This window comes from Lepidothrix coronata, unplaced genomic scaffold, assembly GCF_001604755.1.
Source record: "Lepidothrix coronata isolate B3197 unplaced genomic scaffold, Lepidothrix_coronata-1.0 Scaffold70, whole genome shotgun sequence".
In the NCBI taxonomy this organism is placed as follows: domain Eukaryota; kingdom Metazoa; phylum Chordata; class Aves; order Passeriformes; family Pipridae; genus Lepidothrix; species Lepidothrix coronata.
In genome coordinates this window covers 3,099,075-3,171,163 of record NW_016690250.1, presented here as the reverse complement: position 1 = coordinate 3,171,163, position 72,089 = coordinate 3,099,075, and positions in this window count along the sequence as shown.

Here is a 72,089-nt window from a genome sequence, read left to right as displayed (position 1 = left end):
AAGTACTGATCTGTATCATTTTACTTTTGTTCAATGACTTCTGAAGGAAGCTTTTAAGATGAAGATAAATTACAATGTATGACAAGACAAGCAGCTAAAAGTTCTCACACTTCTGGTGCGCTGCTAGTCATCAGCCATTGAAGATATTGATTACAAAGGAGAATGATGCATATTGCTAGCAAACCTGACAGCAGCATGTGAACACATCATTCAGTATTGAATAGCATAGAGTTACTTGTCAAAGCAGAAAATGTCTCATCTGTGTTTCTGTCCACAAGGTCTTGCCAATTATTATCCTTTTCATTAATTTTAAGGATAGTGAATACCTTAAAGCTCTGTCAGAAATACTATGGTGATACAAATCACATGCCAAGTATTTCTGACCACAGCAGCTTTCAGATAGTGTTAAGGATCGATTAAAGAAAATTTTCCATCTTCATTATGGCATATTAATTTGTCTTTTATAAATCAATATAAAGAAATTATTTAGAAATTGCCTTATTTAACGTCCAATGGGTGTTTAATCTAATTACTGTTAGTCCCTGTTTTTTTCATAATTAAATGAGTTTTGTTTTCAATATAAGCAATAGCTTATTTCTTTGGAAGACTTTTTGTTATCAATTTCTTAATTGTCATTTACTCTTGCTATTGTTGTATTATCAGGAGATTTAAATAAAACAAACTGCTCTCCACATTGTTTCAGTATCAGGCAAAAAAGAAAATATTCAAGACACAGTACTGTAGGACTACTTGACCGTGTTTATTATCTTAACATTATTTCAGATACCGTTAAAATCAGGCTAAGGTTAGCAGGTTAACAGTGCATTGCCATTACTTCAGTTTTCAGTGAACAGAAAAATACTTTCCAACATCTAATGGAGCTCTTTCTTTTCTATTTCCAAAACATAAGAAATTTGTGATAACTTTGACCATTGACTTATTTACCACATAAAAAAGGTGAAACTAACCTCTTAGCATCCTGATGGTTTTTCAAAACCTTTTTAAGGGAGAGAAGGGGAAAGAGCTTTATTCCTATTGCTATGATAACCTGCATCACTTTTTAAAAAAAAATTAGTCTTGTATCAAACACATTCTCATGAAACCCCTAAAGCAGGTAAGCCATCGCCTAATGCTTTACAAAACGGAGATGAGGGGAGAGAGAAAAATGTTATTTGTTGAACATACTTTTTGGATTTTGTGATGAAAATTTCTCCACTAGCAAGGTACTCACCTCAAGTCAATAGCTTGTTGCATTAGACCAGAATACACAATGACAACTTCACAAAGTAAAGTCAGTCATCAATCTATTGGTTAATCATATCAGTACCACAAAAATTATTTCTTTTTCTCCCCTTTTGCTCATCATGCAACCACAGTTTCAGTGCAAAACATGTGAAAAACAACAACATTAAAACAATCTAGTAGGTAGGTGGCCTACTCCTAATAATATAGACATTTAATTTTCTGGGACAATGAAGAACCAACCACCTACTCAAAAATGTTTTTTTTTAGTGAGTCACACATGATAGGTACCTTGGAGAAATGAATTAGGAATCATAAGTTCAAAATACCTTGTGACATTGTTATAGCAAGCCTGTATTTTCTTTCTTACTTGAAGAACTTTATGGAAAGATCTATGGTTGTGTCTCTTCAGAATAAAAGACCCACTGAAAAGACAATGTTATTCCTCATAATAGTGTATTCCAGCTCCCAAATGCTTTTAAGGTATTGACTATAACCTCTTAAAGAGATAAGTAGGAAAAAGCCAATGGAAACCATGAAACAGATCTACCGTACTATGAAGGGTTATTACTTTACAGTTATTATGAAGTTTGTTCTTTTAATAGTGAAATTGGTGTAATTTCTTTACTGGACTTTATTTGTGTGATCTGAACACTGGGTGCAAACAGAATAAGAACTCTTGGTGTAGTTTATTTAGCCTCAGAAAAAAACAAAGTGTTCTGTTCAAAAGTTAAAATTAACTTCTTTTTAATAATATTTTATGTTTTTCCCTAAGGCTAACAGTGCTATTAACCTTATTTAAAGTTCAAAATCAGTCTTTATTAGCCACAAAATGGACAAAGTGCTCCTGAAATTTTAAGAATAAAAGATGTTATTTACATGATGAGAGCTTTACTTGTTATTACATTAAACAGTAAGGGAGGTGATAAGAGCAGAGTAGGCATGGATAGATTCTTTATATGCTATGTTTTTGTCTTCTGATGTATCATTATCATAAGAAAAATAATAGTATAAATTATCTGCCAAGATGTATTAATATGTAGATAGCCAATTTAAAAAAAGCTCCCAGTGATTCAAGAATTAAATTATAGAAAGGAATTTGTTTCACTTAAAAGTAAACTTATGAATAACACCTATTAATGCAATGGAATGCATTATTCAATTTAATGGTGTGGATGGAAAAAAACTAATCATGGAAAAAAAAGTCAATTTGAAGCAGTAAGAATTGTTACATATTTGAAATTTTGGTAGGAAAAGTAGTTAGCTAGCATAGATATGTTCTTACATTAGCCATACTGATGGTTTGAGACAGAGAAGGTTACTGTTTTATTATATATGTTATATATATGTGAGGGTTTTTTAGTCACTGAAGACTACAAATGGTAGTCAATGAAAGCAATACCTGTATGATCTATATGTCTTCTAAAAGATTTAGTGATGATGTTACAAATATTCATTTTAGCTTTGATTTGTTAAGTTGCCTACAGCACTGGTGTCTATTTATTCACCATTATCTTATTATTAGTGCTCTTATTTATATATGTGTTATGCTTTGTATTATTAGTTCATAATAAAATAGGTATAGTCAAAGGATGCAGAGCAAATACATAGCAAAACAAGATTAAATAATTTAAATAAAATAACTCAGTGAATGAAAAGCTCCGAAGAACCCGACACCTGTGTGAGCTGGTGTTTTCTGAGCTGTGTAGATCTATATGGCAAACCATACAGAGCTGCATGATGTCACAGTATCGCAATGTCTAAAAGACTTTAATATTTCTCCACTAAATCAATAAAATCATGCAGTATGTGACTAAACATTTTTAAAATGCTTGCTATGTTTCTGGGAGCCATAATATCAATGGATGGAATTGTCTTTTAAGCAGTTTAGTGTTTTCAATAAAAACATTCTTTTTTGCTGCCTTAGGTTTTAATCATCAAGACCTGTCAGGCCTTTACCTGGGCTCTCCTTTAGCCAATTACAGAAGCAGACAAAAACTCACATAGTCAATATCCATGGCAGCTTTCTCTGTGCTCAGAGAAGTATAAATATATCAGTAGCTAGTTCACCTGAAGACAGGACCATATCCTATGCATGAATAACAATTGAAGCCTTCCAGTGGTACAGAAAGGAGAACATACTGCATTTATCGAGTTTGCAGGGCAAAGTTTTGGTAGAGGGGGAACTACAGGGGTGGCTTCTGTAAGAAGCTGCCAGAAGCTTCCCCCATATCCAACAGAACCAATGAGAGCCAGCTCCAAGATCAACCCACCACTGGCCAAGACTGCACCCATCAGTACCCCTGGGACAACAGATTCAAGAACAAGTTGCAGCTGGAGATAAGAGGGAAAACATGTGAGAGAAACAGCCCTGCAGATGCCAAGATCAATGGTGGAGGGAGAGGAGGTGCTCCAGGTGCCAGAGCAGAAACTCCCCTGCAGCCTGTGGTGAAGACCATGGTGAGGCCAGTTATTCCTGTGCAGGTATGGAGATCCATAGGGGAACAGAGATTTACCTGCAGCCCATGGAGGATCTCACGCCAGAGCAAGTGGATGCTCAAAGGAGGTTGTGATCCCAGGGGAAACCATGTTAGGTCAGGCACCAAGCAGGACCCTTGGACCTGTGGAGAGAGTAGTACATGTTGGACCAGGTTTACTGTGACCCCGCAGGAGGCATGCACTGGAACAGACTGTTCCTGAAGGACTGCACCCCTTAGAAGAGATCCACACCAGAGCAGTTAGCGAAGAGCTGCAGCCCATGGGAAGGACCCATGTTGGAGAAGCTCATAGAGGACTGTCTCCAATGCAAGGGACCCCACACTAAAGCAGGGGAAGAGTGTGAGGAGTCCTCCTTCTGAGGAGGGAGGAGTGGCAAAGGCAGCATGGGATTTTAGGGTCCTGGTGGGGATGGGCTACACTGTCCCTAAAGACCTTGTGAAATGAAAGTGTAATATGGAAAGCAGAATGAGTGACAGATTGTGATAATCAAGATTTACTCGCTTCATAAGATTTTATTTGGAGAAAAATTGTTTATATGTGATCATGTGTATATTTTATTTTTGAACTTTGAATAAAGAAACATTACTGGAATTCTATGTAGAGTTATTCTGATAGGCATGATTCATTGCAATGCATGCTGTTCCCAACCCCCAAGGGCATTTAGAAACTTCATGTAATCATGTGAAGTTATGTTGCATATGCATATGTTGTCATGACAATCATCAAGACCATGAAAGATGTGTCTTACAAAATTTTACAAAGTAGGAAAACATTTTGGTTTTTTCTCATTTTTGCACTCACTTATCCATAACCCTGCTCTCACTCTATAAAAAGAAACTGAAGCTCTAATGTACTTATTCAATTAGAGAGGTAACAGCTTTTAATGAAAATAACTGACATCTCAGGATTGGATATAATTTTGATAAAACATGACAAATGGAGAAAATAACACAAGGTAGAAAAAGTAACAATGGGGCAATATTTTATCTATTGTTTAGAAAGTTAGTATGCTTTGAAATTTTCTATCTTAATATTTAGCTATCTGTATTGGGTCTCACTGAGCTGGAGTTCATTTCTCCACAGCAGCTCTCACAGTGCTGTGCTTTGCATTGGTAGCTAGAAGGGTTTTGATAACACACTGGTGTTTTGGCTACTGCTGAGCACAGCATCAGCACTGTAACATTCCTTCCTCAATCGAGGGCAAGATCCTGGGAGGGGACCTAAGTAGGCCAGCTGACCCAAACTGACCAAAGGGATATTCCATATGTCAGCTCAGATATAAAAGCTAAGGCAAGGAGCAGGAAGGCAGGCATTCATTGTCTCCAATGGCTACCTGCTGAGGAACATGCTGCCTGCACATGCTGAAGCCCTGCTTCTCAGAAGTGGCCGACCATTGCTGCTCATGGGAAGTGGAGAATAAACCTTGTTATCTTTTACTTTGCTTTTGCACGGAAGCTTTTGCTTTGCTTCTGCCTTATCCCAACCCACGGGTTGTTTTCCATCTTACTCTCTCCGCTGCCTGGCTGGAAAGGGGAGTGATAGAGTGGCTGGGCGGGCACCTGGCATCTAGCCAGGGTCAACCCACCACACTATCTCAACAGGAAGTCATGTTATTATTTTACATGACAGTTAATACTGCATAGTAAATATTAACCAAACCGGTGGATGAAGAATTATACTCAAGGACATTACACAGTGTCAATTGATTGTAATTTCTTTGGAAATAGAGCTGAAAATCATGATGTTTGGAGAGATTTTTGAAGGATGAAATATGACCTGATTAATTTTACCATTTTAGACATGCAGTAGTGCTCAAAAAGTGCTTTTTTTAAAAAAAACTGTGTTAAGTGCAAATAAAACTCAGCAAAAATAAATTGTGCTCATTTCTTTCTTCTTGTTCTCAGGGTAGATATTTGACATTATGTAATGAGGTCTGTATCCAGTTTAGGTATGAGAACCGTTGGACCTTTATAGACTTAATAAAGAAAAGGAAGCCCAGAGGCCCACACCTTTAATCTTAACAGGAATTTCAGTTAGTAGAGTTAAAAGGAGACTGAAGTTAAGAAAGAGACAGATCCTTCTCTTCAGAAGTGACACAACTGAAAAATCACAGCCAACACTTGAATGAAATTCCTTTAGGCAAAAAGACGAAGCTATAGAAGATGCACCAATGCTTCTCAATTACCTTTCTGCAAAGGCTATCCAGTAGAAATGGATTGCAGAATAATACAGAGTGCACCTGCTAACTGGAAATATTTCAGATTTTTTTGTATGGTGCAATATCAGTTTTTAGAACTAATAGTTACTTACCTAAAAATAAGATATATCTTCTTATTTTTGCACAACACATTTGTTCCTTTGGATGCTAATTTCATGTAGTGAAGGGGAAATTCTTGGTTTAAACTGTGTATCTATTAATAGTCAATAATTCAAAACCTTTTAATAACTCAAATCCAAGTGTTTTTCCATTGGACTTAGAAAATAAACCATTTTCACACTTCAATTTAGAAAGAAGATAGAGTCATCTTCTCCCAGAGGTGTCTTTTTCAAATTACAAACCCATGAAGCAAGAACATGACAGGGAGTGCTTGGCTGGTTATGTTTACCTGTGCAAATTCAGTGATTAATAATAGATTGGAATGCTTTGACTTTATTACTTTTGCTGTCTCAAATGAAATTAGATCCACAGCATAAAGAAGTGTCTTTTAACTTCAGCACACATTGTTTGCAGACATTGTTCATAAAATAATCAGACAAAATAAAACCAAATTTAGATGAAGAACAGATGAATTAATAGAAGCCCCAGAGTTTTTCTATATTTTGCTGAAACATCTGCATGAGCCTAAGGAAGAATATATCTCTCCTGTTCCTGTGAATGCTACCTGGCATAGCACAAAACCTTCTGAGCTCCACAGCCTTGTACTTCAGTTCCTAATGAGTGGCAGTGTGATCCCTCTGCAAAAGCCAGAGCTGTATGAATTTTGCACTAGCTGAGCCAATGCCTGAGCTTATTTAAGCTCTGAGATTGTTGTGAGAACAACCAGCAAAGCCTGCAGATACCATGGCTACCAGCAGATAGTCAGCAGATGTGATTGGCTACTGTGAGTTGTAGAGGTTTATCTGTTACTTCATGTCGGCACATTACAGAATAAGCCCTAGGACTCTAGCTGTATTCAGTGCAGGGGTAAGGAAAATGCTAGTTGCTTCTAGATAATACAGTAGACCCTTCTCACCCTTACAGGTGAAATAGTACATGCTAAATTATTAGGCCCTTTTCACTTAAATGACATTTAAATGAGGGAGGCCATATTTACTATGAGCTGAGAAAGCAGGGCCTAAAACACAACCACCAGCACTCTCTGGAAAATATTATCCCTGTCATCTCAGTCATGTTTTAAAATAGAAAATACTGAAAATAATTCTCTGAAGTTTTTCTTTTCAGTTCTGTTATATATATTTCTTTCAATTTCAAACTACAGCTCAAACTTTCCTTCACCCCCCTCCAAAAAAAATCAAGCTGATTCACAATTTCTCTTCTTTACTGACCAGCTCAAATTTCTTAGAGAGAAAAATATGTCCTCATATGTGGCTGGGCAAAGGTAGCAACAAATTGCCCATCACATAGGGAAGATGGTTCCACCTGTTGATCACTTTTCAGAGTTGAGGGCAAAAATATCTCACCCTAGAACTGTATCTCTTGTCATACATAGAAAAATGGTAGACAAAACCCTCATGAAACACCCTGCTGCAGGTGGCTTCTATGTGTGATATCTTCTAGAATTAATATTTTCTTTTTGATGGTTACCACCCTTCTATATTCAGTGATTGTATTAGAATGGAAATTAGCAAAGTTTCTTCCATTTCAGAGTTTATTAGTGCATAAAACAATTTCTAAAGATTATCATAAAAGTTTATCAAAAGGTTGACATAAAAAGCCCTTATGGGTCAGCTGGAAATTTAAAGATATTTTCTTCAGCAATTAAAATACTTATGTAGTTCTCTTGCGTTAAAAAATAATTTTTAATAGCTAATAATCAAAAATCACCCCTGTTATATTCTTATGTATTCCAGCTTGCCAGGTTCTTGTGGAAATGGTAAATCTTCTCTATCTCTGAGTATAACCTTTCCCAGAGGGGTTTGAAAGGGACCCACAAGGATCATCTAGTCTAACTCCTGGCCCTGCACAGTACCAACCCCAAGAGTCGCATCATGTGCCTGAGAGCATCATCCTAACACTTCTAAAATTCTCTCAGGCTTGGTGCTGTGAATGCTTCCCTGGGGAACCTATTCCAGTGTCCGACCACGTCTGGGTGAAGAACCTTTTTCTAATTATACCTCCCCCTGCAATAAAAACTCATGGTAAATATTAGAAAAACAAACCGATAGTTAAGTTCAGGTGCTTAAAAATCCTTTCTACATTTGTCTTATAACCAGAACCTCAGCTTTATTCCTTGTCACGACTCTGGAGAGTGTTGGTCTGTTTGCACCAGTAGACACATATTTTTAGCAACCTCCTCCTATGGGTTTGTTGGTCTCTCATATTCAGTGTTTTAGAAGAAGGAGGTTTTCATTTACTATAAAGCTTTGGATAGTATAGGATATTTCAGTTTGCAATAAAAATGGAGTGAATTCAAACACATTAGAATATTGCATCACCTAGAAAGCCTGCAATTGTATTCTAGGAAGTTCTAACACCTCTAAATAGTATTACAATGCAACCATTGAAGTAGTTCTTTGCAGTCCAGGTGATATTCTTACTTCATCTCCCCTGTGCATTTTGTTTTGATTAGTCATTACTGCTATAAGGAAATAATTCAAAGAGCAGACAACAAAAACAAACATTACCTGTGTAAGACTCTACAGCACAGCTGTAATTTGCGGATTGTACATCTTCTATCTTGTTTCATGACAACAACTATTATTCTAAAAGATAAGGCTTCAAAAGACAAAGTAATTGAAATTTTAAGCATCTTATAACATTTTCCACTGCTGAGTCATTTCCAAGGTGACTGGAAAATGGGGAAACATTGTACCCATCTTTAAAAAGGTCAGAAAGGAGGACCCTGGGAACTACAGACCTGTCAGTCTCACCTCTGTGACTGGGAAGATCATGGAACAGATTATCCTAGTAGCTATGCTAAGGCACATGAAGGACAGGGAGGTCATTCGGGACAACCATAAGAGCTTCACTGACTTTGAATCCTTCCTGACCAACCTAGTACCCTTCTATGATGGAATGACTTACAACAGTGGGCAAGGGAAGGGCTGCAGATGTCATTTATCTGGACTTCTGTAAAGCCCCCCACCACATCCTTCTCTCTAAATTGGAAAGAGGTGGTTTTGATGAGTGGACTATTAGATAATAAGAAAGTAGCTGGACAGTTGCATCTAGGGTGTAGTGGTCAATGGCTCAAAGTCCTGATGGACATCAGTGAAAAGTGGTGTCCCTAGGGGGTCCATATTGGGACCAATGTTATTAAATATCTTCATTAATGACATAGATGATGGGATTGAGCTCACCTTCAGTAAATTTGCTGATGACACTGAGCTGAGTGGTGCAGTTGACACACCTGAAGGACAGGATGCCATCTTGGGGGACTGGGCGAGCTCAAGAAGTGGGCCAATGGGAACCTCATGAGGTTTAATGAGACCAAGTGCAAGGTGCTGCACTTGAGTCGGGACAACTCCTGGTATCAGTATAGGCTGGGAGATGAACAGATCAAGCGCAGCCCTGCTGAAAAGAACCTGGGGGTGCTGGTGGATGAGAAGCTGGACATGAGTTGGCAATGTGTGCTTGCAGTCCAGAAAACCAATTGTGTTCTTGGCTGCATCAAAAGGAGTGTGGCCAGCAGGTCAAAGAGGGTGATTCTGCCCCTCTACTGTGCTCTGATGAGATCCCACCTGCAGTGCTGCATCCATCTCTGGGGTCCCCAGCACAAGAAAAACATGGACTTGTTGGAGTGAGTCCTGAAGAGGGCCCCAAGATGATTTCCTCTCGTATTAGGAAAGGCTGAGAGAATAGGTTTTGTTCAGCCTGGAAAAGAGAACACTTTAAGGTGACCTAATGGCAGCCTTCCAGTACCTGAGGGAAGCCTACAGGAAAGACTTAGAGGTACTTTTTACATAAGTATGTCCCCACAGGACAAGGGGGAATGGATTCAACTTAAAAGAAAGTAGGTTTAGATTAGGAGGAAATTCTTTACTGTGAGGGTGGTGAGGCAGTGAATCAGGTTGCCTAGAGGCAACCCATGTGGATGTGTGATGTTGATGCTGCAACCCTGGAGGTTTTAAAGGCCAGGCTGGATAGAGCTCTGAGCAACCTGGTCTAATGAACGGTGTCCGTGCTCATGTCAGGAGGGTTGGAACTAGATGATCTTTAAGGTCTCTTGCAATGTAAACCATTCTGTGTTTCTGTGATTCTATGACTAATACACTGCTGTAATATTTTCAGGCATACACAGATTATCTTTAAAATATAATTTGACTGGTTGTTATGCTACAGCTAATACTAGTAGTATGAAGAAAAAATTATCTTAATTTTTCATTTTACTATTTCTTATCTCTCCAGTATTACTCATTCTACATATTTTCTTCCTCTATTATATTAGGTTTTTTGAAGGTGTAATTTATCTGGGAATATAGATGGTCTACAGCAATTCAGATAGATGTGACTGAATCCTCAGATCACTGCATACAAATCCGGTCAAGAACAGGTTATGGCTTTGGGTGCTTTTCCTTCTACAGCTACTTTACTACATCAGCATACAAATTACAGTTTACCTTCAGGCTATCGATTTGGTATTGTTTTATGGCATATGTTTATCTATAAACATGGGCAATGTATACCAAACGGTACAGCAAAACAACCTGCCAAGTTTAGTCAATGTGCACTGGATAATGCTTCCCATTTTGTGCTGGTTTTAAATATCAGAAGGAAAAACCACCTCAAGCCATCTCAAACTGTACCCTTTTGATAGTGGAAGAAAAAAATAATAGGAGAGATTATAAACTGGAATCACAATTTACTGAAGAAATTGCAATAAACACAACAATAATAGTAAAAGATTGTACAAAAGGTGGAATGGTTTAACCAGCAAAACCAGACATCACCTGTGCCCCCTAGAACAAAATCAAGACGGTGGCCATTCCTGCACTGCGCTCCACATAGTTTCCCCCAGACAAAGAGAAAATGGTGCCCATTCCTGCACTGCCTGTCATATGGCACCCCAGGAACAAATGTTTCCCTTCCTTCTCCCCTTCCTGGGAACAATGGAAAAACAAGCAGGGACTCCAGTGATGGCAGCGCAGGTGTAGGAGCTCTCACTCTCCACGGAGCTGCAGCAGCAAATGGCAGTGAACTGCAGCGTGGCAGCAGGCAGGCTCTCTCTGCTGCAGCAGTGATGGAAAGTGGCAGCAGTAGCAGCAAGAGTGGCGCTGGCAGGATCTCTCCCAGCAGTGGTGGGCAGCTCTGCTGTGCTCTTTTTTTGGCTTGGCTTGGCTGGACTGGGTGTTACACTTGCCATTCCATTCCCCACGGCAACCTCCAGCACTGGAGCTGTTTCTTCAGCACTGTGGCTCAAAAGCAATGGGTTGGGGACCAGTGCTGGTGACAGGAACCAGGTCCACAGGGCAGCTGACCCTGAACCTTTCTGCTACAGAGAGGGAGGCAAAAATGTTGACTTCTGGGTTCCGGTGTTTGGTTTTTTCCTGCTGAAAACCACAGCTCCAGCTAGGACCTGGATGATATTGAATATTCAAGGCTGAAGCTCCACTCCCTTGCTTTGTAGGCATAACACTGTTTTTATTATGGTTCTTCTACAGGCTTTGTGTTAAGAGATGTTGTAAAGCACAGGAACCATCCTGATGAGGTGACTCCTGTGGAGTACTTCCATCCCATTCTCAAATATTATGTTATTGTACACATAAACATTTATCTGTAGGATCTGAACAGTAAAAATGAAATATTCAAGTGAATATTTCTTCTTATGCATTGGAACTACCTATTTTCCTTATATTTTACTTTTTTTGATTGTCCCTTTTCTTACTGACCACTCTTCCAACGTGATTTTCTACTAACATGGCTGTTCCCTGAAAATAATAGTCCTTTCAACCTCTGCATTATTGTCACGAGGATTAAATAAAATCACTAAAAATGTTTAGCTTTGTAAATTCTTGCTTAAGTGCTCTGACGTGAGCATTTTATTAACTAAACCCCTGAGCAATTTTTATATTTACTTCACGCACTGTTACTCACTGATGGAAGAGTAACTTTGTATACATTTAATATAAGATAAAAGACCATTGCCACAAGGAATTCATCATTTAAATTCAACAGACTGTATGGAAAAATGCAGGATAACTTTCTGGCTTTGGTCAGTGACTTCACTGCCATTAAAGTTTCACCATGGCAAGATAAACTTATCTGCAATATACCTTATGATACCACACATCTATTTTAAATCTCCGTCTTAAAATTGTGAATACTAATAATAGCAGAAGGACAAAGGAAATCTTGAAATATTAAGCAAACCAGAGCTAGTATTTTAAACCACAAAATTATTGATGTTTTAAATTGTACTCAAAGAAAACCTAGACAAAGGCAATATGCGTACTAATCTCTTAAAATTATCTATAATAGGAAATTTCCTGTCTCTGTATTCTAATCAGAGAAGAACCAAAATCATCAATACAGAAGGAGGTTTAGTTCTTGTAAGGAAAATTTCTGACTATTTATGCTCATGAGAAAGTGCCTCAAATGAAAGTTCCATTCTACTTACAGTGAAAACTGGAACAGAATCAAACTTGATTTTAATAGCCTTAAGCCCATACATTTCATTAAAAGTTCTATGCTTATTATTAACTTAACTTAGCTTATTCTCCCCAGCTCCCTCTTTGTTTACAGGCTGGTAAAGGCAGCAGACATCCCCTACTGCAGACCAAGAATCACAAGCTCCATCTGACTAGAAGGGTTAGAATGTATGGAGCTCGCAGTCGGCAATGGTACAGTTGAGAGGCTCTGGGTAAGAATCAAGGGGCAAAAAAAATTATATGGATGTCATCATGGGAGTCTGCTATAGACTTCTCATCCAGAATGATGATGCCTACAAATCTATGGAGTTGAAACTGGTCAGAAATGTGGGGGACAATAAAGAGTTTTTTCAAATATAATAATGGCAATAGGCAGTATAGCCTGCTACAGGATGAGGATGGTCACCTCACAAACAGTAAGAGAGACAAAGTGTTTAATGCATTTTGCCTTCATCAGGGATGACGGACCAAGGGGGTCTCAGTGCCCTGAGCTGGAGGACCACTACTGTGAGAATGATCAATTCTCAGTCAAACCTGAAATTGTATGGGATCTCCTGCTCCAGCTGGATCCCTGCAAATCTATGGGGCCTGATGGGATTCATCCAAGAATCCCTGAAGGGCGGGCTGATGTAATTGCAAAATCTCTCTCTATGATTTTTGAGCTGTCTTGGGAATCCAGAGAGGTCCCAGCTGAGTGGAAATTGGTGAATATTGTCCTGATTTTCAAGAGGGGCAAGAATTAGGACCTCAGAAACTACAGGCCTGTCAGTCTCACTTCAGTGCCTGGTAAATTTAAGGGGAAGATTGCTCTGGGAAATACTGAAAAACACCTGAAAGACAACACTGTCATTGGTGACAGTCAACATAACTTCATGAGAGGAAAGTCCTGCTTATCAAACCTGAATTCCTTTTATGACAAGGTAACCCAACTAGTTGATCAAGGAAAGCCAGTTGATGTCATCTTTTTGCATTTCAGTAAAGCTTTTGATACTGTCTTTCACTTGACCCTTCTGAACAAAATGTCCAGCACACAGTTGGGTAAATATATCCTGTGATGGGTCAGCAATTGGCTCATGAGTCGAGCACAGAGGGTGTGAATGGGGTAACATCAGACTGATGACCTGTCACTGGTGGGGTTCCACAGGGCTCTATCTGAGGTCCTGTGCTCTTCAACATCTTCATAAATTACTTGGACACCAGATTGAAAGGATACTAAGCAAGTTTGCAGAGGACACAAAACTGGGAGGAGCTGTTGACTCCCTCAAAGGCAGGGAGGCCCTGCAGAGAGACCTCAACAAATTTAGAGGACTGGGCAATCACAAACAAGATGAAGTTCAACAAGAGAAAGTGCAGGATTTTGCACCTGGTGTGGGGTAATCCTGGATATAGAGACTGGGGAATGAGATGCTGGGAAGCAGTGCCACAGAAAAGGACCTGGGGATCCTGGTTGATGGCAAGCTGAATATGAGTCAACAGTGCCCTGGCAGCCAGGAGGGCCAACTGTGTCCAGGGGGGCATCAGACAAAGCGTCACCAGCCAGTCAAGGAAGGTGATTTTCACATTCTGCTCTACACTGGTGCAGCCTCACCTTGAATATTGTGTGTTCTGGGCACCACAACATAAGAAAGATATTAAGCTCTTAGAGAGTGTCCAAAGGGGGGCAACGAAGGTGGTGAAGAGCCTTGACAGAAAGTAGCATTCTACCACTTTATATTATTTTCTTAAATTAGTTTTGATCCAATTCAGTTCTGTTTTATTCCTTTTCTCGTATCAGAAATAGCGTTAATAATTCTAGCATACATGGCTAACCCATGCCTTTTCTTTCTTTATTATGTTTTTCAATAGCTCACGATTTTGCTACGCTACCATGATTCTGTTATCTCAAAAAAATCATCCATTTTCTTGCTTTTAGTTTGCAACTTCATAGTTATTCCTAAGTGAATTCACACATTTTATCATTAAACTAAACAAAACTTGTTAATTAAATTCTTCATGTGGTTTTTTTTTTCCTTGCTGTCATCTCTGTCTAACTGCTCTGATGTCTTTTCTCTCTTTTTTTTTATAAGGAAGAAACTTTATTTAGACTGAGACACAAAGCTTTTATTTTGTAAATATCATATAGTTTCTGTAAGGTGCAAAAATAAAGTAAAATACAGACCTGAAGTAACAGAAATTACATAATTCAAAACACATAGGAGCACAAAAATAGATTCTCTTATTCCAGGTGAGTTAAATGTCTTGTTCTCAAAAAAAAAATCTCATAAAGACTGCTCTGCTTATATATTTCTGATCTCTAGATGCCTACTTTCAGGTACTTCTTGCTTAATCATGTGCTTGAGTAAGCCCCAGAACACTTTAAATAAAACTAACTGTCCCATTATTATTAAAATAAAGTAATCTGCATGAAGAAAATACTGAAAGTCAGGCTTCTTTAACCTTCTTATTCTAAGCATTAAACTACTTAAATACTTCTAAAACTGCTATTTAAAATGGTTGAATATATGTAAGTTGAACAGGACTGTGTTCTGACTATAAAACAGAAGACATCTGAAATCATTACACTATCATGTGCTTTCCTGCGATATTTCAAAAAGCATTTGGTTTTTAAGTTTTGTTGGTGCTTTTTAATTTGTTTTCACTTCACACATTATTCATCTTATTCCAGATTGCTACAGAAACATTTCTCTGTTAAAGCTGTAAAATATTTTGATTTATATTTACAGCAAGTTTTGTTAGTAATTAAAATACAGCACTTGCAAAACTTGTTTCTTATTGCATAGTTTATAGTATTCTATTAAGAGATTCTATACATAGTAAAGGGACAGTCCTCATAGCAAAATTATTTTCAGTTGTTTTCATCTTGATAAAATACAGTAACTTTGGCTGAAATGCTCCTAGAGAATCTAAACGCTCAGAAATGTAAACTTCACTTTTTGCCTCAGATTCAGTGAATTAGTTGCTTCCAAGAATGACAAATCTAGGGAATGTATTGCTTGGTTCTCACTGAAAATAACCAATTATTTGTGTATCTGTGGAATTTATCTCACCTCACTGCTTTAGATTACCTTAATTTATTCAGTGATTACCTCATGACTGACATAATTTCAGTGAAAATCTGCAAGGGCTTCCGTAAGTTATAGTCCTTTGCAACATCTGAATTTGAAGACATCAGTAGAGACCTGCCTTGTACCTAAAACACTTGACAATTAATGTGCTGAAAAAAAATTTCTTCTCTCCAGCTTAGATTATTTTCTCTTCAATTTTTGTGTCCAGTGTTCTTCTGGACACAAAATATAATAGGAAGAATAAGAAGTTACTTCTGTTGCTGCTAATGTTTGGTCTTAGAAGTGCAGAGTAAACCTATCAAAAGAAGATAAGAGGTTGGAAAGCTTAATTTGGAGACTAGAGGGAGGACATAAGATTGGTATAAAAAGGAGACAGGCACTAAAATCCAGCCATTCACACCAGGACTGCCAAAAAATATGGAATTTACTGTAAAGCAAATGTGTGAAGGAGTTAAAGACAAAAATTGTAGCAGAATTAGGCCAGGGAAAATGTGGTTGTGACTACGGATGGAACAAATGAAATATTGTTTTGGAGAGGGATCAGTATGTATTTCTGAAGAACCTGAGATATACTGGGAAGTCTGGATGGCTAACTTTTTTCTCCTTTCTTGGATATCCATGAAACTAATTGATAAACTTGTTTCAAGTATGACATAAAGAGAATAAATCTGTTTAATATCATGTTAATTATTATATGAAAAGTTCCAGCGGCTTCTCATACCTGGATTCCAAAGTCAGAGATAGAAGGGTTTGAAGTATAGAATTAAAAGAGAGCAGAAACTGCACTGAATGTGGGCTAGAAAAATGAGAAATTTTTGGCCTTGATCGTGAGGTAGTCTGCATAAAATTTCTTTTTCAAGGAACAGTCAGTTGCTTTCTTCTCAGCTCAGAGATAGAATACTTCTAAAATAATACCAACATGGTGCGTAATGTTCTGCTTTTCACTCTGTTTCATACCAGTGATGCATTACCTTCTGGAAACACAAGAAATGTCATAATTTCCTTATATGAGTGACTTTCCCTCATCTTTTGCTGCACCAGCTAATATCTCTCACTGAGTGAACAGAGTAATTAATATTTTCAGAGCAAGGGGTTAATGCATTAGCTCAATTATAAAATCAAAGAAAGACTAAACAAAAAAAATTTCAAGCTGAGATGTTATTTCAGGTTACTACTGAAGGCACAAATATTTTAGCTCTGTGAAAAATCTTTGTAAATTATATTTCAATTAGTAATCTTGCAAAAACAGATTTGGGTTTAAAGTACTGGAGTATGTAGACCACTGAATTCCATATTTACTCCACAAAAAGTTTTCAAGCAGCTCACAAGGAGGTTCTTCATCACACAATGTCCTTTCTGAAGGAGATGTGAAAAGGAATTTAGTGAAGAGTGGTTTTGCTTTAAGAAGAGACTTATTACATTAAAAGGGACTAAGATTCCATGAAGCACATCTGCTGTGTCTGCAAGGAATTGCCACGTTTCACATGACAAAGAGAATCAACCACCACAAAGAGAACAGGGACTCCAGGCTGCTGGCTGCTCCTCATCAAGTGAATAGGAAGGACAAAGGGACCAGAGCAGTAGTAATACAATCTATCAGAGGGCCTGGGCCTGTAGCGTAAAACCTGTGGCATCGTTCTTGCACAAATCAGAGGGAAGAAAAGTGGGGAACAGAGAATAACAGCCACTAGTTGTAATGTTCAGTGAAGTGATTCCAATGTCTATACTCTGTTCTTTAGATAACTTAGTCCAGAAAGTCTGGTTACTCTCAGAGAAAACTCTTAACTTTGATATCTCTGATTTCTCAGACTTTAGAAGTTACCCTTGAGCCATTTTCCATGTCTCAAAATCTGACAACTCCTATGGAAAAAAGAACTCATAAGCCCATCTGCTTCTTTATAATCACTCTGAAAAAGACTTTCTGTAGGGAGGCAAAGAGCTGCTCTGTAAATAGCAAGAAACAGTTATTCTCCCTTTCAGAGCCAATGGTAACTCCTCCAATCAGAACAAGGGCAAACAGAAAATAATAAAAACTTATAAAAGTCTATTTCTGCTACCATCATGTCAGATTGATGTAGGAGTTTTCATTAAAAAAAAATTCACTCAAAAAGATTTTCACCTCCTGAAATCATTACAATTCTCTGCCTTTTGAACAATTGAGTTATCTAATTTTCTTCAATAAGTTCCCTATTGTCATATATCTATATATATGGATATATATACTATACTGAGAAGTGAGCATCAGGAAGGCATCTCATTGGTGCATTTTTGATGGACTAGGAGAAGGTGGAAAAAGGTATACAGCACACAGCTGGAATTAGCAAGAGAAGTGCTGTGTGCAACCTCTCTATGTTGCCAGTTAACTGGATGGCAAATCTAATCAAGAGTATAATAAAAAAGGATGAATACTCACAGATCTCATAGGTCTCACAAGGTCTTATCATTTCTTCAGTACACATCCCATGCAAAATCTGTTTTTTAGCACAGAACAGATGGAAAAGTATATTACTGTTTTCTTTGGTATCAGGAAAATAAAATACAAGTACACACACCTTCCTGCATGATACATTTAATTTTTGATTCCAGTGTGACCTCAGAAATTAATACTAGGATAATAATATTATCCTGTACCAGATATCGGACACTTCTGAATACTCTTGAAGTAGAAACAGTGCTAGGCTAATGAACTATTCTCAAAAGAATAATTCTGCAACTTCTTTACAAGCAAGTAAACCGTGCTATTGGCCTTCCAGCATTAGCATGAATGGCAATCAGATCAAGTAACTGACTCATGTGACAAATGATCTTATTTCACATTAACATAATAAATTAAACAACAGAGTAATTCAGCAAGTATATGGACTCTGACTGTTCAAGGTGAATAAATCACTTGTGTCTGAGTGTCAGGGAGCAACCAAACTGCCTTGTGAGTTGCATAAACCATGAGCTGAGGGGGACCCCAGAGCAGACCATGCTCTCATGGGCTGATGGTCCCATAGAGTCTAACAACCATGGGCAGAACCAGGGGCTGGCAAAGGTACACATCAACAGCATTAGACAAGGTAGAAGAGCAAACCAGGTCTAAAGTCCATTTTGTCCTAGGAGGATGGTGAAAGCAGAAGTAAAAGGAGACAGAACTTCTGTCCAGATGGAGTACAGGTCTATTCAGAAACAAGAACTGTGGAACAGCACCACTACAAAATAACCCTAGATAGGACTGAAAGCTTCCAGATTATCTTAAATGGAGTCCCTGGGGCCATGAAAGGAAGGGGGAAGCCCCCAAGCCACGCTGGTTAGGGACATTAAGTTACTCAGGACCCTGACACTTGGACCCTTTTGTTCACAATCAGATCAAAATTGAAAGGTCCAGGGTACATAATTATCACTGTCATTTGTTGGGAATTATATCTCAATGTTTAAGTCTTTTTGAGAAGCATGAAAAATATTTCACTTTCCAATATTTGCAAAATTTAATGTTTTTCTTGAAAGGTTGTTCAGGAAATAGAAAAACCAAAAATTAAGTTGAGTAAACAAGACCAAATTTATGAAACATGTCTCGTCAATTAATACCCAAGTCAAGATGATGATATTGTTTAACTACTCATGCTATATTATGATTAAAAATGTAATGAAAAACCACTAAGATGTTACAAGGAAACTGTATATCTATGTCTACAGTCTGAAAGATCAAAGTTCAGGAATTTTCAATCAACCATGAGGTCTTTATATTCATGTTTCAATTTGCCTGATGAAGTGTGTTATTGCTTTCTTGAGTGGGAGAAAAACAATTTCTATTTTTATAGCATCTCCTTTATAGCAGCAATTTTGACAGAATACTTGTAAGTGCAATGATAAAATGAACCTATCAGACACATTAGAGAAGTCAGGTCTGTCTACTTCAAGCTGGCAACACACTTCGTTTCAGGAATATGTTAGCGATATCTGCAAGCAATTGTAGGAAAAACGTAAGTATTCTTATCCAAGATAAAAATATTGATCAGATTACCTACTGAGATTTCTTTCTAGGGAATAATTTGTATGCTCCATATTACTTTTTTCTTAGTCCTTGTTCAAGCACTAAGGCACTTATGGTGTCTTCTCAAAATTGTGTGTAAAAAGCGAAATCATCATGAGAGCTGCAGGTGACTCATGGTATTGTGGTCTCAGACACAAGTTACTAGATAAACTTGGATAGTGTGGGGATTCTGCTGAGATATTGACAAGACAAAAAAGCAAGGAAATAAGAACGGGGAGAGAACAGGTCCTCTCTCCAATTTTTGCATTTTTTCTGGCATGTTAAGGATATACTTCTTACTATAACAGTCTGGTGCTTCTGTGGTAGCATGTGTTCCAATAGATTTTAAAAAAATTCTTAAAGCCCTGTGAGAAGTCTGGGGGAGGGAATTATCTGACATTATCTTGCCTGAAAACATAAACTGGAGTTGTTGGAAAGACTGTAATCACAAGTCACCTCTCTAGATTTCTTAGTGAGATTAGGTACATGAAGTTTCTAGAGCTATCTCAAATATAAGACAGAGACAACTATGCAGAAATTTGATCTTTGGGACCACGTACAGAATTTTATTCAAGGGTAGTATACTTACTGTGAAACCAGTGTTTACATTCCTGTTGAAAGTGAGTAGATTATAATTTTGATGTTTCCTCAGCTGTAGAGAACACACCTTAATGTGCCCTTATTTCTGGACTTGGTATTCTATGTGCATGCATTTGGATGAACAAAGGCTTGGTAAAAGAAGAACCAGGGATGATACCTAGTGTAAGAATGTAGATTATGGGCCTCTACACTGCTGAGTTACACTGCAGCATTGAGGAATATTTAAAAGACAGAGTACAAATCATAAAGCCTTCTTTTCATTGAAAAAGATTTGATGTCATGCAGATTTAGCACCGTATTTGATTGACAGAAGTGGAATGGTAGCTTTGAAAATTGTTATTAGTACAAAACTGTGAATCTAGGTGCTTGAAGAGACCATCTAGTGGGTTGACCCTGGCCAGATACCAGGTACCCACTAAAGCCTCTCTTTCACTCTCCCTCTGCAACTGGACAGAGGAAAGAGAAATAAAACAGATAAGGATTCGTGAGTAGAGGTAAAAGCTGAGAGAGGTCACTTACTGATTACCTTCACAGGCAAAACAGACTCAAAGTGGGGATAGTACTTATATTTATTACTAACAGGATAAGAGCCAAAGAGTGAGAAATAAAATAATCTTAAAAACACCTTCCCCCCACCCCTCCTTCCATGTTCTCCCTCCTCTCCCCCAGCGGTGCAGGGGGACGGGGAATGGGGGTTGCCATCAGTTGTTGTTTCTGCTGCTGCTCAGAGAGAGGAGTCCTTCCCCTGCTCCCGTGGGGTCCCTCCCATGGAAAACGGTCCTTGATGGACCTCTCTGGAGTAAGTCCATCCCTCAAGCAGCAGTTCTTCCCAAACTGCTGTCCCGTGGGTCACTCGTCCATGGAGTGCAGTCCTTCACAAATGAGCCTGTGCAGGTGTGGGTCCCCCCACAGGGGCCACAAGTCCTACCTGGGAAAAACCTGGTCTAGAGTGGGTTTTCCTCTCCATGGGCTGCAGGTCTCCAGCAGGACCCTGCTCCATCCTGGGCCTCTCACAGGGTCACAGCCTCCATGCACCCACCTGCTCCAGCATGGGCTTCTCCATGGGAGGCAGGTGGGTCTCTGCACCCTGATGGTCCTCCATGGGCTGCAGGGACACAGCTGCTCCACCATGGTCTGCACCATGGGCCTCAGGGGCCTCAGCTCTGGTGCCTGGAGCACCTCCTGCCCCTCCTTCTGCATTGACCTCGGTGTCTGCATTGTTATTCCCATGTTCTCACTCTGCTCTTCCCTGGCTGGAATTTTCTTCTGTGCAACAATTTCTGTTCTTAAATGTGTTATCACAGAGGTGTTACTACTACACCTAATTGGTTTGGCCTTGGCCAGCAGCAGGAAGTCTGTTCCTGGAGCCAGCTGGCATTGGCTCCACAGGATGGAGAAAGCTTCTAGCAGCTTCTAACAGAAACCACTCTTGTAGCCCCCCACCCTGCTACCAAAACCCAGCCACAGAAACCCACTACAGACAGGTCGTCTGACATGTCTGTGAGTGCAAAACTTACTGGGGAAAAGCCCAAAGAGGTTTATTCTGAAGATTTAAGACTGCTCTGATCAACTTATTTAATCTTTAAGGAATATCTGTTTTGTCAGTTTCTATAATCAGAACTTGCTTTTACATCTTAGTCTGAAGAAGATTCATCAGTAGGATGAATGTGTTTTGTTTAGAGACCGGTGAGATGGTTTTCCTACCAGGCTGGGAAGAAAAGGGCGTAATGAATTAACAATGTATTCTTCATAAATTTTTTTATAATCTTAATTAATCTAATTTGGTTTATATTTATCCTTTCCAACACACTCAATTACTGTTTAAAAAATTCCTGGTTCTGATTATGATTATATACAAAAATGTTAATTCTTTTTTAGAATCAAGAAAAATTCTATTTTTCGATTGTACACGATACAATTACTTGCAAAAACTAACTATTCATAATGTAAACCAATATTTTCTTTGCTATTAGAGAATATGGAAGAGCAATTTTTCTTGTGCACTGAAGTAGAATAAGTGAATGTTTCTCTTCTACTCCTATACAAAACATAATGCAGAGTTAGACACCTTGAAAGAAAATGCTATAAATGATGATATTTTCACAATCCAAATCTCTGAAAAAAGCTATTAAATGTCAGCAATAACTCAACTGAGCTTTATCTTCAGTTTTGGTTGGTGCATTCATAACTGAATTTTTAAAAATTATATTTAGATAAATTAACAACTTCTTATTTTGGCTTAAACTAATTGAACAAAGTAGAAGAAAGCATTCTCAATATGGTACTAAAAATAAAGTAAAAAACCCAACAATCCATAGCTTCCACATGAATGAATTTTAAAATACCTGGTGAAGGATGATATATTAAATGTGTTGCTTAATTTATCAGGGGCCCAATATGCTAGTGAAAAGGTTATAATCAGGCAATGGAGTCTAAGGAATATATGTACAAGACTTAATAGATCCTGAAGAAGTTATTTCACCTCTTGTGTTTCAATTACTTTCTCTGTAAAATAGTGTATAAAGATAATCATCTCATTTGTAAGTAGTGTGAGATCTGCAAGTAAAGAATGTTACTCTCAACATCAATGGAAATTAGATTTTATCTCAGAAATGTAAATCAGGGGTAGCCCTACTGATTTTAATGGAACTATTCTAGTTTGTAGTTATCTGCACTTAGAAAAGACTGACTAAGAAGCTGTGGAGATTGAAATGCACAGAGAAATAGGATCACTATTAAATACAAACAAGCAAATGCTTCACAGATTACCTGGAACTCTCATGCTAGAGTGTTGTTTAATAGCATCTCTCTCAGTCTTTCTCCCTGTAAAATGTGCTAGATCTAGAAGTACAAGGGAAAAAGTTGAAGTTATGTTATCTGGTAAGTACATGTTCTTTCGATTCCTAGTAAAATTAAGAGAACATAAAAATTACAAGAGGAATTCTCAGTGGAAAGAAACAGAAATTGAAAAAAACCTTGAAAACTGAAATCTTTTTCTAGATGTTCCTTTAACTCAGTTTTGAGGTTCATTGATTTACATAATATGTGAAGTAAGTTGGTTTTTTTTGCCACAATATTACTACACTCTGCTATGTTTGGGGTTTTTTGTTTGTTTGGTTGGGTTTTTTTACGAAATATGACTGAAAAACTAAAATCTTATAAGACTGATTTGCTATCAACATTATTCTGGAAATAGCGGTGCAAATTCACTTTCTGGAATTTCAAAGTTTTGGGGTTTTTTTTGAGGATACATTTAAGTTAGTTCAATTACAAAAGTTCACATATAGTTGTCTTACTTATAACATGAGCCTTACTCTAACATAAGCCAGAAATAAGATACAACGGTTGTTCCTCTAAAGTCTTTCTTTAGATCTGAGATCATCACAGACAGATGGTCAGGAAGCTCTCTAGTATATGGCTCAGTCACAAAAATAATTTTTTTATTCAGGGATAAAAAGTTTTGTTGTTGTGTCTAGGTTTTCTAACAGACTTTGAGCAAGTTTTGAGTAACTTTTTTAACTTGATAAACTCACTTGAACAAAGCCATGGTTCAGCTGACATTAGATCTGTACATTGAAACAAAGGAGTCTTCAATATAACACCAAGGAGAAAACAGTATATTCATAAGAATTTATAGTTAACCGTTCAAAGAGATCTTGCTTGGTGCTGCTGGTGTTCACAAGTGATAGTGATCTTGTGATGTCATGCCTTTAAACAGATCACTTGCAAACTTCCAACTACAGAAAGTATTAAAGTCAGCAATGCAGCTGAAAAATTTTGAAACATCTCAAATGGGTAACAGTACTGACCTCAGTCCAGTGGTTAGTTCATATCATGATTATACACATACACACAGAGAGAATTATGATCCTACAGAAAAAATATTTTTACAAGAGCTATATGAAAACTCAGGTCTGTGCTCATAATTCTCACCAAGAATACTTCAATTGAAAGTAATTTAGGGCATAATTTTTCATTACTGCAATCGATAACCATTTTACCATTTAGTTCTGTAAACAGGAATTCAGATATATCTAATTATACATATTGTTATCTATAGCATACAATATGCCACAGAGCTTTATTACAAGACTTTTAGGCTGTGAATTTGTAGAATAAATTACTTAATATTTTCCCTTTTTGATATTTAAGCATTTCCTTTGGAATGAACATGAAGACTATTGAGATGTAGAAAGTTTTTTGGTTTGTATTAGGTAAGGAAAAATTTGCTGATTTTCTTTTCTCAAGAGTTTTTTTTTAAGCATAACAAAACAAGCCAAAATAGTTTTAGATGCTTATGTAGGGCTTAAATGAGTTTTAATAAAATTATTCTAAAATACCATTTGGCTCTTTTTTTCTATAATGTTGAGATCTACTGATTTTCATAATTTCTATTAAGTTCTCCAAATAGCCAGAATGGGACATTTGCTGTCATCTACTGTGTTTTTAAAACAAGATTTATGACAGTTTCACTATGAAAAAAGCCCTTTTTGCAAACCAAAAAAAAAAAATAAAATCCGTTATAGTAATTAGTTGTGGTCAATTCAAGCAAATTGCTAATTTCAAATGGATTTGTACAAATACTTAATTAAAACAGAATCATAAGGTTTTCTTCTCTTAATTTGCAATTCTTGTTTCAGGTAATAAAGTGCTGTAAAGAGAATTCTGCAACATTCTACAAAATTCTGATGGTATGTATACAATAGTACAATCCTTGGGATAAATTTTAAAATGGAATAATTCCTTATTTTTAAGATAATTATAAAAATTATAAAAATTATAAAAAAAACCCCTTCTTCTGACTTATTCGGAATACCAGTGACATTGTATCTGCCTATGACTACAGACTAAATTGCTCAAGGAGCTAGAGTAGGCAGAAACAGAATAGTTTTGGTGGGAAGTGACCTCTGGTGATCATCCAGTCCAACTTCCCCTGATGAAAGCAAGGTCACCCTATTGCTCAGGGCCACACCCTCTTGAATTTGTAATATCTCCAATGGTGGAGACCTTACAATCTCTTTGTGTACCCTCTTCCAGTCTGTGACCACCCTCACGATAAAAAGTGTTTTCTTATGTGTAAATCTAATTGTGCCCTTTGTCTCTTGTCCTCTCACTAGGAACCACTGAGTCTGTCTGTTCTACCGGATTTACTCTGGACCATCAGATATTCATATGTGTTTCTCAGATGACCCTGAGCCTGCTCTTCTCCAAGCTGAACAATCCCAGCATTTCCTTGTATGCCAGATGCTCCAGTCCCTTTATTATTTTTGTGGCTCTTTGCTGGACTTGCTCCAGTAAGTGTCCGTCTATTAGTACTAAGGAGGCCAAAACAGGACCCAGCACTCTAGATGTGACTCACCAGGACTGAGCAGAAAGGAAGGATCACCCCTCCACCTGCTGACAATTCTCTGCCTAATGTAGCCAGACTTCTGTTGTTTTACATTGTCACAAGAGGCATGTTGCTGGCTCCTGTTCAACTTCTTGTTCATCAGAGCAAAGAAGCAAATCTGTTTCAGTGGGTTCCCAGCACGTACTGGTGCATATTATTCATCCCTAGGGAAAACACTTTGCATTTTGTGCTGAAAAACTTCATGACGTTCCTGTTGGTCCATTTCTGCAGCTTGTTGAGGTCCTTCTGACAGGCATCTCAACCATATTGTCTATGAACCGCTCCTCTAGGTTTTATATTATCTACAGATTAAGGATGTACTTTTGTCACATTGCTCAGGTCATTCCTGATTGCCTTAAGCAGCATTGGACCCAGTATCAGCCTCTTAGAGCACCACTACTGCCTGGCCACCAGCTGGACTTCATGCCACCCACTGCAGCAATTTAGGCAGTTGTTGCCCAATTTTTTAATCCATATTTAATCAGTTTTCCTATAAAGATGTTACAAGAGATAGTGCTGAAAGCCTTACTAAAGCCTGAATAAACAGCATTCACTACTCTTTCCTTATCCCCAAACCAGACATTTTTTTACAGAATGCCATCAGGTTGGTCAGGTTTGATTTCCTCTTCATGAAACCATTCTGACTATTGCCTATTACCTTCTAGTTCTTAATATGTTTCCAGGTATAAATGGTTTTTAGGATTACCTTCCCATTACCTTCCCAGAGACTGAAGCAAGGCTGACCAGACTATACTTTCCTGAGTAGCCTAAATAAGATTTACCAAAGAAAACCACTTAAAAAAGGCATGAAAACCAAGTCTTAAGCGGTTGTCCAGAAGCAGTTCATCACATCACGTCACATCAGCTGCTGTGCTGAATTAGACTGGAAGATGCTCAAGAAATTAAATGTGTTAACAGTTTTAACAGCATTAAACTACGTTGCTAAAGCCAAACACTATTCATATTTAATCATTTATCATTTTGTTATAGGTTAGGAATTCAGGAGAATTTTTCTTTCCCCTGCCCCCCCCACTGTAAGAAAGATGGAGTTTGAATGGAAAGGGGGAAGGGAGTTAATTAGCCTTACAAAAGAACTAGCTAGCCAGGCCGCATTCCTCGCTGATGGCCCATCAGGGGCTGGGGGAAGAGGGAGGAGTTTTGGGAGGAGGTGGCTGGCTCTGCTCGGAGGGGAGAGAGGCAAACTGCTGGGTTCTCTTTCGGGGACAGAGACAGAGTCTGTATTCGGCGCATTTGGAGAGAAGGCCTGGAAGCCTGTCTTTCTGGCTTCCCGTCCTGGTCAGCCCTGACTGCTGGCCTCAACTTGCCTGCGAGCTGTCTTTTGTCTCCAGCTCGGACCTGCTGTGTTTTCATCGGAGAGTCTCTGTGCTCGTTGGGAGAAAAGGAGGAGCTTTTGGGGCACCATCAATTGAGAACAACAGTGAGTCCTGTTGGGGGGTGAACTGCTTTCCTTTCCCCTTCCTTCCATTGGGGGAAGGGTCCCCCATCTTCTTTTTGGCTTCTCCCACAACCCGAGACCACCCCCCAGACCCCCTCCCCCTGCGGTGACCTCCAGTGATCCAACAGTGCCCCCTGCCAACTGTGATTAGAACTGCGCTAGAAGACAGAGAAGTATTCAGACTTTTTTTTTTTCTTTTGTTTGAAGGGAACTTCTGGGTACAGGACTATTGTTTAGCTGTTTTTATGTTCTGTTACTGTTCTTACCAATATACATATATCTTGTAATAAAGGGTTGTTATTTCTTCTTTCCTTCCACATTTCCTTGATTAAAGCCCCTTAATTTTTGAATTTACAATTGCTGAGAGAGAGGAGTTTGGTCTGTCTCATAACTCATCCTCTTTAACAAACATTCCAGTCTCTTCAAACTGAGACACATTTAAATCTGAATAATTTGCTTGGTTGGAATGTGTTCAATATCAAGCATCACTATTGCCATTCTTTTGAGCTACTGTCTTGCATAATTTAATGCTGAAATACTTGAATGTTATAAATCGATGAAATGCTGGTATCTAGTTTGGAAAAAGTACATAGTTATGAAAGCCATTAACATATTTGGGTTTCATTACATTAATCACAATACTGCTTTTGTAATTGGCTTATATTTTCAAATTTGCTAAAGCTTTTCTAGGTATTTACTGAAAGACTTGGTCTTCAGAAGACATGAATTCCCGTTGTTTGTGTACCTATCATTTACAATGAATATAATTTTACACCAAATGTTTTATATTTGAAGTAGGATGGAATGAATGGAATTTGTAACACAGGTTTCTCTTAAAAAGTCTTTTTTCTTGTATAGCATAGTAAGAAAAATAAATTGTTGTTTAAGATGAAGAATAGCATAATCTATATTTTACAAGAAACAAAAGGGTGTTTGTTTGTTTTGATAGCAATTTCTTACTTGGTCTTGTAATTATCATGAATAGAAAAATAAAAAAAAAAAAACAAAAGAGAAGGAAAAAACCAAAACCTTCCAGAAGACAACTGTTGCCAAAGCTCAGGAAACCTTATACTATTGAGTTGCAGTTTCTCACAAGTTCAGTTGGATTTTAGATGAACCAGTAAGAATTTTCTCCATGCTAAGTAGACCTTTTTATAAGTAATGAACTGCACACCTACTTTGACATAATTGACTCTACCTGAATATATGATACTCTAGAGTCATGCAGTTTTTCATCCTGATGGCACATACAAAAAACCAAAAAATATATAGGCAGCAATAACAACACCATCCCTAACAGTGCTTTATTGCCAGGAAGATCTGAGTTCAGCAACTGCCTTCCAAATCTCCTTACTGTCATGATTTATGTTCTTCATAACTTTCAACTAACTTGGCTCAGATCTCTATGTTCAGGATATGACTATCTGCTGAGGAGGAAAAAGGCAAAGACCATTCTTACTCTTAGGTCTCTGCTGTACTTTGGTTTAATTACAATAAATCACCAATGTTGGATTCAATGAGAACATCATTTTCACAAATTTCTCTATCCTAAGTCTTTGTGAAGTGGGAACAGAAATACACAGTCACAAACCTTGAAATCGATCTGATTAAAAAGTGAAACTTTTGAACTTCTTTTCCTCTTGGTTAAGACTCAGTCAAACATCATTTTGATAAAAAGCTGTAAAATACATACTTCTGTGAAAACTGAAGATTTTAGATAAGCACATGACAAGATTATCAGAGCTCTTCAGTGCATGAGATATGTATGCAATGCATAGGATACATACACGTGTCTTAAAGAAGAGAGAAAGAAAAAAACAAACAAACCCCCTTACTTGACAGTAATCTCTGCCAGAAAGACAAGTTTAATTTTTCTGTGTAGGTAGAGCTGGTAAGATTCACAAAAAATTACCTTTCATACAAAGTGGAAAAATATGAATTATAATCAATAAATGTGCTCTAAATTCTATCTGCATTTATTGAGAGATATTTAGGTGTTTGGTAGTGTAACAATGTTGAGTAAATAATCTGAAAGGCATAAAATAGTACAATTTTGTATCCAGTACCTAAAGGGTATCTACAGGAATGATGGGTAGGGACTCTTTATAAAGGAGTATAGTGATAGCACACATTTCTCAATTCAGTATGCCTTTCTCCAGCTCTTCTTTCTCATAACAGTATCTTTGAGGATGGACAAATTGTATTCAGAATAAGGGGGTTTTAAGGGCTCCCCTTTCTCCCCATCAGCTTGAGCTACAACTTTTTATAGCATTCCATTGCTCCTGTCTGATAACTCTGTTCACATCATGAAATCACAGACTTCTGCCTGATGATTTTATTGCCAAAGCAATATTTTTCATGTCTCATACAACCCTGATACTTTCTTTTCACCAGCCCTTCTTTTTTTATGGGAGCAAGTTTGTTGAGTACAGGATGCTCTCTGTTGAATAACTCTCTGTGTTAGGGTTGTATTGCTGTTCTGTTAGATTCACAATTACATTGAAATTGAAAAGACATCTGAGAAGAAAAAGTATTTTACATATAGATACGAACAATCTCCCTAAAATGGCACAGTAAAATTTCACATACAAATCAGCTTTCCTTTCATGGAATTTGAGTTTCTTCCTTAATTAAAAGACTGATATAAAGTCTTGTGTGATCCTCGCACACAAGACTTTCTATACATTTTACTGACAAAATATATGATCCTTAAACCTTCATAAAACCCAGGCTTAAAAGCTGAAAAAAAACCCCCAGAAATTTAAGTAAGAATCAGATTTGGTATGTTTTAACTTTTGCAAATTCAAAAAAAATTATATATTTTTCCCAATAAATGGTACTCTTTGTCTTTTTTTCTATTCATGTTATTTAACATTAATATTGATTTTATGTCTTTTTCCACTACAAATAAGCTATAGTGCACTACAAATAAGGTGCCTAGTAAGTAAATCCAGAAAGATTTTGCATGAAAATATTAAAAAAAGAAAGTGGTTTGCCTTAGTACAGTGGAAAGTGATATAGGTTCAAGCGCCTTTCAGCTCTTTAAGGCTATAACTTAGTTCTATATTTTTAATAGTGTCAACATGTTCATTTCATTGAATGATGACATCCTTTTGAAAAAGTGATAGGAAGACTCATGGAACATTTGAGTAAGCACTGCTGATTTGTGGTTGCAGCCCTTGATGCTTGCAGCGTAACTGCCAAGCGGAATTACTGTATCTGCTGTTTATTACACTCCGAATGATTGACCTATGTGAATCCTCTTTACCTTGAGCACAACAAACTGCTGACTTAGTTCTATCTTCAAGTAAGTAAAACAGTGACTTTGGAGGCAGCTCAACATTGTTAGTCAAACTTGCATCAAATACATTCCCTGCTTCCATTAGGACTGTCGCTTAAAAGTAACTGACTGGAACATAAAATAATTGTCTTTTCTTGCTCTCTCTGCAAAATGTCCAATCACTTTTTTTTTCCCTACAGTAGAGCGATGACAGGGTAAATTTGCACACACTGATTCCAAAGCTATTTAAGAACATTGAACAAAATATATTTTTGTCAGAGGAACATTAATAAACAACATTGAAGATTTTACTATTCATTTAAAATGGATTTTGAAATGACTGATGACTAATTAGAGCATATTATAGGGTTTTTTCATCTGCAAAGATCAATGTTTTCACTTCATGTAACTCATAAAAAGTTCTAATAGGGAAGAAAGAGCTGGACAGAAGAAAACAAGAAAAAGAAAAAGAGATTAAGAAAATAAAGCTTTTAAAAAATATCTGAATATCCTTGTATGACTGAGATCCATGCTGGGAATTTCGGAAGACCTGTTAAACTTTGCTGGATCTGTTATCATTTGCATACAATATATAGTGATTTTATATGGTACAATGTAAGATTTGGAAAATTTTTAATGGGAAAGCTGCTCTAACCCTGAATTATTAGTAAAAAAGGATCTTCAGAATAAATTTCCTTAGAACTAACAGAAGATTTGCAAGGCCACTGATGGATATAAATTAGATGGACATAGGACTGCTGTCCTTCTTTAAGAAAGGTGAAGCAAGAGACTGACGAAGTGATCTTCCGTGCCCCCATCCCCCCAGAATAATTTGATGATCTGCTCTGCCATTTGGTTGATGGGAGAGATAAAGAGACATGAGTCTGACATTTTGAAGGATTTTTTTGTGAAAAAGAAATTGGATGGAAACACTTAGAAATTTAAGTTAATAATGTGAAAGAAAAAGACAGCAAGAGCCAAAGCATTTTAGTGTCCAGATCATTTTAGTGATTATATCTTACTTCTTGTGATGTATTTTTATTAATTACCAAATAATTATCATCTCAGAAAATTTTCTTAGCATTAAAGTGATTATTTATAAATTTCACCAAATTCTTGAAAAAACCCAACACATTATCTAGAGCTCCATATAGCTGTCTAAGATCTCAAATAACAGTGTCCTGAAAGCATAAGCTTCTTCTTCCTTACACAAGGTGACTGATACAGTTATGACTATCAAATCACCTAGGAGAAGAAAAGTTCAAATATAATATATTGCAAATCCACCCACACTCTCTTTTTATTTGGGACAGCTACTTTTAACTCTGCAAATTAGTCTTGTGGGAAGCTGGGATAAAAGCAGGCTGTTTCAGTGTATGCTGCATTTTAATCTGATCTGCATTGTCTTTTATTTCCTTGTAGTATTATTTATTTGTTTAATGGTGCTTATCATTTGTAGTTTGGATATATGTAAGAAGAATTCATATTTTAGAAAGTTTTTGAGGTAAATTTTTGGGAATCGAAACTTGTGGTAGTATTCTAAACATTTCTCATTTACATGGAATTTGCTACATTTACTTGAAATGTATTGTGACATATATTTTTAATAGTGACAGCATGTTCATTTCATTGAATGATGACATCCTTTTGAAAAAGTGATAGGAAGACTCATGGAACATTTGAGTAAGCACTGCTGATTTGTGGTTGCAGCCCTTGATGCTTGCAGTGTAACTGCAGTGTAAACTTTCTAATAGAAAGGTTAATAAAAACATTCATTAAGTTATGCTAGGTGAGAAAAATTAAGATGGGGTAGAGACCACTGTTATTGATAAGTAAATACATAGTAGTTTAGGATTGCTATTGATTTTACATAGAAGGCTTTCAATTGCTACAGTGATGGGGCAGATAAAAACCCTGAGTGGTATCAAGAAAAAGGTGAGAATGATAACTGGAAAAGAATGAGGTTGGTTAAGACAATTGGTGTTAAAAATAGAAAGAGTTTTGGGGGAATTTGAAAGCGCAAAAGTGAGCAATGAAATATAGAAGGGAAGGTACCCAGAAAAGAAAGCCAGAAGTAAAGATTATTTCATTAATCAGCATGACATTCTTCTTCTTTTGAAGTATATAAGTAACACAGCCTAATATAACAATAGGACACTATAAATGCATGTACAGAGAATACTATTGAAGATATTTCCTTCCTAGGGTAGAGTTTTGTTTGTTAGTTATTTTTCAGTAGTAAGAGGGAAATAGTTGAAAAGTTTAATCTCACATTATGTTATTTGGTTAATTGAAACACAATTTGACCAGTTCACAAAAGATCAAAGAACTTGATGTGTTTGTGTAATAAAAAAAAATACACTACCTTTTAATTTAATATAGTTTGAAATTTTATTATCTAAGTTTAATTATACAGTGCAAAGTTTATTTATAAAAATGTCTAAAACTGCTCAAGTGAAGGTACTTAAATTAACCAATTATTGTTTTTAAAATGAATAGGTTTATGTCAGTAAACTAGGGCAGTACTCAACAGTTTACTACATTGACATTACAAAGACTGATGTAAAACTTGAGATCCCCTACAGGAATCTGCAGTTATGAACTGAATTTAAGAACTACAGCTGAAAACCTTGCAGATCTGACTTGTTCCTATAAGATGTTTATAAGAGGATACTTCAAGATTTTTGTGGCAATAATTTTTCTATAACAGAAATAGAATTACATTTTGATTTCTGTTCATGCACTATATCATAAAACAAGCAAAGCAAATAATATGAAATATATATGTATATCCACAGAGTTAAATGCACTTCTAGTAAAACATGACCAAAAAGTTGTATAAGAGCAGTCCTCCTAGCTCAGCATCCTTCTTCTATAGTAGGTAGCAGAGGAAGGGAACGCTTCTTTTGCTGCTTTTGGTTGCCTAAGTGGGATAGTGGCTGTCACCCCCTACCTCTTTCCTAACAGATGAGAAAACATCATTAGTCCAGCGTTATGTTTTCCCTCAGCCCCCCATACATATTATGTCTTGCTCTGTTATTGTTCCTTAAATTGCAGCCACAAGTGGTATTTAATTTCCTTTACTTTTCTTGAATATTTGCTTCCTTTTCTCACTTATAGGAGTCTCTTTTTCCTCCATTTTCATATTAAATACCTTCCTCTCTATGTTAAGTTTTTCTACTCGAATGGTCAAGAAAACAAACAAATAAAAACCAGTCACACCCAAACAAAAGTTTTTAAAATGGAAATCTCTGAAATTCCTGGAGCCCTGAGTCTTTTTCCAAGATCAACAAGGTCACACTGTGTCAAGCCACCTACAGCATCGCTCAGTCTGTGGAGATGACCTGGTGAACATTAGTACAGATGCTGCCTGGAGTAGACTGAGAGAAAATCTGTTGAATATGAATTTCTGATGGACATTTGGTGAAACTTTCACTTTGATGTGCCACTCTACTACAACTGTATGGAAATGAACAGCTGAAACCACTTTCAGGTTTTTACTTTAATACCTTCTGGAACTGCTTCATGCATAATTTTGACATCTTTCAGAAATAGTTCTGCCTTGATGCCCTGATGAACATGGGGTGGTTTTCTTTAAGTGTGTTTTATGCTATCCAGGTGCATTTGCTGTTATTTTGAGCATCTACTATGAGACCAGTGATCTATCTTGCTAAACTTGGCAGTGCTGGGTTAAGGTTTGGACTCAAGTAAGAACAACTCTGAACATGCTTTCTAGTATAATCAGTGTTTCATCATCTGACTACTCTGTGCTCTGGTCTTTGCAGATAACTCATTTTCTTCCTCAATGCTCTACAGATTCCTACAGTGCCAGTCATTTTCCCTGTGAAGCAATATTTATAATAGTTTTTTCCAAAATGACTAACAAATTTTATACTTTTTTTTTTTTTTTACATATGAAAAAGACTTTCTATATCAATAAGTTAATGTTTGTGGAATTAAACATTTCTTGGATGTTAGGTTGCAAATTGCTCTGCAGTTTCTGTCTTTAAAACAAAACAAAACAAATCAGAAAACCCCATGATTTTGCGCTGCTCTTGAAAGAATGATAGGCAGGGAAATAGAGCCAAGCATAATAAAACCAACCCAAAAACCTACTGTCACAAGAAACTATGTAGAATGATATCAAAAGAAGTGTGCCACAGTCATTTGCAGAATTTATTCTGAGTCCATGTTGAATTTTACAGGGAGGAAAGTAATGGTCCCTATCTGGATTTGCCTCACACTCTCAAAATTTTTAACAACCTAGTCGATGGAAAGATAAAACCCACTGCTAACCTTGCATTAGCTTCCCAAACTTTTATTTTCTTTGTGATCACAGCTTTTCCTTCGAAACAGTTTTCACCCCTAATAATGTCACATGACTTTACTAGTGTGCATAGTAGCAGAATAACTATATGACAGAGTTCTGAAACAGCACTGTAGATCATCTTTTTTTTTTTTTTTAATAATTGGTGGGGGGTTTTTGATATATACAATCATAAATAAGGTAATTGAATTTTAGGATAATGTAGCACTAATTCATGATGTTTTGGTCTGCTAAGACTAGGAAAAAAAAGTGTCTGTTTGGAGTTTATAAAGTGTAACTGGAAACTTGGCATTTAATTTCCAACTTACCTATACAAAACCCACATACATACAGAGAAACATCCCATGTCACTACTTAGTAAGGTGGCCTTGCAAAGAAAATCTGGTCAGCACTGTTCACACATTCATTCCTGTTTCTGACTCATTCAATTACATTAAGTGTTAGATTTCCTGATTTTGAAGAAAAGAAACAATGAAAAGCATTATTTTCCTACTTTTTAATTATACTGGCAATATCAAAGTGCATAGTGTTCACTGTAAGGACAAAATGTTATTACGGATGATAGGTCAATTCAAACAGATCCTAATGGGAACCATTTATACTCGCAGTTTAAAGCTGATCACAGTGGATGGATTGCTTCTGTAGTTATACCAGTAAGACAATAAGAAAATACATATTAAAATAAATAAATAAATAAATAAATGAATGAATGAATAAATAAATAGAAAAATCATTCTACTAACCCACAGAACTAAATGCTTCTGAATTCCTTCCCAACGAAGCGCAAAACTATTGCCATGAGACATCAACATTAGTACAAAGATAAAATAAAACATTCAGGTTTTGATAAAAAGAGGGGAGAAAATTTTCTTTTATAATGTGTGCTTGAATTAGAAATATGCCAGAGATAAGGAAAGTGAGCAGTTAGATTCTCCCTTGAATTATCAAAACATACCTCCTACTCATTACAATGGGAACTTACGCAGTTTTTATATAATCAAAGCATCATGGGAAGATTTAATTTGTGAAAATTGTTAAAAAACTGTGTGAAATTCTTAAAACATTCTCAAAAGACAAGAGAGAATAATACAACAGAAAACTTGGAGAGTAGAAGAGATAAGTGCTTTTTTTTCTGACATGCTATCTAGGGTTTGTGATCTATAAATATTATTATACGGGAACTAAAATATTTAATCAAAATCCGTATTTCCAGAAACAAAGAGTTTTCATATTTGGGGTAATTACCAGCCACACTGGACTTTCTAAGTTCCCTGTTTTTTCTGCTGTGCTATCTGTTACATTGGACTCTCAGAATGAAAGCCTGCTGTGTCTGTTATATGCTCCAACCAGTTACTGGGGGGGAAGCGGGTACCTTAACTGCAGTAGGTCTTAATGGCTCCTGGTTTCATAGTACTATTTTTTCTCCATCTAACGCTTTCACAATTGCTTTCATGGCCAAATAGGTAGGATCTTAATATAAATTTTTCAACTGTAAGCTTGTAAAAGCTGTTCTTCAAGGAATGATAAGAAGTTTTCAGGAAATCAATGTATAATCCACAGGTCATAATTCTTCTAAACTTAATTCGTCACCTTTCAGTACTGGATTGGGAACAAAGCCATAACAGCAGCTTAATCTAAAAGAGGCAAGTGGAGTGGCAGACATTTAGAATTATAAGTGATTCACCACAAACAGCAAGAGAGACAGGAGGGATAGAAGGGAGGGAAGAAAGAAGGAAGGAGGGAAGGAAAGAGGTACAGAAGGGAGGAAAGAAGGGAGGGAAAAAGGGAGAGAGGAATGCAAATTTCAATTAGTTGGTACAAGACTTTAAGGAGTCTGACATATTTGAAAGAAATGTCCTTAAATATCATGCTTGGCTTGTTCATATGAGTCATAGAGCTGGCACTCAACCAAAAATCTATGCTTATGGAGCTGGACTGAACTTTTTGTCAAGGTACCAGCAAATTAAAGCTGCTCTTACATAAATGTTTTTTTTTCCTAAAATTGAAACTTCATTGCTTCCCCAAACTCACTGAATTACATTATAAGATTTTATGTAAAATGTGCTAATATTAAAAAAAATATGGATTGTTCTCGCACAGTAATAAAGACACCTTCATTAGTATTCAGATGAGTTTTATAATAAAGTCAATATCTTTCTGTGAATGTCCAAATGATAAGTGCAATTATAAAGATTGCATTAGTTTTATGAACATCTGTGCAAAATTCATAAAATCATGCCAATCCTGATGTTTTGCCAGCTTCTTGCTTTTGAGAGTGATTAAAGGATAAAAGCATGAAAAGACTTTCTTTTTTTGGTAAATATATGTGTCTTTTAAAATACACCAAAGGGTTCTCAGTGTAGCTCAGTTCGGAAATGTGTAAACTGATGCAGATCTGAAAGTACTGAAATTGATCCCTTGAACTGTACTTTGTTCTTCAGAGTACCATAATAATTCATTATCAGAGATTATTACTCTGTACAAGACAGACAAACATGGTAGACTGCACAAGTTAATTTACACTCCTGGAATGAATCCTGCTTTCTTTAGATAGGTACTGAACTAGCTTTCGAGAATGTTGAAAGGACTGACACTTACCACAGCCTGGAAATAGGGAAAAAGCTGCAATATATTTAGTCCATAGTTACCTGGTCTTGCAAATTTGGCCTGGATAAACTGGAATATTGTTGATTTATACAGCAACTCTTAACTTCTGTCTCCATATATGAAGAATTTTTCTTGCAGCTGTCATTAGGAGTGTTTGCTTTTTTGTGAATGCCCAGGTGCTTGCTGCTATTTCATAGGCTCTGATACATGAAGAGACCCTGCATGATACTGGAAGATATGGCATGGGATGTAGAAGAGAAGCCCATCCTGCTGTAGCAGGCAGAAACCAGATGGGATTTTTGAGAGAATCTCAGGTTAAATTAATCATCTATTTCTACATCATTAAATTCTCTGATTTGTTACATGGAGTCAAAATTTTGTCCTTTAACTCCAACATGGCAGCTTAGGTTGTTAGAAGTATCTTAACATGGATCTGCCTTACATTACAAAAAGACAAGGTTGTAGACCCTGCAATTTATGTATATGAAGGGTCCAAAGATTATCAACAAGAGTTGACTATAAAGTCCTTAAAGCAAGTGGATTGGTACTAAGTGTGCTTTTATTTATTTTGTTGTCTGCTTAAGTAAACCCACAACAAAACATAATGTTAAAATCAAAACGTGTATTTCCTGACAGCATGATTCTTTCACTAATAGGGCTCAGAAGGAGCTCAAAAGAAACATTAATGGAAAATGTATGAAAGGTCTTTCTTAGAAATATTCTCCTAATGGTACTTTTTGTGAAGTCACTTCTCTGCTTTCCCAAGAATATGCTTCAGCAATGCTGTCCCTCAAGCGAATTTACAGCAGCAATGATTTTAATCACAGTGATAAAGAACTGAATCTAAATTATTATTTTAATTTAATTCCTAATTCAAATGACACAGTCATTTTCGTGTATTATATAATATTATACTAAATGTATTGTAACATTTTTAATGACTTTGTTACATGTTAATACCTTTTTTTAATTTAACATATTTTCTTTCATTTCTCTCTCTCAAGTAATAACATTGACAGAATAGAGCATATGAGAGCTCTGTCTTTCATGAAACCTGTTAATGCACAGATTGTAAACTTGAAGACAGTAATGGATCCTCTGAAGCTTTATAGTGTCAGAAAGATTGCTGCATGTGCACATTAAATTCATGTGCTGAAAGGCCTTGTGATTTTATGTTGAATAATATCCCCATTCATACGCAGTAGCTGTTTCTCTTAACAAGATAGCTTTTATACTTTTCCTGCTAAAGACTCATATTTTAAATGCCATCTATGAGTTGTAACGGTACAGAAGATAATTTGAAACTGGTAATTTCTAATTTTGTTTCTGTTTAAACAGCTTCCCAACCAGTAACTGCATTGGCTTTAAATTCCTAAAAGACTATACTTGTTTTACATTTAAAAAATTATTCAAGCTATGTCCAAATTAAAATAGGGTTTAATGCAGCGTAACAAAAATATGTGAGCTGTGCAGTTTACAGTGGTTTTTTTCAGATGTTCTCTTCCTCATTCTTGCTGTAATGCAGACATTTAATGTTTAAAAAAACAGATAGGTACAAAACAAATCCTGTACTTCTGACTGCAATACATCCAACCATCTGGTGGAATACATCAAACATTTAAGCATGCATAGCAGTATCACATGATGTGACAGAAGAGAAAAAAAAAAGGGTGTGAGAATGTCGTTCCTTCAAAAATACCTTGGTATAATTAGTATTATTCAGCTGTTACTGAAGGCCATGATAAAGCCAGTATTGGATTTTATAGGACCTAAGTTTCTCATACAGCAGAATTTTCTTGACAATGTCACTTGTGGAAATGAAGTGTCAAGAGAAAATATTTCTGTTATTGATATGCTTGCAACTGTGTAAATCACTGTAAACACAGAGGACAAAAATACCTCTCTATGTAGGTAAACAACACTGATCTTTTAAATTGAAAGATACATTGTTGCTCATCACACTAATTTTCTTAAGGCATTCCTAGCATATGCCTGTTCTTTCACGAACATAAGGACAATCCTGGAAAGTATCTCCAGCATCACACTACCCAGTAGTGACAAGGGACTTAGATATCAATTCTTACATATTAGCACCATTTCCCATCATATTCTGTTCCATTATGAAATTAGAGGAGTATTCACAAAAGATAATTTTCATTCAGGATAACCTATCTTCTTACACTTATTTTATAGTCTATAGAGAAAAAATTTACAAGTAATTATTATATTTTTATATACAAACCTGTGACTATTAACAGATTATTAATTATTTTTAAAAAAATATAAATAGATATGCCCAGTTTTCTGACAGTTTTTTGTTTTGGTTTATTGGTTGGTATTTTTACACTGAAAACTACTAATTTATGCTGTTATTCCAAAATCTGTTCCTGAACATAGAATCATCAAGAAGAAATTGGCATGTAATCTTCTCTTTCACCACTAAAAAGACATGTTACTTTATTAATTTAGAAAACAGAGAGGAAATTCATGACACTAGAGGAATTCCACTTCTGTGAAACTCGGTTGATGGGTATGATAGATTTAAATCATGAAGGTATCAACAGGGATGTATAAAGAGGAGATTAGAACTTCATATTAAGGATAAAAATTGGACAGGTGAAACAACTGCAAATCCTGATACTGGAAGGGAATGCAGTTCTAGTCTTTAAAGATAGTAGGAGTGATGTAACCACATGGCCTCAACCCCACTGAGTGATGTAAGAATGCACAAACTTGCTGAAGTTAATGGGGAGCAGGATAGACCTTTCATAACCCTCCTGAGTACAGACGTGTTTGACTACACTTATTAGGAAAAACAAAAGATTTTGTAAGAACAAAATCTTGGCACTGGTAAAGCTGTCATTGAGTAGGTTTTGGAAACTGAAACACATGCTTCTTGCTTAAGCAGAAGGCATAACAACTTCTCCAAGAAATTGTGTTGCAACTTCAGGCAGCAGTAGTAGAGCTTTTGTGAAGTATCAGGATAAACCAAAACAGAGCCTTGGATTCACAGTTCAGATATCGCTGAATTGAAATAATAGAGTTCAAATGGGGCCTTTAATGTCTGCTGTTCTGTCTCAGTTTCCTATTTCTCAAGGATGTCTTGAAAAAAAATAACAGTTTTTTTAATAAGTCTGATATGTGTGATAAAAACATACTCAGAAAATATAACTAGAACCTAGATAACACTGTAATGTCTAGAAAGATAATGAGATTGTCTTGGCGTCCTTCCAGCACTGGAACAGGTCTTATAAAAACAAGGGAGAGTGACTTTTTACACAGGCAGATAGTGATAGGAAAAGAGGGAATGGTTTTAAACTAGAAGAGATTTAAATTAGATGTTAGAAAGTTCTTTACTCAGAGGGTGGTGAGTTACTGAAACGGGATCCAGAGGATGTTTTTTCAAGATTCTGAAGGGAAAAACACAAGTATACTTTTTTCCACTTTTGTACATTTTACAATGGATTGGTATTGTTTTCACTGTGTGATTTCCTTGCACAAACATACGTAGTCTTTTAGAATATACAAGTTACTACAACCAAAAATAAAGTAGAAGCTTAAAGTCATATTTGTCAAAACTGAAGTAAGATTCTATGCTTGTAATATTCGCACTTCTAAAGTGAATGCTTTGAAATCTCATACTGTCAAAATAGAGCCCGAATTTTATCAGTGCTTCATCAATTTTATATATAATCTAGAAAGAGAAGTAAGATATGATCATGGCTTCAAGGAGCATGACACTTTCAGCTCAGCAATAACAATATTCACAACAAATTTTACACAGATTATCCATAAAGAAAAAAATACTTCATATCCATATCCATATATAAGACTTTTGTAAAAGATTAATTAAATCTGCTCCTGCAGCAAAGGTCATATAAGAGTCTTTTGAATGTACTCAAGATGTTTAAGAGGTGTTTCACATGTTTTACATTACACTAATAACAATAAATTACACATATGTGGTGGACAGCTGGATTACAAAAAGTAAGCAAAAATAGTGATGCAAGCAAAGCAATGACTCAAATAGTCTCTGCTGATTCAGCTCAAGATGACACTAGAAGGATTCTTGCAATACACCTTCACCACCAAGTGGACACTGACTTTCAGTAAGATTTAAATCCCTGCGTCAGTTAGCCTATACCAAGATCCCAATATTTTCCCTCACCTTTAACCAATATTTTATCTGAGTGTTTTCAGTGAAATTGATGATCTTAGAAGTGATAATTCCCATCTTTAATCATGGACTATGATAATTTGCCCAATGTGCTTTGGTACTGTATCTGCATTATATAATGATGTTTCATTGTGGTGATTTGAAAGAACTGTATGTGTTCTCATAGAACTTTTGTTGCTTTTCCTGAGGTTGCAAGGGACCTGCAGAGGTCATAAAACCCTCTCTGATCGTGACTGTTGTTTTCTTACATTCAGAATAATAAAATATAAAGGAGGAACATTTACCATGTTACCTCACATCTTTCTCTTTTGTAAGGCTCTGCTGAACAATGAAGATAAGGAAGGCAGAGAGTTCATATGTACTTCTGACTGCCAGTGAGATAGATTTATTACAGAAAGCTCCTGAGAGACCAATTAACATCACCAGGGTTGTCAAAATAATATGTATACCATGAAAAATACAGGCAGCCCATCAATGCACTGTGAAGGTAAGGTCATTGAACACAAGAACACTAGGGGACAAATTTAGTCAGAATGGAGTAAAAACTGACACTAATTAAGTGACTTGTGAAACACTCACAAAGGCCAAATACTGCCTAGTCTAGAGCTGCATTTTCTAAAAGACGCACTGTTTTTGTTAAAGAAGTACCACAGATAAACACTGAAAAGTCAGGATTAAATATTGTCTTGACAAAGCTTGATGCTTCCTATCTGTGAGACAGGTCATAGTTGACAAATGAAGATGATAATTTTTAACTTAGACAATTCAAGTGAGACTTCATTGTTTTATATTACAAAAGAAGATATTGTCAAATGTGGATGTCTCCAACATTTAATTGTGATCCCTGGAGTTCTCTGTTTTTCTGGCAACACTGTTCAACTATGGATTATATTCATCACTGTCCTAGTATAAACTAGGTGAGATCTGAGGTTGAGGGAGGATAAAAGATTGCTTGGTATAATCAGTAGGATGGAGGACAAGAAAATCTCACTGGAAAAATTGTATGTATCATATAATCTAGAAGACTTGGATGGTAGAAGTACTAACACAAAATGCATAGTCATGTATGATTTTGCCTTTGATCTTGCCTAAGTTATTTCTGAAGCAAAAGCTTTGAAGCAGTGTCTACACTGTGTTTAAGAGCTTGAAACAGGAGATGGTAAAGTTAACTGTGTTCTCTGACTTACCTTCACAAACCCATGATAACATCTGTAGGATATCTGTGAATTGGGTAATGTGCTGTATGACGACAGATGAACAGAAGCTGCATACAGACTCCAACTGACCAGGTATCAGGGTAAGATATTTCTACCAGGGAGTCCTAGACCATCTAACTGAAAATGGCATGTACGTATCCAATCATATATTACAAGGATGAGCACAAGCTCATATTTTGGTGTTTGCTTGCCAATCCCTCCTGGGAAAAAACAATTAAAAAAATGGTAAATAAGTGTGCACACACAGAGTATCTTTCATGACAAACATAAATCCAACCATAAAACTGGCCAAGATAGCTGGCATCTGGGAATGAAAAAACCTTTTCAAACTGTTTGTATGGTTTAAGAGTTTGACATAAGTTTAAGTTTCTACAGCTTGTGCTGTAGCTGTCATTCGTCTGTCATTCAATTTATAATAGAAGTTTTTAACACATTGGAATGTCGTGAGAACAAAGACATTGATTATTGGTTTTTATTTTTTTATATTTTATTTTATTTTATTTTGGTAGCATTGGGTATATAAATGCCTAACTAAGTGGAAGTCTTCATGAGGCAATATAGGTTTTTTTGTTTGTTATCATGTAGGATACTAAATTTCAGCAATACAACACCTAAAAACTTAAAATCAGTCAAAACCCACAAATTTTAAAAATTATTAAGCAAGAAACAAATGGAAAATACTGTGATGCAGATTAGCATATCCTTAGTGAATACAGCCTGTATTTCTGGCTCTGCATATTAAAAAAATGTATAGGAGAACTGTAAGAAATTAATATAAATATAATTATGATCATCGGCAATCTGAAATTTCTTCTATTTAAGAAACAATTGCATAATATTCTTACTATAAAGTTGTCTTCAGTCTGGAAAAAAAGACAACAGAATAGGAGGTCTATAAATACATACATATAAATACAGAGGTCTATAAAATCAGAGCTTTTCTGTATTATGCCTTTCTTTGTTCTATTCAGAGACATCACTAATTTTTATATATAATTTATCACCTTTTCAGATGACAACTCTTTAACAGGGTCTGTAGTAATAGGACAAGAAGTAATGGTTCTAAACTAAAAGAAGATGGGTTTAGACTAGATACAAGGGAGAAATTTTTTACAATGAAGGTGGTGAGACACTGGAGCAGATTGCCTAGAGAGGTGGTGGATGCCTCATCCATGGAAACATTCAAGGCCAGGTTAGACAGGGCTCTGAACAACCTGATCTGGTTGAAGATGTCCCTGCTCATTGTGAGGGAAGTTGGACTAGATGGCCTTGAAAGGTCCCTTCCTAACAGAAGTATTCTATAATTTTATAAGTTCCTGATGCAGTTTCTTGTATTTCCTCCTAATGATGGTACCTCATCTTCAAAGAAGCGATCTACATATCTTAAGGATGCTTCTAGTTCCCAGGCGAGATTCCCAGGCTAGCAGCTTATCTGTTGTTGTCAGATGACATATTAGATATTTTCATTTATAATGCTTAGTTAATTTTTAGTTGTCACAAATTTCTAGTATTGTTAAGAATCTTTATAAGAAGCTTATAATGATTTTAAAGCTTATCAGTGGAAGGTTTTCTATAGCCTTCAATGAAATTTAGAATTGATTTCTTGTGTTGATAAAAATATCAGTTCATTTTTTTTAAAGAAAGATTTGTACTTTTTTTGTTTAGTTTGGGTTTTTATTCTGGTCTGAAACTCTTATTTTTTTGAGAATCCTATGTTCTTTATTCACCTGACAATGGGAGTATTAATTACCAAGATTTTAGACACAAAAGGTTTTTTGATACCAGGTCCAATCAGAAAGTGTCATTTGAGCTGCTAATAAACTGAAATGCTGGCCTGCTTTCATAGACTGACTACTTGCTCTAGTGATCCCTTTTATGTTTTTTCTTAGTGGAGATTTGCTATTCATTTGAGTTTTATTTTTTTCTCCACAAAATATGAGAAGAAGCAGCCAAATATTAGTGGAGATAAAATTACAAGAAATTATGGCAGTATCTTGTGCTCCTTTTTCCCTGAAAATGAAGCACAACATTTAAAGGGATCTCTCAGTTTTGTTTTCTGGTTTAAAACAAAATAGTAAATAGTTAAAACCATGAAAAGTTTCCCATTGAAAGAACATTCTGGCACTTCTATTTCTTGTAAATGCTAGAAATAATGACTAGAGATTAGTATGTGAGGAAAGTGGATCTGAATCTGAGGTTAGACAGAGATGAACTCCAGTAACAGACTACATAAAATGTAGGTTATTTGTCTCAACATCCAGAAGGGAACAGAGGTCTGACTGATCTTGGTTATCAGTAGAAGTATGATGACTTGGTAAGGTGCTGTACAAGTAGAATCTCTTTAGGATTGTATTTTGTCAAAATAAGTGAAGGAATCAGTAAATACTGTTTAGTTTTAATGAACTTGCTCTGGAATTATTTCAGTCTTATTTCTTAAAAGGAAACTCTCACAAATATGACAGCTAGGTGACTGAAGCTGTCACCTAAGAAAAGCAAATAGGAGACTGTTGCCTTTGTGAAGTGAGTCCATAAGGCCTCAATAGCCCCCAACGATACCTTTGTCTTGATTGCCATGAGACCTGTTCCTCTGTCTGGATAGTCATGACACCTGTTCTGTCTCCATTTTCATGGCTACTTTCTACTTTATTGTCTTCTCGGTTATTTCTAATTATTTTGTTCAATTTTCTTGTAATCTCTTTTTCCTCATGATCCTTCATTCCCCTTTTTATTTTTTTCATTGCTGTTTTACGTATCTGTCATGATTATTACTGGAAGCAGTACTTTGAAATGCTGATTTATCTCAGCAGATAAAAGTCATGTTAACTTTTCAGATTCAGTAACATTTCAACGCTGGTATAACTTTCTCCAGGAACTTAATTCAAATTCAAGCTGCCATCTATCTTTCTGAAAATTAGATGTGTGCAGTCACCCTGTCTACAAATAATTTTTGTATCTAATGAAATATCTTTGAAATTCTACGAAAAACTGTGCACCTCTATTCCTCAAAATGCAACCAGGTGTGGTATTTTATGTTAGGTTAGATGTTTAGATGTCAAAAGCTCATCCACAAAAGAACACAGAGAGACAATGAGAGATGAGGTAACTGGCTACTTGCAGGTCCACCACAGGGGCTATCATCTCATTTAAGGCCCAACTCCACAAACCCAGAAAAGCACAGTAGCAAAAAGGAAGGTGGAAAACACAAACTGACTCAGAGGAAGGAACACCCTACTCAGACCTCTCCTAAGGATGTCTGAGGAGAGTCTCAACCCCATTGCCCAGATGTAAAAGACATGAATATGAATTAATGCTGTAGCACTTTTTGGCTTGAGGGAGATTGCTGTCTAGGAATACAGGAGACATCATGGTGTAAAGAGTAACAACATTGAGGGATTGCATGAGATTTATTATGAAGAGGAACCAAAACCAGTAAAAGAAAGGGACTTGAGTGATTTCTGAAGGAACAAGAGCAGGAAAGATACAAGTATAAGGTGATAAAAATGGCCTGTCACTTGTAAAGAGTTTGCTTGTCCTTATGCTTATCTGTGCCCTGCACTCAGTCAGCACAGTCTTTCCTGTCTTTTTATAATTTCTTTTCATAGAAAGAACCACAGAATGGTTGAGGTTGGAAGGGATCATTGGAGGTCATCTAGTCCAATAACCTGATCAAGCAGTGCCACCTAGAACCAGTTGCCAAGGACCATGTACAGACAGCTTTTGAATATCATCAAGGATGGAGACTCCACTTACCTGGGCAGATTGTGCCAGTGTTCAGTAACCCTCACAGTGAAGAAGTGTTTCCTGATGTTCAGAGAGACCCTCTTGTATTTCAGTTTGTGCCCATAGCCTCTGGTCCTGCCACTGGGCACCACTGAAAGCAGCTGGCTCTCTCCTCTTTTACACCCTCCCTTTGTGTATTTCTATATATTATTGAGATTCAATCTACTTAACCGTATGCTCAGCCAGCCCAGATTTTAACAGCTTCTCCATGGGAAGAAGAGAGACAGTGTCAAATGTCTCACTGAAGTTCAGGTAGACAATATCTACTGGTGTACCCTCACCTATCAGGCCAGCCATTTCATTGTAGAAGTCTATCAAATTGGCCAATGGACAATTAACCTTTGGTGAAGCCATACTGACTACTCTTGAGGATTTTCCTGTTGTTTATGCGCCCAGATTAGTTGATCCATCACTGTCTCAGGGATCAAAGTGAGGTTGGCTGTCCTGAAGTTTCTTGGGTCTTTCTTTTTGACCTTCTTGAAGATAGGAGTGATGGATTCTTTCCTCCAGTCATCAGGCACCTCTCTCATTCTCCTTGTTCAAAGATTATTGAGAGTCGCCTTGTGATGACATCAGCCAGTTCACTCAGCACTTGTGGTGCATCCCATCGGGGCTCATGGACTTATGCCTGTTCTGTGTGTTTAAATATTCCCTTACCTGATCTTCTTTCACCAGAACTTTATTGCATGGGAACCTTTCAAGCAGATCCATGAAAAGATCAAAGTCTGGTCTCCTGAAGTCCAATGTTTCTGGTGTCTCTAAAGATAACTTCATGGTGGAGGGTCCGCTACTGTGAATCAAGGATGTTCTGTCCATCTCTGTGTGTGTTTGTGTGTGTACATGTATACGTGCCTGTGTGCATAGGAGTGAGAGAGTCTATACCAGCAGTGGGAGCAGGGCTGCAGACTCAGGGGCTTGTATGTCCCAGTGCCAGGAGCTGGGAATAGTGCACTCCAGGGGCAGCTACAGTGAAAAATGAATGTCTGGGCCCAGGCACTGAAGAGATGGGTATTTTACATCTCTGTGTGTGTGTGTGTGTGTGTGTGTGTATAAAAATTAATCATAAATATTATACAAATTATTTGGGCAAATTAAACATAAGTATACATGCTAGATGAGGTTAGAAACGTCAGTAATTTCCCTTAAAGGAAAGATATATGGTATATACAGATGCATATAAGTGTTATGCTGCTACATAGAAAAAAACATATAAAGAAGGTGAATTGATGGTCAATACTCAAACAAGAACTATGGCCTTTGACTGAGATAGTTTATTTCAATTTGATTTTTAAGTTTGATTTCATTTTCAGTCATATCAGAAAGTTGTCTTTGGGATTGATTCTCAGTCCAGATCTGTTCACTATAGAGTCAAATGAAAGTTTTCATGAAAGATGGATGAGTCTTGTAACCTCCAATTTCTTTGTCATAGTACATGTGTTCCACTTTAAAATGCGTGTGAAAAGTCTAGAGTTCTGGTTTCGTACAGGTGAGGTAGCAAACTTTCAAAAGTTTTGATCCTCTCTTGCTTTGATTTCTCTGTTAACTTTAGTAGAACTTAAGCCTTACAGCCCTGTAGTGTTATATTTTAATTTTGGTTTATCTATAGTTAAGTCTTTTGGACTTTGGTTATGGATTTCTGGATTTCCTCAGTACATATTCACTTAATTCCATGTGATTTTTTTCTGTAATCCATAAATAGCATAAACACTGCAGGATGCTTTCCCCCTGTGGAAAGAGATCATTTAACTTTCTCTTCCTCAGTTAGCTAATGTATTGCATCAGACTCACATAATCATACAATCATTTAGGTTGGAAAAGACTCCTAAGGTTATAGAGTTCAAGCATTAAAAGGGGTTACTTAAAACCAGCAAATCTTGTGCATTTTCTTTTCCTTGTTAATTTCAAAAGGCTTCAACTTAGTCTGTGAATTAACAGGTTTTAGTCCAATAAATCATGATTTAGACAGTAGATAGCCAAACTGACAAGTAAAGTTAAACCGAGTAGTCTTAGGACTTAATCATGATTTATGTTAGAGTAATTTACACAAAAAAAAATACAATTTCTTAGTGATGCTACTACATCAAGGAGTATATAAGTCTAAGCAAAACAGTAATTTAGATAGAAATAACTTTATAAATGAAAGAATTTTGCACTCTTCTCCCTTTATACTTGTACCTGGAGCAGGATTGAGCATTTGGAATTGGTAAATTTCATCCCATTAATCATAGTCTGATGCTGCAATCTATCTAGATCCCTCTGCAAGGCTTCCTGTCCCTCAAAAAAGTTAACAGCACCTCCCAGTTTAGTATCATCAGCAAATTTGCTATTGGTGCGTTCAACTCCTGCATCCAGATTGTTGATCAATATATTGAAGAGGACTGGCCCTAGAAATGAGCAATGAGGAATACCTCTGGTAACCAGTTGCCAACCAGATGTAGCCCCATTCACTACAACCCTTTTTTGTCCCACCATTCAGTCAGTTCTTAAGCCGGTTCATGGTGAACCTGCACATCCCACAGCTGGACAACTTACCCAGAAGGATGCTGTGAGTGACAATATCAAAAGTCTTAATTATCTCCTGGATAGTTTCTAGTCAAGTCAAAGTTTACAAATCTCTCCTTTTTGCTAGGCACATAAGACAGTGTTCAGAAACTCAGACCTGAGGAAAGGATTATGAAAGGATGAAGGGATGGTTAATTTTCTGTTGTAATTACATGTATGATGAGTTTTAAAATACATGAACTTTATTTCAGAACATCAGAACATTGGCTATTTCCATGAAGCTTTAAATAACTTCTTCTAGTCATTTTAGATGTAATTCATGTGATAAAAGGTCAAGAGACAGTTTCTTATGATGCCTTAAGGTCCATCTGGTTTTTTGATTTTCCTAATTTTTATAAGCTTCATAGGTAGTTATATAGTAAAAGTAGATTTAGAAGCAGCAGCATCTATTCCTTTACCCTTAGCATAGTAACTACACACATTCCCCAACCCTATCACCCCATTCCATGCTCCCCATATCAATTATCCCCTGAATTCCAGTAGAAATGTTTAGTCTCTTGTCAAGGTAGGCCCATTTTGTTTAGAGAACACTTGTACCTTGTCCTAAACCGCAAAAGTACAGTCAAGAATTGGGTGAATATATGCCCCCTGTACTCTGAAGAAGATGATGATTGATGAAAAGAGGGTCTCGAAAAGCCCCTAGCCCCAATTCCCAAGGGGTGGACTGAGGGTGGATCAGGGCAAAAGCCACAGGGTGGAAACATCTGGGATTGGACAGACAATATTATAAATTGTAACATCTGTACAGAGGGACATGTGTGCGTCTTGTAACCTTATGCCTCAGAGACACAAATTAAAACCCTTTCCTTATCTCACCTCTAAAACTAGTTTGCCTCGGAGTTTTTTTTCTCCCTGAATTTTCTTTAGGCAAGACTTATTTCAAATCTCTTAAACAATCTGATCTTCACCATTTTAAAATAAAAGAGTGATTGTACCTTGCAAATTTGTATTCCCCAGACTTATAGGTGTGAAAGGTATAGGAAGCATCAGTAATGTTGATTGAATTGAAAAATACTAAGAGTGAATGTTTTTCAATTGAATAAAGCATTCAGCTATTCCAGTCTCAAACTGGAAGAAAATAAAATAATATATGGCCTGTGTGTTTCTAATTTAAATTTTATGTATATCTTATTGTGAAAAAAACCCAATTCTTTGGCCATAATGGCCTCTGTTCAGCTTATTAGACCATGAGTCAATAGATTTGACAATTCAGTGATTTTATACCTGTTGTGTGAAGATTCCAGAACAGCTTTATATAGCATACACTAAAGCTTGCAGAACAAAACTTTCACTGAAAAATTCTTCTAAGCCAAGAAATGCTGCAAATGACACAAGCTAAGCCTTAAAATAAATTGGTATTCTATCTGACTCATGACAGAAGATGAAGGGCAAGGTCCTTTTCAGAACTTATTGCACTTTAGTACAATTTAAAAAGAAGTTGAACTATTTTCTCATTTAATTAATGAAAACTGTTATGAGCTAGTTCCTTGAAAATCGCACTTTAGTTGAAGGATAAGTCTAAAGAGTTCATAGAGATGTCAATGTATCCAAAATGAAGAAAGTTTTCTTTTGCTTGCTGCAACTTGGAGGCTCCACCAAAAAGAATCATTAAAAATTCTACCCTTACTACAAAAAGCATCAGACAAATGATCCTTTTAGGGCCTGATTAGGTACAGCACTTCACATACATCTTGAAAACCTCTTAATTTTCACAGGCTCTTCACCTAATTTAGCAGATAGAAAAAGATTGAATATACTTTGCTATACTTCTGCACTTCTAGTTATTTATCTTATTAATCAGATGACTATCACATTAAAAATCACATCATTCAAAAAATGTAAAGCTTTTTTGTCTATTTAATTTTAATTTTATGTTGTGGTTTCAAGCTGCATTCTTCTACATTTCTTTAATTTTTTATCATTGAAAGAAAATTATAGGGTTGTGAGTGTGCACGTTTGTGCAAATAATATTGTATATGTCATTAAATCTTTGTTTTCAATATAATCTTTTTAAACATTCATCTGACAAACTTAAATGAGACTGGAAAAATGAAAATGAGGCCATAAAGAGGAAGACTTTCCTCGTTAACAACTCGTTTAAATACTTTGTGAATCTTTATGTATTATTTATGTATATTATGCCAAAATCTACTGAATTTCTTTCAGTACAAAAGCAAGGAAAAATATTTATTGTATCAGAATATTCAAAATTCAGCATTGTACATAATAAATTTTCAATAGAAAATAAACATTAAATTTTCATCAAGAGAAGAGATGGAAGAAACAGAAATCCAATTTGTACTACATAGTTCCAAAAACCTCTATATCGGCTCATACAGTTTCAAATTATTTAAGTCCAGAGAGTTTTCTTTGGTTTATTTTATATGCCAATAATTTAGAATAACCTAAAACTTATTTCTTTTCCTGTCACAGAAAAAAAAAAAAAAGAGATCACTACAGAGATTCCTGTGACCTTTCAGATTTAGTGCTAAATCTCTGTCACAAGTGGAAATTTTATGATGCTCAGGATGAACTTTTGGGTTCAGCTACAGTAATTTATGTTTAAAAAATTGATGAACTAGTGAGAACAATGATGCAGAGCCTGTCTTTAAGTGATTGCAGCCAGCTTTCTAAACAGAAGCAGAAGCTAGAGCAAAATAAGGGTTAATTATCAGAATTTTTAAATGACAAGTCTACTTTTTACTTTCAGTGTTTTCCATTATTTGCCTGCCTTTTTTCAAAATATTTTAAATGTGAGTCCTGTAAATATTCTGATGTCTTAAGCCTTCCAAATAAATATTTGTTTGAATTAATATTTCCTTTACAAAATTATTTTCCTGTGGGTTATATAAATGGGTGTAAACTTATGCTCTGGATTTCATGATTGAATATATTAAATTTTTAATATTTTTTAAATTAAAATCTTCTATCTTAGTTCTTAAAGTTATCACAAGATATTACTGTGAATTCTTAAAAATCCACAAATAATTATCAAAAGAACTGATCAGGCTTCTAAGAAAAAACTTATAATAACATGCAGAAACTCATGAGCATTCAAAAATGAAATGGAATTAAGGCTGATTTTAGGCATTCATTTCCAAACATTTCCATTTTTAAGCTTACCCACCAGTTCCTTTCTCCTTCCCACCTCCCTCCCTTAAGCAGTCTCTGTCTAACTGTGGAGGAAATGAATTAGCAATTGTTCTGACTGAATAGTGAGTGCTTCAAGACATAAAATTTATAATAAAATTCAGGTAAAAATAAAGCATGTAGTGAGATTTGGTCACTCCAAAGGGGAAGAAAAATAGAGAAATGAGAATTATAAAATTGATGCTGGACTTTTACTGTCTATTTAAAATTTACATTAGGTATCAAATCTTTCTTTGAAAATGATCCTTCATAGGTATTTGCAATTTTTCAGATTATGAAGACTTTTCAGCCTAAGTTGTTTCTTTCTTTTTTCTTGTTAGTAAAAAGAAGTCACCTTACAGTCTCAACCAGTATCCTCACTTCCCTAGGTAATCTAGACTATAATTTATAAAGATGTGCACTTTTTCATCCTCTATTGCTAAAATTGGATATTCTACATTCAGGACAAAAATTTTCCTTTAATAGCAAAAATTTAGTTGGCAATACAGTAAATGTTACTTTATACTATAATTTTTGAGATAATATTGAATAATAAATGTTAACAACATTTCTAAAATACATTAGAAAAGTAGGCTCAATCTTACACTTCTATTACTTAATTTTTAACACCCTAGTAAAGTTTTCATTGTCAGATAATCCATCTAACAATCATTAGGAAAAGCAGCTACCTAATTATTGGCATCTTTCACTGAAAAGAGTTTTAATGGTTTTTTGGGGAGACTAGTAGGAAGCTCATTGCTTTGAGAAACTGTGCAATGTTATAAAAAGTTAGATGTTTTTCCCTTCTATGTGAACTGCCATAAGAATATGGCTATGATTAACTGAAATGTAATTCAAAAAAGTCCCAGAAAGTATATATTCCCTCTAGTTGCGTTCAGAAAAAAACCCAACTGACTAGTTTCACCTTTATCTAAATGATTCAAATCATTCAAAGATCTATCCGTTTTTTAATAATGTTATTTCTATTAGTGCATATTTTCTAATTAAAGTAACATTTGGACTTTCATGCATGTTTTTGGAAGTAGTGGTCACTAAACAACAATCTCTGGCTTGACATTTTCTTTCTCATAGCAGTTCACTCACAAAAGTCCTAGTATTAGCACTGTGCAGGAGGAAGTTTACTTTCACTCACGTCCATCAAGAATTTAGACCCTGAGGTGATACCATGCTGGTTTTATGAATATTCATGTTTATTTATTATTTGTCTTTAAAAATTAGAACCAATATCCGATACTTTAACTTAGCATATTATAATAATGCATCCTGTCCATGAATGCCTGCTCACTGTTTTAAAATATGAACAATGGGTATAGAGCTGTAAAGTTACTCACAGGATTATGAGCAAGCTTTGTTCAATCTTTTAACCTTAATGGAATTATTAATTTTCTCACACCGTTTTTAGCAATAAGAGTATGTTTATTAAAGCTATAAGACAAAGCAGTAATACTCATCAACACAGTTGTCAAGACCAGACTATACTATTTTTTCCTGCCAGACTGGATACCATGGCAACACCTGGTTAGGAAACGCTGAAGAGATATTTGAAGGTTTGCAATTGTTAAAGTCATTGGTCTGAAACAGACATGTATTAATTGCAAGTGAATATGACAGCCCATACCAGATTTCTGAAAGGGAAGAAAACATCAGCTTCATTCCAGACTAAGGAACTGAACAAGAGATGAATCAAATACTATGATGTGTGACTTCAAACCTGGTGTCATGCTTGTGTGCTCATCATTTGCAAGGTCTGAGGAAAAGATGGAATTTTATTACTGTGGAAATATTTTCCAACAGAATTTTTTAAGATGTGGAAAAAAACCCCAAAACAGCACAAACACGTTGCCTAACAGCTCTAAAAGGGCAAAAACTATACATTTAAAGATATTTCGAAAAACAGTTGAGAGTTCCAATCAGGTGCAATCACAGTGATTTCATATGAAAATAATTGAAACATCACGAAAATTTCCTTGGATACTGCTAACAAATTAGCTTCCAGAAAGAGTGAGAATTTAAAGCCAGTGTGTACTTCTAGAGGAGTTATGACAGAAAGCTATTTTTGGTTTATCTATGCATATACAATCAGAAAAGCTGTAAAATATGCTCAAATGGACAGCAAACATTTTAATATAGATCTTAAATTCTGTACCTCTCATATATGCAGGCTGCAAACTATAATCTTCAGACAGGTAAGAATGCTTCCTGCTGCCTTTATGTCAGTATTTCAAAGTGAGAATGTTTTCATGCATTATTGAAATGACAGGACGCAGGAAGCAGGTATCATTGACAACAGTTTGACTGCTTTTTCAAGTCAAAGAAAAATGCTTTTGGTTTTCAGAACAAGCTGTTTATACTATGCTACACCTTCTGTTATATGACAAACGCCAATTTTACTTCTGTTTACATAATAAACAGAATATTAACTAAATTAGATAAAGTTAATCATGGTGAAGAGAACCTCTGAATAACCTCTATGCTTCCTAGTTCTATGTTAAGAAGAAATGTGCTGGCTTGAAATAGGCATCGTGGCATAAGCCCCGCTGACACCTCTGTATCACACAGCTGCTCACTCACCCTACCCCAGTGGGATGGGGAGGAAAATCTAAAAAAAAAAAAAAAAAGGCAAAACCTGTGGGTTGGGATAAGAACAGTTTAATTACAGAAACAAAATAAAAATATAATATTAATAATATTAGTAATGAAAGGGAAGGCAAGAAAAAAAGAGAGCAAATTAAAAACCAAGAAAGACAAATGATGCACAATACAGTTGCTCACCACCCACTGACGGATGCCCAACTCTTTCACAGGCAACGATCGACGCTTCCCCCATACTGAACATGCCGTTCTGTGGTGTGGAATATCCACTTGGCTAGGTCAGATCAGCTGTCCTGGCCATGCTCGCTCCCAGCTTCTTGTGCACCTGCTCACTGGCAGAGCACAGGCCACTGGAAAAGTCCTTGAAAGAATAAGCATTACTTAGCAATCAATAAAACATCAGTATGTTATGAACATTAATCTCATACTGAATACAAAATACAGACCTGTATCAGCTACTAGGAAGAAGATTATGCCAGCCAAAACCAGGACACCGTAATAGGAGAAAATGTCAGTGTTACAGGGAGAGAGAAGCTAGGCTGGAATTTGAGAAATAAAGGTTCTATTCTCTTCTTGTGGGAAGCTGACAAATTCTCTAATGGTAAATCTGTCAATGCAAACACAAAAGATTAGGTTCTTGGTCATCATAACAGAATCCATAGCCCTAGGATGCTGAGTATATAGACAGAATGAGATCTGAAGAATTTCTTCCAAGATATCTCAGTAGTTGTTCAGAGGATCAAAATATAACACCTAACAATGAGAATGCAGATCACAGATCCAGTGTTAGCTGAATTTTAAAGTCCAGATGGAAAACATATCTTTTTGATATTTTTTTATATAAACCAGTCCAGAAAAAGTTTTTCTGATACACTTAAGATATACTCTTACAAATGTGACATTTTAAACTCAGTTTTCAGGGCTAGAAATGTCACATACAGGCCTCAAGTATTTGAACAGCCTTTGTAGTGGAACTGAATTGCCAGAATAAGGTCAAGAAGCACAAACGTCAAGTTTTCTGTTTCTTCAAAATCACATTTAATAACAGACATTATAGGCCAAGAAAATTATCACAAATTTTTCTTTAAAAGAGAAAGTAAAGTACTTCATTGCAAACCTGAAGAGAAAAATAAGGCAATAAGAACAATTCCAGATTATATTCAGTTCTGAAACTTTCTTGACTAAGTATTAAGTGGATCTATTCCCTTAACTTGATATTGTACCAGATATTATAATGATATGTGGATTTCTTCTCCTTCTTGTCCTTTAGAATGAACTCCTCCTTTTAATGTCAAGTCAGTTGACCAGTATGATAAAATTAAATGCTCAGGGATTACTTAGCAGCAGCCAGGTTCTGTTACTGATCCTCTTCTGGATCCGCTTCTTCAGAAATCTTTAACTGGGCAAGCACTGTACATATACCTTCAAAGTATAAAACAATTGTTTCTTGTCTCAGACAGACAAAGGGCAGCTGGGGTTTAGCTGTCAGGATAGGAACCTGCACACTCACCAGCCCCGAGGCAGCACCCAAATAGTCATGGCTGGACAGGCAGGATGGATCAGAAGGGTCAGGATCAGGCTCTGTGCCCTGGCAAGGCACCCTCCACCTTGCAGAGCTGCATTTGCTGACAGCTCTATTCGCACTTATGGCTGGTGCAATAACATTGAACCATAGAGTCAGTTAGAGTTGTGTGCATTGGGGATTGAGTAATTTACAAAGGATCCGAGTCAATTACATTTCAATTACATTACATGAAACTGAGGTGGATAGAATTCAGATACTCATCCCTGAATAGAACTTACTCGTTACTCTCAAATGTCTGAAATATGTGGAACTGTCTGTTAAATGAGTATACTTTGCTTCTTTACATAAGTGGGTATACCTAAAAGCATTCTGAATATTTTATTTGCTGATTTTCCTAGGAAAAGATCATTGTTGTCTTCTGTTAATGGCAGATATAGTCACGGATAAGATTTCACAGTTTCAGAGAGGATAATGGGAATAACTTTGTCACTGACAAATGTAAAAAATTTAAATTGGTTTTTGGAGTGTAGTCCAGCTTCTTTGTATTTTCATGTTATTCATAACCTATTTATGAGATAAAGTTTGTATTCCAGTGATGCCAAACTTCTATATGTATGAAAACTAGTAGGAATAACATTTCAAATTGAAATCAATTTCAAAAAAGGGAAATAAGAACAGATATTTTATAATACACTTAAATTCAGTTTCATACTTTTCTTCACATATTTAATCATTGAAACAAACCATTGAATTTATAAAAATGCAATATGTGTCATGGCCAGATTGTTTTTCTATGATTTTCTAAAATTTTGGGACTTAAGACACTTTTACAGGAAGAAGTAAGCTCATATAATGAGACAAGCTTTGTTATTTTCAGGCTTGTTATTTCCATGTCTACTGGTATGCCTAATAAAAAATCAGGAATATTAACTAGCTAAAAAACCTAATTTTACTTATTATATGAATAGTAACTCCTGGCTGTTTTCTCATGCCTGTGATAACCACTACTAAAAGATGTGTGGTAAATCTTGAAGCCATTTTGAAAAAGGGCAAGAAAGACAATTCAAGGAGTTACAATCCAGCCTACTTCACTTCAGTCCCTAGGAAACACATGACCCAAGTCCTCTTCCTAAATATTTCTGGGCTTGTGAAAAAGAAGAAAGTGATTGGGAGTGACCAACCTTGATTTATCAAGGGTAAGAGCAGCAGATGTTTTCTACCTTGGCTACAGCAGAACTTTTGTCACAGTCTCGCACAACATCCTTGTATTTGAGTTTTGTCATTACAATCGAGATGACACTAGGTGGAAAAGGAGTACATGTACCTCTAAATACAATGAAACTAGCTAGATTGTCAGGCTCAAAGAATAGTGGTTAATTTTTTATACTCCACATGAAATGTTGTTACAAGTGCAGTTCCTCTGTCCTGCAGAGTAGAAAAGGCCTATGCTGTATGTGCATCCTGTTTATCGGTGACCTGGAGGAGACAGAACATGCTGTCAACAAGTTTGCAGATGATGTCAGACTGGGCAGGAAAAAGGTGCACTGGACGTGTTGGACGGCAAGAGGGCATTTCAGAGGCTCTTAAACTTGGTTCAGAAATAGTCCAGCAGAAACTTTAAGTAATTCAATAGGTGCAAAGTACTACACAAGGAGCAGACTAACTGCTCTGCATGAATATGGTCTAGGGACTGGCTGAAGCATGGACAACAGATTAAGGGAAGCTATTAGTCACCTCATTAGGTGATATCTGGAATGTGCTGCTCAGTGTCAGAAAGATGCTGATAAACTTGAATGAATTTAGCAAAGGGCCACCAAGATGATCAGAGGAGGAAGCACACAAGCTGTGTGATGACAGACTGAGGGAACTGGGATTATTAGTGTGGAGACAAGAAAGATTTGTGAGGAACACTTCATATCTAAATTCCAGCACCAAGAGGAGGTTGCCACATGAACGCACAGCCAGACTTTTTACTGAAGTTGTACAGCATGCAAACAAGACAGAACTGTTCACACACTAAAAATGGAAATGGGAATTTCCAACTGGATATAGAGAAAAAAGAAAAAAGCAAACAAACTGATGGGACAACTAAGGGGTAATTAAACACTGAAATAAGACATTCAACAAGGTTGTGGAATCTTCTTCTTGGAAGGTTTTCAATGTCCAGCTAGACAAAAGCCTGAGCAACCTGTTCTGAATTCAATTGAAAGAGTGCTTTCAAAATTTGACTAGACATCATGGAGTTCCTTCCAACCTGAATAATCCTGCAGTTCTGTGGAAATATTGCAATCCAATGAGTAATAATAAATTGAAAACTTAGCATCTAAAGGAAACATATTCTATCTCTATAGCTCATTTAAGTTTATTATCTGTTTTGAAATGTGCAGTCATTTTTGTTCCTATAGACATCAAAACCTCTTAGCAAAATCTTTAACAGTTCTCCCATTATTACATTATCTTCCTCTTTGTTGTCCTTAACATCTTCATTGTTCCCACTAAATCTATTTAAAACACAATGGCTAGGTTCATTTTTGCCATTTTTCAAACTATTAAGCATGCAACCATGAATTCTGCCACTGATCCTCTTCCTTTTTATAACGTTCATGTTCGTTTCAGACACTTTTAGAATTAAATACATCTTTTAACTAAAACTTCAAAATGGTCAGATAATAGGAGAAATTATATTACAATCTATGCCTTCTTCTATTATTGCGAAGAAAAACCACAACAAACCAAACCAAACCCACGACAAACAACCATGTATACCTGGTAAGAACAATCTATACCTGGTAAGAACAATCTTCTAATCTCAACATCTGGTAAAGGTAAGTGGGAAAGAGAAGAGGACGGAGAGAGTTAGAGAGCTTTGCCCTTGCAGAAGAATTACCTAACATCTTTGTAAATGAGATAACCGAGACTAAAAGTTGAAAGGTCTTTGTGGCTCTATAAAATTACAAACAGCATTTGCCAGATGGCTTTGCAACACATTTTAATAAAAATGTATATAAGTTACTCTGGCAACTCTTAAGCAGCATATAAAAGGTCTCTGTACAAGATGCTTCCTCCTCATTAGACTTTAATCTGTCCCAGATTTAACTAATAAGTACTGGAGAAACTAAATCCACAAAAATGTTCCTTAAAAAGGTGAATAGTTATGCTTCATGGTGACCTTTATAAATAGTGAAAACAAGTTAAGAAACTGATTTCTGATCAGTGCGCTATACTTTTAAAAAATAATTTCCACTTATTTAGGGCTGGAGGATTGAAGAAGGTCTTTATCTCTCATAGGATCAAAATCTTATCCCAACTGTCTCCTGAGGTCAAAGCCAGCTATTTTCTGATGAGTGGAATATATATATCTATATTTTTTGTACTTTCTGTTACCAAATACTAACAAATTTCTATTACCGAGAACTGCAACGTATATGAAATAGATATTAGAACAGAAACTGCACACTATCAAAAAAAGATATATTCCTATTGATCTAATTTTTTTCCATCAATATTTCTAGTCTGTTCTGAATGAGGTGAGCACATACATGATCAAGAATGTATACCAAACAATAATTCCTTTAAGGTCGTTAAAAATTAAAATAATTTTAACTTAGGAAAAAAAAAAATCACAAACACTCCTCCCCCCCCAAATTAACAACCACATTAAAACAATGCCTCATGTGTCACCAAACAAACCCCAAATTTTGCCTTAGATAAATTTTGATCATTAGGGGTTTTTTTTTTGTTTTTAGTGTTCAATATACTTTGGAAACCCTTATTCTATTTAAATATGATGAACCTAGTATTATTTCCTTCTCAGTAATATCAAGGTGGTTTACCTAATATAAACCACCCTCTAAAGTGTTAGTTGGGTCCCTGATATTTGGTGTGCTAACCTTCCCAAACAGAATATTCAAAATACTACTTTGTAGATTATGTTTATGTTTTTCTTATGTTTATTTTTGTCTTTCCCTTTGTTTGATTATTTGTCCTCTCCCTTCCCTTCCCCTTCCCCCCACTCACCTCCCTTTTTTCTTCTCCCTCCCCCCTCCTCTTCTTTCCCCTCAGAAACTAACAAAAAAGATGCTCTTTCAACCAATTGTTAAGCCAAAAGACATTTTTAGTATTTCTTTCATGCTCCCATTTTCAGCTTCTGTGTTAGTTTTGTAACACCAACAAATGCAAAATTGTTAAACTTGCAGCTTTCTTCTTTGTAATGAGTAGAACAATAACAAACGGATAAAAATAGCCACTTCATGACATGTACACTGTGGTCGTAACTCAAAGAGCCCTAAATTACATGAATATTCTGAAGGATTTTAGTAAGCTCAGTCAGCACTCTGTACTAATGTTTGTGAAGGAGCAAGATTCAGGATGGGAACGATTTCAGGAGTGGAAAAAATGTACAGCGATTGAAAGGACTTTATGATATGGACTTTACAGTTCTTATATGTTTATAAATATACACATTGTATATTTCCCCAGGATTTGTATCTCCCGGGCATGCCCAGGCATGCTCACTTCCCTGCTTCCCTGCTTCCCTGCTTCCCTGCTTCCCTCTCTGATTGGCCAGAGAAGCTGCAGAGAGGAGACAGCCACCATTCGCCCTTTCCTTCCCCAGCTCCTCCCACGTTCCTCCCTCTTTTGCCTGTGTCCCTATCCCGATTTGTTCCCCCGTTTGTCTGCGTCATGCTCCATCCCATGTTCTAGCCCTTTCCCCGCCTGAATTGATAAAAAATCCTGTGCACACCTCAATAAAGTATTCCATCTGCACCCCTACCTTGTCTCCAGACCTGTCTGTGCTGTGTCACGGCCCCATCCCCCTCAGACCGTGGCAAATATTCTTGTGTTAAGGATCTTGATGATATGCAGTACATAAATAAGCATCACGTAAGTAAGCATCACAAAACAAATTAATCTGGTTTAAAAATTAAGCAAAAATATTTACATTATTGTGTAGATTCCTCCATTAAGACATCATAAAAATACTTGGCCTTTCACCTGACCTTTTCTGTGCTTCCCAATCACTCTTCCTCTCAATGTATAGCTTATACGAAAACCTTAAACAGTCTGTTATTCTGCCCTTTTGCATCTTGTTGGTAATTACCCATATAAATAACCACTCAAAACTAGCAATATTATTTCTGATCTTACTCATACGATGAACAAGTTCTATTTTGAGGGTACTAACACAGAACTTATAACTAAGATACACATGTTTGAAGAAGCTACAACTGATTAAGTGCTCTGAGCATTGAAAGAATGCAAGAAAATAACATTTTTGCTATGCTAATACATTTTGGAATGGATTTGAATCTTTATACAACAGACTATTTTCAGAAAAATATGGAAGACATTTGGGACAGGAAGAGCTGACATTCACAATTTCTTGGTAATAAATAAGGAACTGTCAAAGGCAATAACTCAGAAATGGTTTCAGGATTGAGTGAAAAAAAAATCACTACTAGTAGAGTATAATCCTGAAAAAAAATATAGTGCAATTCTTATGTGTGTGTATACATAATACACGCATGCACATACATCCATAATACACAACGATACATAATCTGATACAGAATGTCAGGCTGAATGCTATGGTCTACTTTAGGATAAGCTATTACACTTGGCTGATACTTCTTGCTGAGCCGGATAAGAAAGGTGGATATTGGGTTGGAATATTGCAGTTATGAGACCAATACTGCTGAGAATGCGTCTTACACATAATGAATTTGCTCCTCCACAGAGAGGCCAAAGCAAAATAAAAGAGACAGTAATGGATGGAGAAGGAATTTATTGTTCATGGAAAAGAAACTTGTCCATTAAAGTTCATTTACTTCTACTTGAAACTCTTAGTGAAGTTACTTAGGTCTGATCCTGGTCACTAATCTCTAGGAAAAAAATTATTCTTTTCTATCACAGATGTGATGCTGTACAACCAAAGCTTTACTTGGGGTTTACCTTACCTTACCAACACAGCAAAGACTTGTCACAAAGGAAAAATAGGAGACTATTCATCAAATTATGTAATGGTAATGGTTCCATGGAATAACTCACAGCACCATTTTAAAGCAGTAAAATTTAAAAAATATAAATGTATAAAAATGTAAATGTATAACATTATGTCAGAATCAGAGAAAAAATAAGAATTTTGGCATTATGCTTCATGTCTGAAATCCCATCCTTTTCTTTGGTGTGTGGTAACACTGGCTGGAGAAAAAATAGTCCAGAGACAAATAGTCCAGTGGAGGACAAAATTGGTGTAGTGAAGAGAACAATCACAGGGAGAAAGACTGATTCTGTGTTATGATGATGAACAAGAAAAGCATAAAATTTCTCACAGCACAAATCAAGGTGCAGAATTTATTGTAACGTTTATCATGAATAAGATTTCTGTAATCCTTTTATAAAAACTATTTTTAAATTACATTTTTAAAGGGGATATGCACTTTCATTCTTCAGTATGCATGTCAGTTTCTTAATGATTTGCACTTGGAAGACCATCTTATTTCCTAGCTTCTGATCACAGGCATGCTTATCATTGTTTAATTGCTATTTTTTGTGATCCCGCCAAAACAACAAGCAATGATCTTTGACAGACTATTCACCTAATTCGACTTACTGTATGATCTATTACAACTACTGCTGCTTCCTCATCTTTTTCTTAGATATTGAGAAATGATCAAATATAACTATTAAAATATTTAAAGGCAAACACAAGTTCTTTATCTTTCCATTTTTTCTAATATATGAGAAAAAATATGACCATGAAATAAAAATATTCACATTTCTGAACACTTGATTTGCACTTTCTGTAATATTTTCATAAGTTGCAGTCAATAATTTTTGTTTCAATCAAACTTTATACAGAACTCAGAACAGAAGAAAGTCCCTTTTGTATACAGAAGATATTATAAGGGACTCATTAGTTTCTAAACATAATATTTCAAATGCATAAGCTATTTCAGCAAGTCAGCTCCTAGTATTATGTATTTAATTAAATTTTAGGAAAAACAGTGAGTGATTACATGGTGTCTGGAGTTCTTCAGGTAGCACCTGCCACAGAAAAAACAATGCCATATTGCATTGTTTCTTTTGATGAATGCATTCAGTAGTAGATTCATCTATCATGAAGTCAGAGTGGTTTCCAGTGAGCACATATTCTGATTTTGTGTTTCATGGTTTAAAATAGTTTTGTTTTGCAACACAACAGTAGTTTTCTTCATTTTAAGCTATGAACATATAAAATATTTCCTTCAGAGCTGAGATGCCTTTAGAAATATTACATTCATAAATTATTCTATAACATTTGTAAACTTAGTCATATCTCCTTTGGCAGTCCCCAAAAAAGTTTCACCAAATTCCCAGACTTTCAATGGTCTGTTGACTATAGTTTCAATAGCTAAAATATGTATTGATCAATACTGTTTGTTTCATTAACCAATTAAACTAAAATTAATGTTTAAATAAAAATGCTATTAAAAATCAAATAGGTGCCTTAATGAAATTTAAATGCTGGAAGAAGTAAATAATAATTTTAGTGGAACAACAAAACCTAATATCTGCCCTAAAAATGTAATGTGTTATGCATTATTCATATATGCCTCCAGATCCACTGTGTCTTTTCTAAACTGGTTTGTGTTTGTTTGTTTTTTTTTTTATTTATGGAACACTACCAATATCTTAGGCTCTTAAGAAGATATTGATAAACACATGACAAAGCTATTGGTTAAAAGATGATTGGTTTGGTTTGTTTTTTATATGAATTATTTAGCTAATGGTTGTGAGTCACCTTGCCCATCACTAAAACAATAAAATCTCTGTTTATAAATCAATTGTATGTGCAAAAAATTCTTCCTCTTACTGTGAAAATTGGCTACATCCAGCTCAGTTTATCTTCCATAATGTTTATTTAACTTTAGAATTTACAATCTGCAGCATGTATCAGTGAAATTTTATGTGTTTTGTTGTTTTTTGTTTTCTTTTATTTTTTTTAAAGAAGACTAAAACCTGAAGTAATCTGCAATTAGATCAGAGAGAGGACTTTGTATACATAAGTAGGATGATAAAAGCCATGTAAGTACCAGTAAAAAACATAGAAATAGCAGACCAGTGAGTAAAAGGGCATGTGAGAAAAGGCATCAAGGGAGTAAAGTTAAACAGATTTGTCTTGAACCAGAGAGCAATAAAAAGGAGGAGAGAAATAAAAGGAAAAGATCCCCACAGAAACCTAACACAATACTTGGAGCTGTGAAACTGGCAGGAGGTGGGAAAATAGCAAGAAAGCATGTCTAAAAAGAATTGTTTGTAATGGATGTGCCTGAATGTGTAGATGGCAACAAGTAAAGTGTAATTAATAGCAATTTTTTTGGCAATTCTAGTGTGTTATGAACTTTCAAGTAAGTGAAATACATTATTAAAAAAAAATTAAAAAACCTCACAGTGAAGACACTGGAAGTTGTCTTCTAGGCAAAGACACATTGGTTTATGACTTTTTTCTTTAGAGTGTGGTTCATATGTGTGTAGTCTCAGAGAAATCTCAAATTTTCTTTGAGAAAAAAGAAAAAATCTCAATTTTTTTTGGTAAGTATGAGTATGTTTTTGCAGGGGGGGGGGGAAAGAGTGGAGAACAGCAAGACTGGAGCATATCCCTGGTAATTACTTAGGATACATTAATTCAAATTCTCTTAAAACTTTATCAAAAAAGACTGAAGCATCAACCTACATTTCTAGTACATATGCAAGGGATGAACAGCAATTGTCATGTGCTCTTGAAGAGATGTTAGTTTACCAAACTCTTTAAATGTACACTTAGTCACATTTTAGTCAGTAAGAATACTTAAATAGCTATATAATTCAAATTACTGAGACTTAAAATTACACATGTGCTTAAGTGCATAGGTTAATTGAGGCTGTAGGACTAAATTAATTCCCTGGGAACCCCTATTCATGGAACTAATGTGGTAAAATATTACTAATTACTTTGAAATTCTGTAACCTGATGGACTCTTGAGGTACATTGTAATCTTCATTAGATAGATGAGAAAATGTCTTTTATCTGAGTAAACATCAACCACTTGATTGATCAAGATCACATCATAAATTTGTAACTGTAACCTCATAAAATCACATCATCCCTATTCCAGATGTTAAAATTTGCAGCTACTTCTTATATGTTCTCATGTGGAATTAAAAGGAATGTCTTGTGGCTTTCACGCTTTTAGATGAGAATACAACAATCATCACAAAGTGATATACTGTAAGACACAATTTATTTACCCTCATGTTTATTTTTGTTGAACATGAGTTTTATGGATGAAGTTGGTTTGAAAATTCTGGCTGCGCAACAGCCCCAGCATGGAGGATGGTTTCTTCATGCACGTCTATCTTACATGATTTAGAGCAACAGGGCTTTACTTATCAGACACCGTAGTGAGTTGACCTCAACCAGCAGTTAAACACCCACCCAGCCTCTCTCTCACATCCCTCTCCCATAGGATAAAGAAAAACATGGAAGGCAAAGGTGCCCATGGATAGAGGTAATTGCCGTGGTCCGAGGAGGGAATGGGGCTGTGGCACAGCACAGGTCAGGGACACAATGTGGGGTGCAGGTAGAATCCTTTATTCCAACGCGCACGCGGTTTCTTATCAGCTCGGGAGGGGAAAGGGCCAGAAGATGGGGCGGAGTATGAGACTGAGACAGACAAGTGGGGGGACAAACCAAGATAGGGACACAGGCAAAAGGGGGAGGAGCGCAGGAGGGACCGGGGGAGGAAAGGGCGAATGGGGGCTGTCTCCTCTCTGCAGCTTCTCAGCCAATCAGCAGAGAAACAGGGGAGAAGGGAAATGAACAAGCCGGGACATGCCCAGGAGATACAAATTCTGGGGAAACATGCAATGTGTATACACATAATAACTGTAAAGTCTGCATCACAAAGTCCGTTCAATCGCTGTACATATTTTTCCGTTTCTGGAATTGTTCCCATTCTAATTCTTGGTCCTCAACAGGTAATGATAGTTTAATAAGGAAAGCAAAGCCTATATGGACAAGTTAAGAAAAAGAAATATTTATTCATTACTTCCTATCAGCAGAGCAGATGTTTAGCAATTTCCAAGAAAGCAGGGCCTCAGTACATCTAAAAATCGCTTGGGAAGACAAACATCTTAACTACAAACATTCCTCTCTTTACACCTTTCCCTAGATTTGTATAGCTGAGTATAATGACATATGGTATGGCTTTGTGTGACTTGGGTCAATTCAGGTCACCTCTCTTGGCTATATTGCCTTCCAACCTCTCAACAAATTACTCCTGTCTTGGGGGAGAGGAAATAGAGGAAGCTTTACTATTCTGCAAGAGTGTTATCAACACTTTTTCTAAATACACAGCACAATATGAGCTGCTCTAGAGAATGTGACATTCACCCCACCATACCCATTACAGACACAATGACCCTGATTGATTCGGTCTCACATGTTTATAAATGTATAGATCACAGAATCACAGAATGGTTGGGGTTGGAAGGGACTTCTGGAGATCATTTAATTCAAGCTCCTTCCTGAGAAGAGGAGCAGGATCACCTCCCTTGACCTGCTGGAAATACTATTCCTGGTGCATCTCAGGATACCGTCGTCTTTCTTGGCCACAAGGGCACACAGCTGGTCCATGGACAGCTTGTTGTTCACCAGGAGCCCCAGATCCTTTTCTGCAGAGCTGCTTTCCAGCAGGTCACTCCCCAACCTTTACTGGTGCATGGGGTTATTCTTCCACAGGTATGGGAACCTGCACTTGCCTTTGTTGAAATTCCTCTCTGCCCAACTCTTTAGTCAGTCCAGGTCTCGCTGAATGGCAACACAGCCTTGTGGTGTATCAGCCATCCCTCCCAGTTTTGTATAAGCAAATTTGCTGGTTTCTGTTTATACATCCTTACTTGTAAAAAGAAAATGAGACCTTCTTTCAGATGTTGGTTTGTTGGGTTTTTTTAATGTTAATTGCAATTTTAGGAGAAATAGCAGATGTCCCTGACAAAATAATGGCATACAAAGCTATTATTTAAAATTTTCATTTAAATCAAACATACTTTTTTCAAGAAACATAGAAAGGAAAGAATTTTATTAAGCTCTTATGAAGCTCGCCTCTGAATGATTATAGAACTTCTTGTGACAACTGAAAAATGGGGTCAATGTTTTCCCCTCTCTTTCTTTTTTTTTAGAAAATCAAATACTAAATCCACATGCCGTGTTTCAAAATTTTGTGATGTCTTGAACATATATAGTTATTAATGATAGTGTTTCCATTTCTCTGTAGACTACTCCTAGTCATTATTTCTGTCAAATCTTAGTCTAATATTTTCTTATTAATTAAAATATATTAATCATAGATGTGATTATCAGCTTTTTAAATTTTTTTCAAGTAAGCTATTTTAAGTAAAACATAAATCACAGTTCGTTGCAACAAAATCTATTTTCTGAAATGTATTTGTTTTGATAAAATTTACTTAAAGTTTTGGCTTTTTCTTAATCGAATAGGATATGGTTTATACTTTGTTGAGGTTGGAGGCTGGTGAAGAGAAGAGGCAGACAGAAACAAAGAAAGAGCTTAATGATCCAGAAAATGTATATGGAGTATGTATGAGTTGAGCTTTGATGTCTTGAATCAAATAGGGTAGGCTATAAGTGATGCATTTATATTCTTGATTTATTTGGGAAGGAGAAGAGGAGACTCTGGGGAAACCGCATTGCAGTTTACAATTTCCTCCTGAGGGGGAGAGGAGGGGCAGGAACTGAGCTCTTCTCTGTGGTGAACAGTGACAGGATCCGAGGTAATGGCCTGAAGTTGTGTCAGGGGAGGTTTAGGTTAGATGTTAGGAAAAGGTTCTTCACCCAGAGGGTGGTTGGGCACTGGAACAGGCCCCCCGGGGAAGTGGTCACAGCACCAAGCCTGACAGTTCAAGAAGTGTTTGGATGATACTCTCAGGCACATGGTGTGACTTTTGAGTATGGTTCTGTGCAGGGTTAAGGGCTGGACTCGATGATTCTTGAGGGTCCGTTCCAATTCAGCATATTCTGTGATTCTGTGAGAAAATCCAACCAAACAAAATCAGTGGTGAGTCTGAACCCAGAACAAAAATGCTGAAATAATGTTTCCTTTTTTTCAGCCAATGCAACTAATTAATTAAAAGAGTTTGGATAAAAATAGTAAATACAGGGGATGCAACATCATAATTTTAATTTAAAAAAATTAAAAAATGGACAGCAATGGTTTTGAGTTAATTGCAATAGATCTCGTTGCTGGAGTAATTTGACTAATGAGTGTCATGGATCATTCTTTCTCTTGCTCGTCACCTAGTTGAGCTGGTGAGATCAGAGGTGATAGACCTGTTTATTTTGGTACTTGTGAATATTCTATCATTATGATCTACCCTACTCTTTTATATCAGTGAATGGTCAACCTCTTTCTGTTTGTTCAGAGTTTAATGCATGTATCAGTTGTATACAAAACTTAGAAACTTCTGTGCTTTAGATTAGCAAGACCAAACAAAGCAGGTTGGAATTGAATAAGAGAAACCTTCTCTCCACACAGAGCTATACATACTATATGGCCAGCAAGGAAGCAGTAGTTGAGACCTGAAACAAACATGATAAAAATTATTTCATTATTGTAATTAAGGCAAAGCTTCTTTGTATGAAATAAAAAAATGTGAAATAGGGATGCAGAAAGTCATATACTGACACTGTGCAGTATAAAACATACTAATTGACATCAGAGAATCCTAGAATATGCTGAGTTGGAAGGGACCCACAAGGATCATCAAGCCCAACTCCTGGCCTTGTGCAGGACACCCCAAGAATCACACCATGCGCCTGAGAGCATTGTCCAAATGCTTCTTGAACTCAGACAAGTTTGGTGCTGTGATCGCTTCCCTGGGGAGCCTGTTCCAGTGCCCAACCACCCTCTGGATGGAAAACTTTTTCCTGATATCCAACCTAAACCTCCCTGACTCAGCTTCCTGCCATTTCCTTGAGTCCTGTCACTGGTTTCAAGAGTAAAGAGATCAGTACTTACCCCTCCATTTCCACTCATGAGGATGTTGAAGATAGCAATGAATCTCCCCTCAGTCTCCTCTTCTCTAAGCTGAAAAATCCAAGTGACAGTAATAAATTTAGGAGCAAAATGCAATGCAAGACATAGTGAAACATTTTAAATGTTGATGTTGATTTACCAGCTCTATAAGCGTGACTCATGAACAACAGAATTGTTCACCATCAGCATTATTTTCACCTAGTTGTAGTGCTTATATTAAATTAAGAAATATAGTTTTTGCATGTCCCATTTTATTATAAAATTCAACGTGACCTTTACAATTAGCAGCGTAATCAGTCTATTTGGACACAGCAATGATGAAGCAATATGCAACCTTAAAATGTGAGAGCTTATGGGATGAAAACTTAGTCAAGGAGTTTATATCACTTTGTGCAGAGACTAGTCTAAGTTCTGACATAAAGTAATTTCATACAGTGGTTTATAACTATTAATCTTGATATTCCTGAAGTCAGAAATTTTGTGAACTTCTCAGTTGATTCTGTGATAAATTTGAGTAAGTGACAAATTTGAGTAAGTGTAGAAAATTGATTGGCTTATCACTGTTTAGGAGAAGTAGTTTTTCAGTTATTTTGATTTGTAAATATATGCTTTAAACAAGTTAATAAATCCTGTGTATCTACAGGATTTGGGGAAATTAAAAGAAAGTTCGGTTTTCTTAATTGGCTTGGGAAAAACAATACCCCGGGAGGGGGAACACAACAAAAACAAACAAACAAACAAAACTCAACCAAAACAAACAAACAAAAAACACCACAAAACCAACAACAACAAAATCAAACCACAAACAAAGAAACCCCCCATACAGTCAAGCTGAAAAAACTTAGTCCAAGGAAACTGCATTATCAAGGTGCCTACAGGGCACATGTGCCAGTTTTGAGCAGATAGTACACAAATGTGTCTAGCATAATGTATGATAAAATTTTCTGACTCAGACTCTTATATTCAACTCAAAAGAATTTCTTATTGGACATTACCTTGACAAATGAAAATTGTTTCACTTCTCTATTAAAAGCTATGTGTGACTGACTACAACTGGACTACATTCATATATGCAAAGAGAATAACAAAATACTGTGCTGGTATTCCAAACGGAAAAGTTTTATAGAAGTGGAGGTAAATAGGATCAGAGACAAAATGTAAATAGAATGTCAGTGCCAGACAGGAAATAATTAAACTACTTCTCCACCATAATGTTTACACACATATTAGCCAGCAGAACACATGATCTGTATCTCCCTCATTACTAACAGTCCAAACACCACATATCTACACTCAGATTCATGAAATATCTTAAGTGTTGGGGGTTGAGCCCAAACTAGTTACCTGACTCTTCAAGACAGAAAAAATCTTCTTAGATAGGATTTCTCTGACCAATATCTGCGACATGTTCATCAATGTCATAGCTCAAAGAGCTGCTCAGTGTAGGTTATAACAATAATCCCCTAAAAGAAATAGGCCTTTACAATGTCTTTCGTCTCATCTTAAAAATACACATTAGCTGGTGAGGGGTCTATGTTTAGCTCAGAGAAAAGGAGGCTCAGGGGAGACCTTATGGTTCTCTCAAACTACCTGAAAGGAGCTTGTTGTGAGGTGGGTGTCACTCTCTTTTCCCAAATTGCAAATTATAGAGTAAGGGGAAGCAGCCTCAGCTTGCACCAGGAGAGGTTTAGATTGGATATTAGGAAAAAGTTCTTTATGAAAAGTATTGTCCAGAATTGGAAAGGGCTGCCCAGGAAAATGGTTGAGTCACCATCCATGGAGGTATTTAAAAGTCATGTAGATGGGGCACTTGGGTACACGGTTTAGTGGTGGACTTGGTAGTATTAGGTTAGCAGCTGAATGCAATGATTTTAAAGATCTTTTCCAACCTAAATGATTTTATGATTCTGCGATCTGAAATAGTCAACAGAAACATGCAATAGTTATTTATCCTCTGACTGTGAAGGTAGTTGCAGGCAATTAATTTACATGTAGATAGTTATGTTTGACATTCCTAAAATTAAGCAGAATGAATTCTACTCTTCAGGGCAGTAATTCATCTCATCCAAAATAGTTGCCTGGTAAAGGTGAAATAACTCTCTGAAGACACCTCTTTCTCTCCAGGTTCCTGGAATAAGGTAATGAGCTGAGAGATAGCATATTTTTTTGAGAGATGGCTTTTATGTGTCAATGTCTGTACAACCGTATAGTTTTATATATTTACCTTGTGGCTGCACATGAGCCTACTGGCACAGCTTCACAGTACTTATAGACCGTTGCAGAAGGAGATAGTCTGAAAGTAAGTTTAAATAGTAAGAAGATTCAGGTAAAGAAAAAGGAAATAAGAATTTTGAATAAAGCTATGTTTTGCTGAAACCAGAATGACTGGGTAGGGAGGGGCTAACCCTTGTTTCTTCCTTATAGCTGCTTATTGTTTAAATGTGGTTCAGATTGTTCCTTGCAGAGTTGTTAAGAACCAATAGGAAAGGCTATGCTAAAGAATTGCCAAAAAAGGCAGAAGATGAAGGTGGGGAGACTTGGAGCAAAGTAGGCGGTCAGGAGGGAATGTGAGTCCTGGAGTACCCAGCCAACGGGAAAGGGGACAGGACCACCTCCAGCCAGGGCAGGAGATAAAAGGTTGTCCATTTTGGTGTGTGGGTGTGCCTCCCTGGAGAGAGACACCTGAGTCAGCTGACTCGCTTAATAAAGTAGTTTTACTTTGATA